The sequence below is a fragment of the Benincasa hispida genome, chromosome 11, assembly GCF_027475165.1.
Source record: "Benincasa hispida cultivar pf3 chromosome 11, pf3_genome.v1.1, whole genome shotgun sequence".
Taxonomy (NCBI): Eukaryota; Viridiplantae; Streptophyta; class Magnoliopsida; order Cucurbitales; family Cucurbitaceae; genus Benincasa; species Benincasa hispida.
The window spans coordinates 61,420,931-61,493,019 of record NC_143488.1 but is presented as its reverse complement, the minus strand read 5'-3'; the positions used below and the strand labels follow the sequence as shown (position 1 = coordinate 61,493,019).

The window sequence follows — 72,089 nt, the reverse complement described above, 5'->3', positions numbered from 1 at the left end:
AGGAATAATGATGTTTAATGGTGGTTTTAAAGTTTTTATGTACACGTTTACTTGGTATACTTTAGTTTCAGTATTATGTTTTCAAGCTTTCGGTTTTAAGCATGAGATTTATATTTTTATTAAGTCACTCACTAGGCTTCTAGCTCACGTTTTCGAATGTTTTTCTTTTCCAAGTAATGGTCAGTTCCCAAAGGACTATTCTGCTGCTGCTCTGCCACTCAAAGAAACGGGTTGAAGGAAGTGTAATTAAAGACCTATGTTAGTTAGTGCACGTGTGTCTGTCTAGTGACTAGTATTCTTGATGAGGCTCACTAGGTTGTAATATCCGTGTATGAGCAATGCTGCGAAACCTTGTAATGTAAATGTGTTAAGTTCTGAGTTAATTTGTATGTATTCAGGGTTTGAGTGATATTTAACAGTTAAGATAGGCAGTAAGTGCCAACAAAATGGTTGGTAATTGCTGCCGTCACCATTTCGTCCAGGTTAGGAGGGTAATCTGGTGTGGGGTGTGACACTATTATATATTATTCTTATTAATATAAAATTTCTTCATTTGATTTGAACAGTTTAAATCATTCCTCATTACCATCCTTTAGTGAGCTAACAAGAGGACTTTATGGACCTTTAGATTAGAAGCTTCAATGATATGAGATTAATTGATTGAACTCCTTTAATCCAATCAATCAATATTCATTAACTGTCGATCACTCCACTAAAGATTAATAGCTGCACTATTCACACTGTAGATATATTTGTGTCCATGGATATAACCAATCAAAAAAGCGATGACCCTGCACAAATGCTCATAACTACAGCTGGTTCAAAATATCGTTTTACCCCTCACGTTATATCTAACTTCTTAAGTACCACTGATTCCTCTAATGAAAAAATAGTTTATAGTTCAACTATAAGCTAACACCTCTCAGGCCAGTGAGGGGTTGATGCTTCATTGTTCAAGACCCGGAACCAGCTATTAAGGGAGAAATTTATCTATCTTCCCAAGGAATGGGAAGGAGTGAATTCTATCTTGTGTAGTTGTGTTCCCAACTCCCTCATCAGACAAATCTTCAAAATGGTAGGCTTATTGAGTCGGCTATCATGGCCACTCTCACCCATACAGATCAAAGGACTACCGTCATAAACAGGAGTTCCCAACTCACTCAGGATTAAGGTCAAGTCTCATGTGGTCATCCTAGTGAAATATTAGTTTCTATAAGTAGGTGTTATAAAGAGAAACTAATTATTTCGTGGTTTGGTCTATGTATAAAATCTTTTATACAAGATACCTCTACTCACATGTCTTTACATGAACAATATGGTTCATATTATTTGTAACACTTACATCTCATATAATAATTACAAAGTTGGTTGTATCTGCAGTGTTAGTAGGATAAGGCACTCATCCTACATCCATTTACTACAAACCTTTTAGGTTATTACTTAAACATGAACTACCTGCATGTCAACTACATACTGTTCGAGTGACATCATATAACTTTGGATCTTGGTTTATTAGATTGAATTAATGTTGTATAATCAAATAAAATACCTCTGATTTTATTAGATAAATAATTCAAAACTACAAACCACGAGATACATTAGATTTAGGATAACAATCCCAATAATCTCCCACTTGTCCAAAGCTAGTGGAATGTATCAAAATATAATAAAAGACGAGTGGGAAAGTAAAGTATCAATACACAATGTAAGGTAAAGTATCAATATATAATACAATAAACTAGAGCATACAATATACCCAATAAAATCTCCCACTTGCCTTAGCTTAGATGACTCATATCTCATAAATGCAGACCCTCCAGATGACCCTAAAAAACCTTAGCTTGTGAGGAAGGTTTTCCAACCATGTCACGAAATGATTCCATGATCTGACATGCAGTAATCAATGGTCTCATGCTTTTTGGCCAGGACTTCATATAAGTCTGCCAAAATATAGACATTTGCCTTATCATTAGTCTTGGTCCACTTCTCATAAGCATCACAAACACTTCATGATGTGTTGTGCCCTGGGGTTGGAGAACATTCCTCCATGAGAACGAATTTAAGATCATCCACTACCAAAACTGTATTCATCGTATTTTTCCAAGTTGTATAATTTTCTCCAGTTAAATTTTTGGCGCCGATCAAAATAACGATTGAGCTAGACATGCTGATGCATAAACAAATTACTTATATTAGAAACTTGTGCAAATTTCATTTTTCATTTTAATCCAATCAGTTTAGCAAAAATTAATGAACCCTAACATCATTAAATTTTGTAATGATGCAGATTTGGAATAAATGTCACCTCAGGGTGTACAATTATTCCTTATCACTGAAGTGAGACACTCTCAATTAAATATTATCCTAGAATAACTCCTCATTCATATACTGTTTAATTAGCATTCATTTGGTCAATAAATCATTAACTTCCTTAGTGTTTTATCGTAAGTGTAACCCTTCATTTTCAGTCCTATAATCTTGCTTCAACCAGTCTGCCTCAGGGAAGAACATAATTGAATAATCATTCGTAAAAGTGATAAAATATTCAAACCCTCCTTAGGCACCTCACCCGCTCATTGGCCAGAGAGTGGTTGAGTTTATAGTTAGACTATAACTAATTGTTTATTAGATGAATCAATGGTACTTAAAGAGTTAGATGTACCTATATAGGTAAAACGATAATTTGATATAGTTGTAGTTACGAGTGATTCAGGGTTAACTCACTGTTGATTGGTTATTTCCATGGACACGAAAATATATCTACAGGGCGAATAGTGCAGTTGTCGATCTTTAGTGGAGTGACCAACAATTATTGAATATTGATTGATTCAATTAAAGAGTTTAATTAATTGATCTCATATCATTGGAGCTTCTAATCTGTAGGTTCATAAGGTCCCCTTGCTAGATTACTAAGGATAAAACAAGGGATAATTGTTTTTGGAATAATTTGAAATGTTCAAATTATTTAAGAGAATTAAAGGTATTAATTATATTAATGTGATTAACATAAAGTATAATGTATATTGATACATTATAGCATATAGTTAATTATAAATATGATTTATAATTAAAACTATATAATATGTGGGAGATGTTTGAATAAGATTCAAATATTATTTACATGAATAAGATTCATATAAATACTAAGGTTAAATATTATAGGTTAACATTGATATGAATGAGATTCATATTAAAATTATAGGTTATAAGGGAGAGTTGTGATTAAGATGCATAATATATGGTTTATTAATTAATGATTAATTAATCAATTATATGTATATTATTAGTTTTATGTTATTAATATTATTTTATCAATATAATATTAATTTTATAACTCCCCATTACAAGGGAGTTATTCTACACGATTGGGAGGGAGTTAAAGAACCCCGCTCTCTCCTCTTTCAATATCTGTTGTGAACAGACAAAGGAGATAAGAATACGTATTTTTTTACAGAACTCTCACAAAGATCTCTCTCACTCCATCTAAAAAATATGTCTGCCTTTAAACTTTGCCTCTCCCAAAAGCACTAAAGAAGTCTTATAACTTCATCCCTTGCTAGAGAATAGTAAGGTAACTTCGTAGTGGTGTCCAGGGGATTGTTACTCCAGTGTTCGTGTTGGGCTATTCGAGGGGAAAAGACATTATTCGTGACTTTTGGAGAGGATTGCATGAAGAAGAGATTTACTTCAAGGGTAAGCATAGCTACTTCCCTTTACCTCTTTAGAACAACATGCTTACAGGTTTAATTAACAATGTTTATCCTCTGTATATTTTTGTAAGTTTTTCTCTATATTTTGTGTTCTTCAAAATTGAATTCTACATGCACGGTGTTCACGTGCTTTTGCGAGAACTTCAATTGATATCAGAGCCAAATCGTGCAATTTGTTTTTCATTTTGATCAGAAAATCAGAGAAAATGTGGGTTTACTGCATTATGAATGTTGCTTTGCAAAAATATATAATTTTAAGTTTTGGCACTTAGATTTACTACTTTAATGTTAATTAAAGTTGTAAGAGCCCATTGTTTTGAGCATTTAATTTTGCTATCGAGTCTATATTAGTCCATTTCGTTCGTGATGAAGCATTTGGCATGACGGAGGTCAAAAATCAGAGTTGGAACTAATGAAAATCGGAGAGGATAGAAGGTTTCTAGACCAGAGCGTCACGACTCCCTGCCGCAGTGCGACGACACTCTGAAAAAATTACATGGAGCGTCGCAGCACTCTCTACAAGGGCAGTGGTGTTGCGCCTTACTGCAGCACCAGACTGCGCTACAAAAAGAAAACCAAAGTGCAACAGTGCTCTTCAACAATGCAGTTGTGCTCCGATGCTGCACGCATGCATTCTAGACAGTTGGAAATTGTGGGTTCGATCCTTCGAGTGATTTTTGGAGCAATTTTTCTTTGCACTATTTTTAAATTATGTAATTTTATTTATTAATTAAATTAATATAATTGTTATATTGATTTAACTAATTTTTAGGAGTGCCAACATTTGGCCTATTTTTGTTCTTTATTTAATTTTGCATGTGATATATGATTATATGTTGCATAATGTATGTCATATAGTTTTAAGATCCCACCTTAGGATAAACATTAATTATGCATCATATTTAATATTAATTTTATAAGCATGTACATGCATCATAGTTAATATAATATTATATTATATGATTGCATGCATTATTAAGTATGTCCATGCATCATACTTTAGATAAATGTTATATATGTATGATGGATATGTTTTATTTTCATTATTGACTAATATAAATGTTATATTATATGATGAAAATGAAATTGCATTGAGCATGACATTACTTAGTAAATATAAATGTTATATTAAATTAATGTCATCAGATGTATGATTATCAATTTTAATATTTCATTAATTTATAATCGTTATAAGTTTAATGAATTAGATTAAAATCTATAATCAAGAGTTGCATGCAAATATAGGTCTTAATTAATTTTAAATAGTTTAAAATCAATTCACCTGAACTTACGTTAAAATATTTCTAATATGATTAGAATTTCATTTTTCTTTTTAATAGGATTAAATTGGAAATAATAAAAGATTAAATTTATAAAATAATTGTCTATAAGAAACTTTTATCTAAGAAAGGTTCTGTCTAAGGCTAGGGTATTTAAGCTAAGGAAAAGGAAACAGCCCTACCTGCGAACTGACCTGGAAGGTGAATTAGACAAATATTTTATAAGCATGCAATACATGATTAAGTTTATTAAAGTGTTTACATTGATAGTTTGTTAAACTATCCAATGTAAAAGTTATATTGGGTCATTTTAACAATAGACTTAGATAAATTATTAGCCGGATTCACGTAAGTAAAAAGCCTAGGTTTAAAACACTTAGTGGGAGGAATATTTATACATATGATATGTCAATTTCTTTTCATGTTCTTCCTTAGAAGTTCACACCGTGAGATCTATGCTCAGCCTCGTGGCACCATTTGCTTGTGTCCCCTTTTGGAAGGTGTTTGCATAGAATAATACTAAGGTGAATATAGAAAGTGTTTATAGTAAGTGGAAGAGGGACATGTGTCAACACATCACACGGTCTCCTTCATTAGTTTATTGTGAAGTTTCATGCTTGGCTTGGCACCATTTTCTTGTGTCCCCCTTCGAAAAATGTTTGCTTGAAATTGATCATAAACTCCAGAAATGGATAGGATTTCTGTAGTTTTTGCCTAATCGATTTTTCCTCTCGATTGGCTCATTGGGGTAGAACTTTAGGGTCTAAAATAAAAGGTTACACTAACAAAAAATTGTTAAGAAAGTTAATAATTTCTTGACCGAATAATGATGATTACTCATTATAGGAATAAGAGTTATTATGGTGTAATAACTGGTTAAGAATGTCTCAATCCAGTGAAGGAAAAACTAATCACCCTTCGGTGGTTTTTTATTCTAACTCATTGAAGCATCATTACAAAATTAGATGTCACATATGGTACATTAAAATTTTGCTAAACTTGATTGGATTTAATGGGTTGTGCTTATAACTAATATAAATAATTTGTATAGTTTCAGCAAACTTCAAAATGACTACTGCTACAATAAACTTGTTAAGTGCCAATGAATAAACTAGTGACAACTACACTACGTTACTGTCTTCCAGCGGTAGGGGGCGTTGAAACGGTGGCGATGATTCAAATCCAAAGCGTCGTGACGCTCTAGCCAGCATTGCGACGCTACCTATTCCTGGAGCTACTGTCTTTCAGCGTCGAATGAGCGTTGGACTAACGCTTGGGATGAGCATTATGACGCTGACGCAGGGCAAAATCTCCCTTTTTCAACTCAACTTGATTTAGTGCGTTTGCACTCCAGTTTTTCCGCTCTTTTGGCTCAATTCTTTGTCTTTTTCATGTGTCGGCACCATGGGATTAATTCTCCTACAAAATGAGACAATAAAATCCAAGAATTACCCAAATATAAGAAGTTAAGGCTATAAAATTATCTCTTTTTGAGAGCTAATAGCCATTAATCACATTTGTTCTTCTTTTCAAGGAATTAGTTCCTGGCAGTAGCTTAGAACTAGCGAGATAACGATGCGGGTTTGAACAGGACATGTCGTCTCAGCGGTTGTAGTTGGAGGCGTTAAATTACCCTTCCAAAAATCTTTTCATGTTTTAAAAAATGTTTATGAGGTTCCAGGTTTGGAACGAAACCTAATTTCTGTACAGACTTTGCTAGAACAATTATATACTATTTCTTTTAATGTAAATAAAGTGTTTATTTATAAGAATGGTGTTCAAATTTTCTTTGCAAACTTAGAGAGTAATTTATATGTGCTAAGATCGTTAGTATCTAAGGCGCTTCTAAATATTGAAATGTTTAGAACTGCAAAAACTCAACATAAAAGACAAAAGATTTATCCTAAGGAAAATGTCCATCTTTGGCATCTAAGATTAGGTCACATAAATCTCAATAGAATTAAGAGGTTGGTTAAGAGTGGACTTCTAAGAGAGTTAGAAGAAAACTCTTTATCAATATGTGAGTCATGCCTTGAAGGAAAAATGACAAAAAGATCTTTTTACTGGAAATGTCATAGAGCTAAAGAACCCTAGGAATTTGTACATTCAAACCTTTGCAATCTTATGAATGTTAAGATAAAAGGAGGGTTTGAATACTTCATCTCCTACATAGATGATTATTTGAGAGTGTTTACCTAATGTAATATAAGTATGAAGCTCTTGAAAAGTTCAAAGAGTATCAGGCTGAGGTTGAGAATTCATTACGTGAAACCATTAAAAAAACTTCGATCAGATCGAGGTGGAGAGTATATGGATTTAAGATTCCATAACTATATGATAGAACATGGAATCACACCCTCAACTCTCAACATCTAATACACCTCAACAAAATTGTCTATCACAAATGAGAATAGAACCTTGGTGAACAAGGTACGGTCTATGATGAGTTATGCTCACTAACCTTATTCGTTTTAGGGTATGCAGTAATGACGACAAGTTATATATTTGAATAATGTTCCATCCAAAAGCGTTTCTGAAACACATTTGGAGTTATTAAGAGGTCGTAAAGGTAATTTACGACACTTCAGGATTTAGGGTTGCCCAGCACATGTGTTTGAAGAAAATCTAAAGAAATTGGAACCTTGTTCAAAATTATGCCTATTTGTAGGCTATCCCAAGAAAACGAAGGGTGATTACTTTTATGATCCTAAAGAAAATAAAGTATTTATGTCAACAAATGCTACATTTTTTTAAGAGGACCACATCAAGGGGCATAAGCCACATAGAAAGATTGTGTTGAATGAGCTTTCTAATGAAACTATTGGGACTTCAACAAGAGTTGTTAAAGAGGCTAGTACATCAACAAGAGTTGTTGATGTTGGTTTATCTAGTCAAACACCACCTCAAGAGTTGATGGAGCCTCGACATAGTGGGAGGGTTCTGAACCCCCCTACTCGTTATATGGGTTTAACATAAACCCTATCTGTCATATCAGATGGAAACGTTGAGGATCCATTATCCTATAAACAGGCAATGGATGATGTGGAAAAAAATGAATGGATTAAGGCTATGGATCTCAAAATGGAGTCTACACACGTCAATTCAATTTGGGATATTGTAGATCAACCTAATGAAGTAAAACCTATAGGTTGCAAATAGATCTACAAGAGAAAAAGGGGTGTAGATCGTAAGGTACAGACTTCAAAGCTAGACTAGTGGCAAAGGGTTATACCCATGTTGAAGGTGTGGACTATGAGAAAGCTTTCTCATCTCTTGCCATGAGCTTTCTCATCTCTTGCCATAATCTTTCTCATCTCTTGCCATGCTTAAGTCTATCCAAATTCTCCTGTCCATTGTCACATATTATGACTATGAGATATGACAAATGAACATCAAAACTACATTTTTGAATGGTAATCTTAAGAAGACTATCTACATGCAGCAACCAGAAGGGTTCATTAAACAAGGTCAAGAACAAATGGTTTGCAAGCTTAATCGGTCCATTTATGGATTGAAACAAGCATCTCAATCTAGGAACATAAGATTTGATACTACAATCAAGTCTTATAGCTTTGACTAAAATGTAGATGAATCTTGTGTTTACAAGAAGATCATCAACAATTCAGTAGTTTTCTTAGTGTTGTACGTGAAGGAAATCGAACACGAAGATTTCCATGAGCAGTAGAAAGATCATTCCAAATTACAATCATACATGAACTTTACAATTACAATCACAAACAAAACCACACGGTTATGAGTTAATTATAGAAATTACAGCATGATATAACATAAGATCAAGGACAAAAGCTACACACTTTTGTAAACTCATCGCCAAGCTCCTTGATCATGAACGCTCGATCACAGCAATACAGCAACCACGAATGTTCGTCCAACACGACCGCTACACTTCACGAACACCGCGCACTCAAACTCAGCGATCGCCTGGGTCACGAACACCCTGAACAACATGAACAAACTCCATAGAACCTCGACAGTGTCGAGTTGAGTATGACACCACCAAGAAGGCTACCTTGGTATTCTCGGTGTGAGAATCTAGAGGGTGTGGAATTGGTTTGAGGTAGAAGACGGAGGAAACAACAATCGTGTAGACGATTGAGCAAGTGGAAGATGGCAGAACCTATCGTATAGGTCGATGCCCAATCGTTTAGCAAAAACTAACCGATCGTCTAGCAAAAGCTATGCGATCGTTTAGCTCATCGCTTAGCTAAGTATCTGTCATCTACAAACACTGCACGATCGTTTACCTTATCTAAGTTGTCACTTAGTAAATCTTATTTACTTGACAACTTCAGTGAAAATATTTCCGAGAGAGGAATTCTCAAAATTCACAAAATCTCAAGCTTTTTCTTTTCTTACTAAAATTAGGAAAACATTTTTCCTTTTATCTCAGGTTATCATGAAACCACCAATAACCTCCTACTCAATTAGTTATTAGAGAAAAATAGTTAATTATCCAATAATTAATATTATTATAAATATAAATGATAACTAACCTACCGTAATATATTTATAACCTATAGTTTTAATATTTCATCTCATGAAACATATAAACCACAGCTCTTTTTATATTCCATGGCACTTAATGTAAATTTCATTTACATTAATCCTCCAATAGATGTATCTCATACATCATACCGATCATATCATATACAATCAAATTACCTCATGTCAATTTGAACATTTCAAATCAACACCAAGAACTGATTCTCAACTGAATCCATTGAGCTACTAAGGGGACCTTATGGACCTATAGCTCGAAGCTCCAATGGTACATGAATAACTGACTAAACTCTTTAGTCACGAGATCCACCATCCGTTAATTGCCAGGCACTCCACTAAAGATCGATAGCTGAACTCTCCTTACCACAGATATATTATGTATCCATCTTAACCAATCAACAGTGCGACAACCCTTCACAAATCGTTTGTAAGTACAGCTCGGCCAATAATTGTTATGCCCCCGTAACTCCTTAAGTGCCACTAATTCCTCTAATGAACATAAATCATAGTTCTACTATGGCTAAGTCCTCTCTTCCAAAGAGAAATTGTGGCCACTATGTTCAAGCCCCGGAATCAGCCCTTAAGGGAGCAATCTCTCTACTTATCCTTACTTCGGGAAAGGAGTGAATTCCATCTTGTGTATTGAGTTCCCAGCTCCCAAATTAGACAAGTCCCCAAAAAGGTAGGCATGTTGAGTTGGCAATTTGACCACTCTCACCCATACTAATCAAAGGACCGCCCTTAAAGGCAGGAGTTCCCAAAACACTTAGGATTGGGGTCGTGTCACCTATGGTCGTTGAGGTGAGATGTAAGTCTCTAGTATCAACGGCGTTATATACAGAGTCTAGTCATCTCGTGGTCCGGTCTTATACAAACTCTTTGTATAGGATACCTCCGCTTGCACGTCTTCATATGAATGGTCAGAATCTACCATCTATAGTAGTTTAAACACTTGCAAACCTCTACAAAGTGGGCCCTATCCGTAGTGTCACCAGGATCAGGTATCCCACCTTAATCCTTATACTACAAACCTATTTAGGTTATCACTTAAGGCATGATCCACTTGTATATCATATATACATGTTTAAGTTTACATAAGATAACCATGGAGCATTGTTTATTGGATATAAGTAAATGCCAGAATGAAATAATAATTATTTTATTCATCAAACAATGTGTATCATTACAAACAACGAGACTCCGGGAGAATTAGGACACCAATCCCAACAGTACGTGGATGCTCATTAGGAATGATATAGATCTATTGACAGATGTTAAGAAATAGCTAGCAACCCAATTCCAAATGAAAGATTTGGGAGAGGTACAGTTTGTTCTAGGGATCCAAATAATCAAGATTTGTAAGAACAAAACACTAGTCTTATCTCAGGCATTGTATATTGACAAAATACTTGTCAAATATTCAATGTACAATTCCAAGAGAGGTTTATTACCATTCAAACATGGAATTGTATTGTCTAAGGAATAGTGTCGTAAGACTCCTCAAGAAGTTGAGGAAATGAGACGGATTCCCTATGCATCGATTGTTGGCACCTTATGTATGTGATGTTATATACTAGACTTGACATTTGTTATGCAGTAGGGATTATTAATAGATATTAGTCCAATCTAAAATTTGATCACTAGACAACAATTAAGATCATCCTCAAGTATCTTTGAAGAACAAGGGACTACGTGTTTGTGTATAGAGCTAAGGATTTGATCCTTACAGGATACGCTGACTCTGATTTTCAGATTGATAAGGATTCTAGGAAATCCACATCAGGATCAATGTTCACTTTTAACGAAAAGGTTGTAGTATGGCGAAGCACAAAGCAAGGTTGCATTGTTGACTCTACCATAAAGGCAAAGTATATAGGTTGTATGGCTCATAAAATTTTTTATAGACCTGGAAGTTGTTCCAGACATGTCAAAGCCCATCACTCTCTATCGCGATAATAGTGGTATTGTGGCATATTCCAAGGAGCCTAAGAGCCACAAGAGAGGAAAGCACATTGAATGCAAATATCATCTCATCTAGGAGATTGTGCACTGATGGGATGTGATTGTCACGAAGATCCCTTTAGAGCACCATGTTGTTGTATAACGACTCTCATGGCTAAAGTTTTTTAGGGTCACCTGGAGAGTTTGGGTCTTCAAGACATGCATCATCTTGTCTAGGATAAGTGGGAAATGTCACTAGGTATAATGTATGCCTTAGTTTATTGTTTTATGTACCTTACTTTGTATTATGCTTTGTATTGCACACTTCACTAACTTTAGAACAAGTGGAGGATTATTGGGGTCGATGCCCTAAATCTCGTAGGTTTCGTAGTTTGTAAATTATTTGTACACAAATTATTTATTTAATAAAATAAAATGTTATTTTATTTGACATTTAGTCTGCATTAACTCAAATCCAATAAACTAATATCTAAGGTTATTTCATGTAACTTAAACACGTATATAATTAACATATGAGTGGATCATGTTTAAGTAATAACCTAAATGTTTTGTAGTATATGGATAAGGTTAGATACCTTATCCTAGAGGCATACGAATATGACCCACTTTGTAATTGTTAGAATAGTTGTAAAGTGTTACAAATGATCTAATCTTGATCATTCATATGGAGACATGTGAGTCGGGGTATCCTATACCAAGAGTTTGTATAAAACCAAACCGTGGGAGGATTAGTCTCTCTTATAACACTATTACTTGAAGAGACTTATATTCCATTAGGATGATCATAGGTGACTTGACTTTAATCCTGAGTGAGTTGTGAACTCCTGCCTCTGTGGGCAATCCTTTGATCGTGAGAGTGGCCAAATTCGCCAACTCAATATGCCTACCATTTTGGGTATTTGTCAGAGTGGAGAGTTGGGAACACAGCTACACAAGATGAAATTCACTCCTTCTCGGTCATAGGGTTTCTCGGTCATAGGGTAAGTAGATGAATTGCTCCTTTAAGGGCTGATTCCAGATCTTGAACAATGGGGCGCCTCACCCTTTCCATAGCCATCTAGTTTATAATTAGACTATAACTAATTGTTCATTAGAAGGATTAGTGATACTTAAGGAGTTTGATGTCTATAAGGGAAGATGGTAATTTGACTCGGCTGTAGTTACGAGTGATTCGTGAAGGGTTAACTCACTGTTGATTGGTTATTTTCATGGACACGGAAATATATCTATAGTGCAAAGAGTGTAACTGTGGTCTTTAGTGGAGTGACCGACTGTTAATGAATATTGATTAATTCAATTAAAGAGTTTAATTAATTGATCTCATATCATTGCAGTTTCTAATCTGTAGATCTATAAGGTCCCCTTGCTAGCTCACTAAGGATAAAACAAAGGCTAATTGTTTTTGGAATTAAAGATATAAGTTATATTAATGTGATTAATAAGTATAATGTATATTGATACATTTTAGTATATAGTTAATTATAAATATGATTTATAATTAAAACTATATAATATGTGAAAGATGTTTTAATAAGATTCAAATATTATTTACATGAATAAGATTCATATAAATACTATATGTTAAAATTGATATAAATGAGATTCATATTAAAACTATAGATTATAAAAGAGAGTTGCATTTTAATATGATTACGATGCATAAATATGGTTTATTAATTAATGGTTAATTAATCAACTATATCTTATATTATTAGAGTTATGTTATTAATAACATCTTATCAATATAATATTAATATTATAACTTCCCTTCACAGGGGAATTATTCTACACGATTGAGAGGGAGTTAAAGAACTCCTCTCCCTCCTCTTTCATATATCTATTGTGAACAAACAGATGAGATAGGAATACGTATTTTTTTACATAACTCTCTCAAAGATCTCTCTTAATCCATCTCAAAAATCTTCATGCCTTTAACCTTTGCCTCTCCCAAAAGCACTAAAGAAATCCCACAACTTTATCCCTTGCCGGAGAATAGCAAGATAATTTCATGGTGGTGTCCAAAGGATTGTTACTCCAGTGTTTGTGTTATGCGATTCGAGGGAGAAAGACATTGTTCGTGACTTTTGGAGAGAATTATGTGAAGAAGAGATTTACTTCAAGGGTAAGCATTTTTACTTCCTTTTCCTCTTTAGAATAACATGCTTATAGGTTTAATTAACAACGTTTATCCTCTGCATATTTCTATAAGTTTTTCTCTCAATTTTATATTTTTCAAAATTGAACTCCAAATGCGCATTCACGTGCTTTCACGAGGAATACTATTCCTTCAGATATAACCCAAGTTAAAAGAGGCTAAAAGACCTTTTTTTTTTTTTTCCTTTTAATGGTGTATGTTTTATATTAATCTTCTTTTAAACTTATGCGCCAGCCTACCTTCAAGCATGAGAAATCAAAATATCAAACAAATTTTAACACATTCTAAAGATTCCACTAACATGTAAATGGAGATGTGACAATACATCTAAGAAATTATTCCATTGAACAGATTCTCCTTTAGATGCAGGAATAGTGACATCAACATAAAAGTTCCAGATCCAAGTGGTAGTATCAGGACCCTTAACTAGTTATTGAGAAATGACCCGATCTAGCCCATTCTTCAAAAGAAGTTTTTATGGAATCCCTATCTACCAAAATTTTGATTGACTTATGATTCGGAAGAACGAATAATCCTAATACCTAAATAGTCTCAAAAGTGCAGTTTTTTCTCTAATTATTTTCTTAAGGTGCATTATTCTCCCAATTAATCCTCACTTTCATACTCATGAAATACACATAAGAGCACTTTTTTAAACAACTAAAGTTTGGAACTCACATTCACAATGCAAGAAAAGATGATAGAACACAGAAAATTGACATTCTACAAGCTATTGATTGCCAATAAGAGAGCTTCGGTTGTTGTGTTATTGGGCTTCTCCTACCATTGTTGAAGTGTTAATTGTAATACCAATCCCTGTGAAGCATGCCTCAAGTTCTTTTCTTATGTTTATAATTTAGATAGCAACAAGTTGGGATGGCCTTAAAATAAGATTCTCAAACAAGTAGATCGTAGTGGTTCCTACCGCTGTAAAGCAACCTCACAGGTTTCTTGGGCTTTCCTCTCTTGAACTCAGCTCCATATTCTGCAATAGGAATAAAGCTAGAGCCTCGACAACCCATTTTGTGCTGCAAATCAAGTAGGAAAACCAAAATCCAAGTAAAATGGGAGTGAACTGAATATGTTTACTTTAGTTAACGAAGTTTGGTAATCATTTGGCTTTTAAACATGAAGTTATAAACATTACTTTCACCTATAAGTTTCTTTGTTTTGCTATCCACTTTCTACCAATGTTTTTAAGAAACTAAGCCAAGGTCCAAAAACTAAGCCCCTTCTTTGGTAACCATTTTGTTTTTTGTTATTTGAAAATTAAGGCTATAATCACCACTTTCATATATTGATTGTGTTTTATTGTTTACCTTTTAGAAGTGTCTTCAAAATTCAAGGCAAAAACATGATCAAGAAATTGTGGGAAAAAAGCACAATTTTCAAAAACCAAAAGGTTACTTAACGGAGCCTAATGATTTAGAGTCTGACTAATAATTCAAGAGTAAATTGGGAAGAAACACCCATAAATTTGAAAAACAGAAAACGAAAAACGAAAAGTGAGGCCCAAGTAAATTCATCAAGTTAAACTTAAAAAGGGTGACACCACCTAATCTTGTTCCTACTCTGTTAATTACCCAGAACTATCAGAAGATATACTCGACCTCAGTTAACAAACCAACAGTTTTATGGTCTTTGATTTAGATATCTTAGTGGAGAAAAGTATACCTCATGCTCTGGTATGTAGACAATGATAGGTTGCTTGCAGAGCTTTGACAATACCTGATGGAGATTACAGACCATGATTCATTACGTGATGTTAACAAAGGGTGGCTTTCCACATAACGGGCGTAGATACACAATAAATAAATAAAATTCTGAGTATAGCTTGTGAAGATGCACTAGAGGAAGAGAACTAACCAATAGCTCAGACTCTCCTCCCCAGAAGTCAGGTGTACGAATTCGCTGGCAGTAGCTGAAATTTACTTTTGGAAGTTCTCATTATCAGAGCGCAAGCAAAGACTACCAAAATCTAAAAGGACAACTTAACATGAACAGAAAGAATGAAAAGGGAAAAGGGAAAACAACTAACCGTTCTAATGACTCCTCAACAGTAATTGCAATGAGGGCTGCTTCATACTGCCGTCTTTCTTTGCCATTATCACAAATGACTTCTTTCACAGCCATGCGTAAATCATCTGCATGCTTAATCTACCAGCATCAATGATATATGAAATAACATAGCACAAACCAATTGCTACAAATTTATTTTAGTTTATCATTTTTCTCTTCCTTTTTTTTTTTTTTTTTTGGCAGAACTATTTAACTAGAAGAATTGGTCACTTCACAAGCCACATAATTAAAAAGTGGTCAGAAGCTTGAATACGATCCACGCAAGTATGAACAAAAGGTCCTTGGTTGCAAAGTAAGCACTCAAGAGGGATAAAAGGACATCCATAGTACAATCATAAGAGAGAATGGTATAACTATATGATTATGAACACTTGACTATTAGAAAGAAGAGAGATGCCCATGGTCCCATACATTTTTTGTTGTGTGACAGATAAGATGGGCAATGAGCATAATTATGTGCACCAGTGCACAAGTACAACTTACTCGTCAAGGTAACTGAGTGTCAAAGTAGGCATGTCAATAATTCAAAACAAAAAAAAGTCCTTTTATCTCTAGATTTGATTTGATTTTTTTTTTTTTTTTTTTTTGAGATTCTAGTTCGGGTGCTCAAGGTATACATAGTTGACAACTGGAGCACCTTCAAAAAACATTTGGTTGTTATAGTAAACAAAATATTTCCACAATCTTCCTACTTGTTTGATCAACGTGAACATTATGTTACGCACTCAATTATCCAGGATAATATATGTATGTCTACACTGGCATTGTGCTTACTAGAGATTACATATCAGAGCTTACCTGCATCATTTTTCTCCTCAAATGGACGAAGAGGAATCCCCCTGTTGAAAGCCATTCCTTTAGCCTGATGTTTATTAAGAGGAAGTCGGTTTAATAGGTAAGAAAACTAGCTCCCACTTCCTCGCTGCATCCAGTAAGTGGTAACACAAATACTATAACAGATGTTCTGTTTCTAACAGCTTAATTAGTCTTCCACTTCATAAAAATTTGAATTTCAGAACCAAAAAACATTGAACATTAGTCATAAAATTAAGAAATATATCACAAAATAAATTAACCATTAACAAACAAATTTGATTTTCAGGAACATATAACTGAAGACGAAGTGGCTATCAAAAGCATAAATCCACAATTAGATAATTTGGAACATGAATTAGAATAAACAGAGTCAATCACAAAATAAATTCATGAGTGAACAACGGAATGAAAAAGGAAATGAAAGTTACAAGCGCACGGAACAGGCAGCGTCCATCTCCAGTAACTTTTTGGACCTTGTAGTGCTCAGCATTCCTCAATGCAGGCGATTCACTGTCCCTAAGAAGAACAATTTATGAAGTTGGAAAAACAATGGCGTTCAAAAACACCCCCCCCCCCCCCCCCCCCACCCCCAAAGAGAATGAATGAACTTACGGCACGGGTCCAATTTTAGCAAAGAGTGAATGACTGCGATTCATAGAAAAAGGGAAAGAAGGAGCAACTGAGTTCGAAGGTGAAATTGAACTTACAGGCGAAGATGCGAGCTCAAATCGAGCAATTCCTAGTTGCAATTGCTCGAGAATTGCCACTACAAAGATGAACAAACACAGACAATAAACTCAAAAAAGGGAAATAGGGAAGAAAAACAGATAGAGAATGAGAATAGGAATCATGAGAATAAAGAAGAAACTGGTTCAGCCTTTTCACCATTTTGAGGCTTCTCCGCCATAATATCCATGGGAGAAGAACCAAGAGCGGCTTGCCTATGTTCTTACAGAGGATAAATTGTTTTTTTAAAAAAAATAATAATAATAATAATAACAATAAGTATTTAAAAAAATCAGAAAATACAAAAACAATTGAAAAAGTTGCGGTGAGCGTGGATCGAACACGCGACCTTCAGATCTTCAGTCTGACGCTCTCCCAACTGAGCTATCCCCGCAATTGGTCAAATCGTTATAACTTTCTAAATATCTAATAACTTAAAACTTCAATTTAATTATAAGACATGCATTTCTTTGTCCTGTCAACATCGTTGGAAGAAACTAAATGTGTGTTTGTAGTGCATTTTTAAGTGTTTAATTTTTTGAAAAAAATTAGAGTGTTTAACAGTCGCTCAAAATAATTTTTGAAGTGTATTTTCAATCATTTTGTCAAAAAATATTTAAATAAAAATGAGGTTTTTGAACAATATTTTTTTCTCAAGTCAATCTAAACGGGTTCTAAATAGACAACATTGAAGCCTTTTAAATTATAAAAACTTAACTCAAAGGGTCGAAATTAAATTATAACTAGTAAAGACATAATAATCTAATTGTGACGAATAACCAAACTAAAACTATATAAACCAAATTTACAATTAATTTTTTTGTATTGTATTTTTTTTTAAATTTTTGAGTTTTTATGCTTGTATCTTAAAATAATTTACTTTAACATGCTATTTAAATTATTGTCATATTTCTTTAATATGCTATTTAAATTATTAATATATTTCATCAACTTAAACGTGATCTTAATCAGTCAAGAAGTTAAAAATTTAAATCTCTCTCCCTAACTTATTAATTAACTTAAAAGAAATGTTGCCCGTTATAATTTAGTATGATTACTAATTTACAACATCATGTGATTTATTATGTTATGCATTTCAATTTTAAATGAAAACAAAAGAACTATATACCATTACTACAAAGAACATATAACATGAAATAACATATTTAAACATGAATTGCATACCTAACAAGTCATAATAAGGTTTTTTCAGAATATGAGAACTTTTATTTTTAAAATATCCATTTAGATACAATATAAAATTATTCAGAGCCAAGGTTTTTTTTTTCTATTTATTTATAATTTCCAATTTGATGCATTCAGTTAATACAAGAAGGGAATTACAGCCTTCCTATTTCTGGGATAATCCTCCCCAAACTTGTTCAAGTACCATGTGTGGTTCGCACGTGCCCTAGGCACTAAATTGGCACATGTGTAAAGAAAAAACGCTAGCCCAGCCCATGATCCGCACATCACCGCCCAGCCCAGCCACTCCACAATCTCTCCCAAATAATTAGGGCAACTCACCAACTCAAACCACCATCCTGTCGGCACCTTATAACCGCCGCCGCCTCTCTTCAGTCCGACCAGAACACCATCCGACCAAATATTCACCGACATTCCCAACAGAAAAACCACCCCACCACCAAAAAACCGCCACCAAAACCACCCGTCTCCCTCGTACTCCATGTAGTGAGACACAGATCTGGTCTGCAGGTAAGAATTGAGCAAGTTGAACCCGAATGCCATGACCGCCACAATCACCGGGAAACCGGCGGCGGTATTCCGTCGAGTTCCACTCCGGAGAAGGCGAATTGGGTAGAGGCAGGTGCGATTGAAGTAGTGGAGGAGGAAGGGGGAGATGAGAAGGAGAGCTTTGGAATTGGAGGAGTGATCGCCGGAGGGAAAGAGGAGGAGGGTTAGCCACAGGGTGGGACTTTCCATGAGGAACCAGGCCAATGGAGCCGACATGGTCGGCCCCCACCCCGGTTGGTTGTGCTTCCCGTACGGCGCCTGGAGAAACCTCAGGGCGACGACTGTCGGTGGTCCGATGAGGTACAGGGCGAGAAGACTGTTGTGGAACAGAGCTTGATCCGAACCCATGGGTGTGCTGGACTCGAGGATTCTGGTTCTGGGTATGAATCAAGTGGGGAAATTTATTGCTAATTTGTCTTCAAACCAGAGAAGTACCTATGGCCATAGCTAAGTTGGCAAAAATTTCTGCGGGTGGATCCTCAATGGGCCCATCTAGATCGGGGTGGAAATTCCTGGTTAATCGAGAATGAGGTCAAATCAAGTCTCCAATCGGGCATGGGATGGCCGCTACGTCCCGACCTGATAATTTTTTTTTAATATATATAATTTTGCAAATAAATAAATATATATATATATATATATTAAAAAAAACGGGTTGGGTCGGAGGTTGACTAAAAAGAAATTTGGGTTGATCCAACCCAACCCGAATTTTATATTTATGAATAATATATATATATATATATATATTTTAAAGGTTTTTATTACTTTGTGTTCATTGATGTGTGAATTTTTAATATTTTTCCTTTTAAAATTATTATCATATTTGTCCTTGTTTGGATTGTAATAAATATTTGATATTTAACATTTGAATTTTATGAGATTTTAGTTATTAGTCATTTATTGTATATAAATTTATATATTTTTAATTAAAAAGAAAAAAATAAGTTATAATCCAACTCAAATTTGAAGGGTTGGAGATTTTACCTGGGTCTTTTGGGTTGCCAACCCAAACCCGAATTTTCGAGTTGGTCCAAAAAATACCATTAATCCAATTCAATCCATGTACACCCTTACCCTACGAGGACCTGTTTTCCCTAATGGGGATGGAGGAAATACCCCAGCGAGGACGGGGATGGGGAATCCCACTGGAGAGAAGAGTTTTGACAGCGAGGGAGGCAGGGGTGCGTGCGTCCCATTTCGACTCTATTTCCAACCCTAAGCCTATAGCTACGAATAACATTATGAGGTGGAATTTGTATGGATGACCCAAATATGACTTTTTTTTAATAATGTCAACTGGCTTTCTGATGACGTAATCATCATACTAGATTACGAAATTGTCCTCCCTTTGTGTTCCATACACTTTTATTTAAGTCTTTCAAATGTAACTGCTTTCTTGTGTTCGCATTCCAACTTCAATTATTTGAACGACCTCATTGCATTTAAAATCTATCAAAACATTCATTGTAAAATTGTCCATCTGTTATCGACAAATCGAATCTCTTTGGTAAGTAAATTTAATCTTTGTGTTGCATGTTATGTCTGTTTAGGTTTTAAGCTGGAATTGGTAGGTCGTCTCGGAGTTTAGTAATCAGTCTTTATGGTTCTTGTTTGATTTTTGGGCTTCGATGTATTCTATGCCATTGAGGACGAAGACGAGTTATAGTTAGAGCCAGATAAGGTCAAGGATGTTGAAAGGACATGGGTTAGTGAAGGTGAGCGAGATCGACGACAGTATAATAGGTGAGAGCAAGACCAGCGAGAGCATTACTAGCGAAAGTGAGACTAACGAGATTTAAACATAATGTTATGTTTACTATTTTTTTTTTAAGAACTTGTTAATTGATAGGTTGAATATCTATTTCATGTAGGAGTAATTTAAGATGTTAAAGGTTTCAAATTACGTGAAGTCGAGGGCAAATAACGAGTTTGGCCCACATTGCAAATGCCAACAAGATTGTGAAGGAGAAGTTTACTCGACGACAATTAGAAATGATCAAGAGAAAAGTTTATGGGCAATTTGTAAACATTGATATCGTATTCAACAGCCCGTTTGTCCACCATATGTTGTTGAGGGAAGTGAAAAGGAAGAGAGCCGAATCGATCAATTTCTCCGTTAGAGGAAAGGTTGTCACATTTTTTGAAGATTTTTTGTTGATTGTTGGTTTGTTTCGGTCCCCTACGCAAGTTGTTCAAAATGAGGAATCCTCACAAGAACTTGCAACTAAGTATTTTGGTAATCGGTTGACTTCGGACTCATTCCACATCAATTTACTAGAAGAAAAATATAAGAAGTTGGAGTTCGAAAGCAATGATGATGCTGTGAAAAGCACCCTAGTGTACTTCATGGAGGCTGCAATGATAGGAAAGAACAAATAGAAAAGTGCAATCAAACTTAGACTATTTGAAGACATTAAAGACAGAGTATTACAACATTCTAGATTGGGGTACAATTATTTGATAGAGGACACTCGACACCTTCAAGACTGCATTGAAAGATAAGGTTGTTCTATACAAGGAAAAGGTAAAATCAATTATAATTATGTCTTGAAAGACTCTTTGTGTGGATTTCCCCAAGCATGCCAGGTACATGTTCCTTAACATAAGCTTATTATTGGTACAACATTATCATAGTTTTGAATACATGTTGTTTCATATTTAGGCATGGACGTACGAGATCCTATCATGGGTAGCGGGGAACATTGCCATTCAACTACACAAGGTAGTTGTGCCTCATATATTACGATGGTCATACTCCCACTTGTTGTCCTTCAAAATATTGTAGAGAGACATTTTCAAGTCTTAAAATGTAAGTGTACTGTAGCCACATTATGTTTATTTGGTTTTTAAATTGACACTAACGATTATACTGAATTGAGCTATTAATGCAGACAAAAGTCAAATAGGGTATTGTTATGTCCGATACTGAGAAGATGTTTCGAGACACCCCAATGGAGAGACGGATCGTAAGACAAGTACATCATGACACTGAGAGTTCGAAAAGTTCGAATAGTTCAGAAAGTGGCAGTAGTTCAGAAAGTGGGGATGGTGGGGACGATGATGACCATCCATACTAGAGGAAATGATGATGAGCAAGAAAATGCTCGAGGTGGAGAGAGAGACAACGAATCTGAGGATGACATAAACATCCACGAGTCCACTTACACCCCCAATGAGGATACGTTTCATGATGTGCTAGTGTGTCACGTACACAATAAGGACAAGTTGAAACCTTCTGATGAGCATCTTGAGGATTCACATGTCGCATCTATGGAAGAGGAGCGTCCTGAACCTGAAACTTGGAAGGAGACAATGTTGATCCTTATGTATATTCATACTTGTGAAGTATTGATAGCTTAATATCAAGGTTGGATGGTCGTGTATCAAAGATCGAGAAAGATATGAAAGACGTGAAAGCACATCTGCCAGCCATTATGTCACTGTTACAGTCTATGTGCAAGGTTTACATTTAGTTCATTGGTTTACATTTAGTTTATACGTGTTTTACAACAATTTAATATGTATGTTTAATAATTGAAGGGTTCCATGGTGTTTGAGGCGACAAGGTCACCCATTCTACATATAGGCCACAATGCCACTAAGTCACATCCCACCTCTATCTTGGTCACCCTCCCCACCTCTATCTCAGTCACCGATCTCACCTCTACCTTGGTCACCTATCCCACCTCTTCCTTTGGATACCACCACCTCACCTACTCCACTTCCACTTCAGGATTCGATACCACCCCCTCATCTACTCCTTTGAACCCTGCAGAGCCTGATACGACAACCTTATCCACCTTGCATCCACCTCTGGATCCCAATACCACCACTTCATTTATTCCACCTCCACTTCTAGAGCCTGATACCTCTACCTCACCCACCATGCTTCCACTTCCAGAGTCTGATACCTCTACCTCACGCACCCTGCTTCCACTTCCAGAACCTGATAATCTCATTTTTAAGTCCTTTTTACCCAAAAAAAAAAAGTTGACATTATTTCAACATTTATCCTAGATGAAGAGGTATCAGACACAATCAATTCTCCTGTGCGACTTGAAGACACAGATTGTGGAACCTTGAAGCCATTATAGGACCACATACCTCTGTAGGACCACAATTCATTGAATTCAATCATGTTGATCTCTCATTACCAAGCATTGGTCGATTATACTGAGTTTCTCTTTCCAAGTCCCATGGACTAGTGTAGTCATTGTCTATTGCTAATGTTGATAGTAGAGTGTTCATAGATAATAGAATATCATCCTTTTCTCGATTAAACTCATATCATTTCTCGTATTATCTATCTACACCTGTATCATCATAACTCGTATTGCCAAACCATGTATTCACAATTTCATCATAATTCGATTTTAGCATTACAAAAAATTGAACTTTACAAAAATCTTCTTAGAAAAAAAAAAAGGAAGCGAACATCACCATCGTTCCGTTATATGTACTGTGGAGGGACTTAATGAAGCTTATATTTAACTCTTATGATAACATTAAACTTTGAAGAACTGACATTTGTAACTCTATAAATATGAGCTTTAAGTTTTTCATACTTCAATGTAATAGGCACAATGATTCTTGTCAGTTTCCTTCCAATATACAAACTTTGGTTTTCATCTCAATAACCTTCATGTCGAATGAGTAGACATTTTTCTGTCATCCTACAAAGCAAGAGAACATTTGTCATTAATGTACAAGCAAGTGAACATCAATCCAATACACAATTTCAATTATGTTGTCCCTCTCGCTCTCTTTCTCACTTTTTCTCACTATCAATGTCATGCTCTCGTTGTCTCACTCACACTCGATCTCGCGTTCGAACTCGATCTCTCAAAACCCTAAACCCTTGGTAATGATCTCTCGCTCTCGCTCTCCCATTCTTTCACTCTCCACCTTTGCTCTCGCTCTCACTTTCTCAATACACAATTTCTCTTTCGTAATGCTCTTTTTGTATCTGTTTGAGAAATAGCACAACTCCAACAAATACCTAAACAATGGAACACTGTTCAATAAAATACCATTGAAAAGAACCCCGTTGAAGAAAGTAATCACCATTGAAATGAAATTTAGATTTTAAACAACACCATTGTATGTTTAGGGTATTAATAATTTGAGACTTCAGATAGATATTTCATAAAAATTGTCAAATCGTTCATACACTAACAAACAATCAGATCAACTGATCGAAGGTGGAGTGAGAGCGAGATCAATAACGTGAGGGACACTTTCAATAATCTGATATGGTGATGACATCAGTAAAGAGTCATTTGACATTATTTTTAAAAAGAGGTCATTTGGCCTTTTTTTTACCTAAATATTGGATCATTCTTACAAATTCTTCCTTTTGGAGGAATTCTAAACTAATATTAATAACAAAAGTTTGGTAAAAAATTAAATGAGGAAAGTCAATAATCATTCTCAATATCTACAGCAATAAATAATTTAACTGTAAGAAAATAATGAATAAAGATTAAACTAATTAAAACAAAATTTTCATTTAATTCAGAGGTTAGGTGGGAGTTTATGAATCATTATTATTACATTTCTTAATTCCTGGCCCTACTTAGGCCGCATGTAGTATCGTGGTTGCCATCAAGCGAAGGATCCAAACTGAAAAAGTTAACAATAAAAACAATAGTGGATGGACTTTGCATGTCTATCGACTTCCTGTCAAAAGTCTCGATAATCTGCAGTGACCATAAATAATTAAATATCAAATGGCACACATCTGGACCTGGTGAATTTAACTTGCACTCATGACAACAAGATCTTTCAAAACTTTTAGAGTGAAATGAAAGTGAAATGTCAGTTTAATTATCGTTGAGCTAAATTCAAAACTTTGATTACTCGAACAACTAAAAAAAAGAAGGAAAACATATTAATATGGCTCCTTAAATGCATGCAGGCTTTTGCACTTCTAACTTTTGTATCTATCACATGCTCACATGCTGATGTTCCCTTATCTATTACTTCTCCCTTTCTCCCCTTTCATTCCCCATTGTTCACTGTATTTTCTTGTGCTCCTGTGTGAATTACTACCACTCGCCTTTGTTCTAATCTATAAACTGCCAAGAGATTCACATAAGGTTCTGGTTGTGAACCAGAGTTACCAGACTTGTTTTCATGATCTTCTCCCTCCTTTACCCATTCCCAAACTTAATCTCTTTTCATATCTAACAGCAGCTCCCAATAAGTACAAATAATCGACAGCACATGTTACAATTGTAGGATGGATGTCCATTAAAGCTAATATGTTGATACGAGTATCTGATCATATCCTATGTGGTCAACTTTTCTTTATGTAATAAAGCTGCTGCCAGATGAAGCTACTTGACATGGATTGGTTAGGGGTGGAGATGGAGACATAACCCAGGATAGTCAGGAATTCCAATCATAAAGCAAACTTTGTTGATGCACTTCATTGTACAAAATTAACATAAATATCAGTTTACAGAATACCATTAGATGCAGTATTGTAGTTCGTAAGCCAAGTTTGAGAATCAAATTTGGTAGCATCAATGAGCCTTAGAATGAGTTTTGCTAGTTATCTTTTCCAAGTTAAGCAGCCCAACCTGAGGGAGGTAAATGGTCTGCAGAGAATTCTAAGCTTGGGGGGAAGAACAATGCCTTCGAACCATCCTAAGCAGCAAAGGTAGCATACAACATTAATAGCAGAACTGCTGGAAGTGACTTGAACGGCCAACTGTGGCAGGAACGATCCTGTATGAGGAAGGAAGCTGTACATGTGGACGAAAGAGATGCCGGGGTGAGGTGATTCTCCAACAGGAATGCAAAAACAATTGTGATAATTCCTATCAGATGAACTTCTGTCAGCTGAAAACAACGAGTGTGTTAGTTAATTCATTCATGATCTGATAATAACAAGCAGATAGCAGAACAATTCTAAGGGTATATGAACAATGTCTAAGAGTGAAATTACTCGGGATTCGATTTAAAACAAGAGATTTCTAGAGTTACTATTGTTACTCCAAACTAAATGACTTCAGTTTCGAACTTGATATCATTATTTTCAGGCTAGAAAATAGGATATAGGCTACAAATCAATCTATTGCCAATCGAAAAAGGTGTAGAATAAATGAACTGATTCTCCCAAAACTTTATCAAGTAGCCTTGGAGAATATATTCTAAGACATAGTCCTCAAGATGTATAAGAACAGATTAGGTTCTCTCCTATCCTTTATGGCTTCTAAGAGAGTTGGTTGATCTATCCTCCATCAATCAACTTGCCAATAGAGCATTTTCTTCAAAACCACAAACTTAGTAATATCAATTTTAAGAATAAAACTACAAAGATCGATTAACTAAACTAAAAAAGCCAATGTAGAATTCCACAAGCTTGAGCTTCAGCTTGATTTACATTATAGCAGATATTATCCATTACAACCAGAAAACAGAGCAAATTTCCCATAACAATTCTACTTGAATATATCTAACAGAACCATAAGCAAAGAATGGAGAAGCTTACATTAGAATTAAAACGCCTGCAACACGGGTCTTTTTCCCAGCCTCTTTATTTCTCTGTCCATGTTCCCCGTAAGCATCAATCCAAACATCTTGAAATCACATAGAAGAGACCAAAATGGATGGCCAAAGGAGGCAGGAACATTTTCCTCAACGAAGAAATGGCTATACCAGGCGAATCCATAACCAGTTAATGGCACAAAGAACAGAAACCACCAGCTAAACAATAAGGAGCATAGAAAGAAGAAGATTGAAGAAAGAGTTCCAATAAAGTGCCAACGTCTCGTCGATGGTTTAGAGTGCTGGTTCATGTAGAAAACCCAGAACTCATCTAAACTCCTGAAATTCATAAATTCAGAGTTGAAAAACGAAAACCAAAAACTGATATCTTGCGGATTTTTAAAGAACCCCTGATCAAAATTTCGAAACCCAAGTCAGAAATTGGAGTTTCGACGATCGATCATGAAAACCTAATTGAGGTAACAAGGTATTTGAATCACCAACTCTACCAAGATGGGTTTATTTAATTAGACTGCTTGGTCTGAAAGGCTGGTGGAAAATTGAAGGTGGGTTATGGCGTCTTGTTCACTTCACACACGCAACCAAATGGAATTATGAAAACTCTTTGAAGCCATAAATTTTCAGAGGTTTGAACTTTGAATAGAATTGAATCAAAATGTCGGCAAAATGTTTTTGGGCCTCGGATCACAACACAAAGTAAATCTAGGGTTTAAGTTGGATTTGATCTGGGGAATTTGAGATCATACAAACTTCAGCCCACTTTCTCTCTGTTAATTCCCTAAATTGGTATTACCCACAAAAATTTAAACTCAGAATGACATCACTTTTAATCATTTGGAAACATTCACTTTCCTCCTTGATGAATGTACAAGAAGATTGAATTAACTAACAAGTTAAAAGATATTGAGAAAAAAAAGGACTAATAATGACCATTATAAAGAATTTGATCTAATAGAGTAATGGAGTAGTACAAATTTCTTGATTTTCTTACCCAAGTGTGAAGGGGAAAAAAATCCAAGACTTACCCTTAATAAATTATTGGCATTTGACTCTTCAAACTAGAGTTGACAACGAGGGAGGGCTCCCGTCCCTGTTGGGAGATTGTACTCCAAGGGCTCATTCCCTGTTTTCCTTTTATTTTCTCATGAGAACTCTTTTTTTTTAAAAAAAAAAGTTCCCTAAAATTCTATTTGATTTGAGTTTGGACACTCTAATTGAATTTATATTGGATTAAATTAAAAAATAGGCTAAATGTAAAAATTAAATATCTAATATATATATATATATATAAACCTAATCGGGGTGGGGATACCCTCCCCATCTCCACCCCATCCTCGGTTCGAGGACCCTTAGAGTTCCCCGATTTGACCCTATCCCCGATCAAACTGGGGATTCTCCGTCGCCTTGTGGGAATTTTGCCAACTCTACCTCAAACAAAGGAAAATTTAGTGAGTACTACTCTCATTAATTGATTGTCACGCCAATACTTTTAATAATGGTGTGGAGTTTACCAATATTAAACAATTCATTATGAAATAAAATTTCAAATTTGAATATAGAAAGTAGGTACTATAGGAGTATTATAAATTTTCTCCAAATAATGTAGGTAGAAACTTAGGGCACGTTTAGATTGACTTTATAAATGTTTAAATAAGTATTTCCAAGTGGAAAAAAAGTTAATAAACACTTAAAAAGTCAATTCAAACGGGCTATTAGTATACAAACTTTGAAATTTGTGTCTATTTGATCATTAAACTAAAAAAAGAAAAAAAAAATGTAGATTTATTCAACAAAATTGAAAGTTTAAGATTTCATTAGACACTTTGCCCAAAATTTAACTGTAATTGCATGGTTTGTTTTTCTTATAAATAAGAGATTACAAAACAAACCCAATCAATTCTTTACTTAGTTTCTTAAAAGATTGAAAATTCAAATCCTTGAACTTAAATGAAAAAAGTGAATTAACAAGTAATAACATATACATCATTCAATGAATAATTGATCTGTCACAAAGATGAAATATGTATGTATGTATATATATATGTATGTATGTATGTATATATATATGTATGTATGTATATATGTATGTATGTATGTATATATATATGTATGTATGTATGTATATATATATGTATGTATGTATGTATATATATATGTATGTATGTATGTATATATATATATATATGTATGTATGTATATATATATGTATGTATGTATATATATATATTTCTGGAGAGGAAACATGAAATATTGAAAGCAAGTAGTAGTTTCTACGTTTCATGAAGGAGTGCGGTATTTTATTCACATCTAAATCCAATTAACTTTAACTTACAATGAGAGTAGAGTAAACAGATTTTTTTAATATTAAAAAAAAAAAAAAGGCAAAAAGATGGGGTACATTAACCCCAGGAACAAAGAATAAACAACTTAATTCTAACTTATAAAAGAAAAGAAAAAATATATATATATCAAAATGGCTCCACCCATATTAATCTCTCCTCTTCCCATTCCACACAGGTTTCAGCAGCTAAAAATATGGTTCACTTTGAACTGAAGGGGCCCTTCTGAATTCAGAAACGTATGAGCCTAAAAGACTTGCTCCCCGGTAGCAAACACATTCCAGAAAATAGCTGCCATGAAGTAAATCATTGCTGTAACTGTCAAGAATGCCTGGAAGGATCCAAGCCATTGTACAAAATAGCCTGTTCCAATTGTGCTCACAATTGCTGCTAATGTCCCTGCTGAGTTTGAGATTCCTGCAGCTCAACACAACACAAGTTTCAGAATGTAATGTTTCTTAACAAATGAAATTTCTTATCTACTGAGAGAGAATAAACAAGAAGCATACCATGGAGAAAACCTGCATGTTGAGGCGCTATGTCCTGATTGAACCAACAACAAATAAGAAGGAATCATTTCAAACAGTTTGTTTGTGAAGAAGGGTTGTTTAAAAGCTTACTTGCATATTAAGGAGAAAGCCGGCTTGGCTAAATGAGCTCAAGCTCAATGCTACTGTCATCAAAACTGCTGCAACTGTTGGTGTCGTCGCAAAATTCAAACAAAGTAATGCTAATCCGGGTCCGATGAAGCCAATTGACTGTTGTTAAGCACCAATGAATGTCATTGCTTCAGTGATTGAATAAAAAGGTTATGCATACATTCTTAAGTTGCATAGATAGTTTTTGTTGTGCGACTGTTGAATAAAAAAGTTATGCATACATTCTAACTCTATTAATACTACAATATGGGAATGGAATAAAACCTGCATTATCTTCCTGACTAATGTCACAGGGTAGCCTGATTTGATTAGAGCATCAGACGTAGTGCCCGCAAAGTAGCCAGAAACTGCCATTGTTCCCCACGGAATGGCGCTAAACCAGGCCGCTTGTTTCAAGTTCACATTAAACACCTACATCAACCCAACAGGTAGAGAAGTCCATCACAATTTTTCAGTATAACTTCACTTTTCAAAACTTATTCATGTCAAACCAACTTACAGTCTTGAAGTAAACTGGCATCCATGAGAGAAGAACAAAATATCCCTATTATACAAACCAACAACTTCAAGAGTTAATACATGAATCAGCAACTCAATTCAAACACAAAATAAGTAAAAACTCACCCAATTATTAGTCATATTGGCGAATATAATAGCCCATGTTGGCAACTTGGACAGAAGGCGGCTAAGAGGTAGGTGCGTGGCATTATGATGAGAAGAATCGACTTTCCCAGCTTCGATTAATCTCAACTCCAATGTGCTGATATTTTGACTCTCTCTGGGGTTATTCGTGACTCCCGGAATCCAAGACATCAACCAGACAAGTCCAAGTGATGAGAATAACAAGAACGGGCCGGTGACTCCAATGGACGATAGCATGATGGGGGTTAATAGCAATCCTACAACATTGCCAAGATGAAAACCAGCCATTGACATCCCAACTGCCCTTGCTCGTTCATGGCTCGGAAACCACCTGATCAAACACGACTTTCAAAGTTAAGTTGGAGAATTGGAGTCTAATCACAAAGAATCATTTTTTATGGTTGGTGAAATAGGGTGTGACCTTGACAAGAGGGTACTCATAGATGGCAAAGCAACACCTTCAGCAAGTCCAAAGAAAGCACGAACGGCCAAGAGACTGGTTGTTGAGTGGTTGGCGGCCAAAGGAGTAAGAAGAGTAGCAAGAGACCAAAGGGCCACTCCCCAAGCCATCACTCGTTTTCCTCCATATCTGTCAACCAATGCTCCTCCAACCACCGATGAGAATATGTATCCCCATAGAAATGATGACTTCAACAAAACAACGTTTACAAATTTCAGCTTTTAAATATCCAAAAATAACAACAAATGTTCTTCTTACTAAATTACAAGTTTGGTTCACCAACTTTCAGATTGTATTTATGTAGGCCTACTTCTAATAAGCTATATACACCTGATCCATGATCCATGTATTTTAAGAAGTTTCTAATAGGGTAGTTAACTTTCAATTTTGTGTCATTACCATTAACTCTGTCAAATCAACACTCAATTGTTCCTAATGTTCAGAGAATTAAGGAAGCTACAAAAACACAACTTGAAAGTTCAAACTCAAAAAGGTTTAACTTTTTCCCTTTTCCTATTCTTCAAGCTATAGCTATTACATGATTGGGGTTTGGTTGGGAACTTGGGCCTAAGAAATGAAAGAAGGCCCAAATGGCCAAATTAAAAGTTCCTGTGGGCCAAACCAGAGCACTTGGGGAAGCAACTTGCTTGAGTGAGGGGGTTGGTATGACTTACGAGTAAAAGATAAGAACTGTTCTTCCTGGTTTCATTTTCACGTTTAAGGTTTCACCCCTTCCACAGATTACTGTAATTCTAGGGACGCGACGGGGAGGCCAAGGCAGCCGGGTCAAACTTGAAAGCAAACTCGATCACAGCCTTATAGTACAAATCCTCATTCCTCAACCACCACCTCTCAGTAAATGAGAAATTTCCAAACCCCATAGCCGACAACACACATCAGCTTGCATTATTGTTGAGGAAGTGATATAATAAAATTTAGCACAACCCATCAGCTTAGACTTTCGAATTAATGAGTGATTTAACAATTATACACGTTTACAACGAGAACACATCAAACAATCTTAAAACAAAAACAGTTGCTGTTTGTGCTTTTGTGGTTCTATTCTATACATGGCGAGAAAGAGATAAATTTAGAAAAACAGTAAGTCAAATTAAACAAATCATATTGATTAAATAGCCAGCTGAAATCGCCTGATTGATTGCAGAACAAAACAATAGAAGGAAGAATCGAGTAGAGTTTCATTTGTTGTTTTTTTTTTTTTTTCACCTGAACGATGCCGAGGAAGGAACTAGACCAGCCATATTTAGCAGCAAGAGGAACAATCGCAACCGACATAACAACTCTATCAGCATTACAAAGACACATGACGAATGCTGTTAACGCAACAACTTTAAACCTCTCCGGCAAGCCGAATCCAATTCCAGCGGCAGCGGCTCGGTCTTCAGCGGTGGATCCGATTGATCTCCGGCCAAAGGGAATGCTTCTCTCGATCCCCTCCGCCGTGCAGCGAACCACCGCCGCCGATGCTCTTCTCTCTCCGGCCACTCGTAACCGATCAAACCCCAGCTGAATCCTCCATTTGGATTGAAATACGGAATGGGTTGTTGAAAAGTTGACGAGGTTGGGTTTTTTGGTTGAAAGACGAGATGGGTAATTAGGAGAAAGGTAATTTATGGAATTGGTGGAAGGTTTAGGCGGAGAGGAAGTCGCCATTTGAGAAGCTGTAAAATACTACTCACAATGTAAAGAGGAGGAGAAATGGGTGAAATGCGCAGTTTAAATAGGCATCTGTAAATCAACTTGCCCAAACATTACTTCACAAGACGAGTTTAATTTAATTTTTAATATATAAATTAAAAAGAATATATATAAAAGATTTAAGGTCTCATGGACGAGTTGGAATAAATCAAATCTATTCAACCTTATTCTATCACGTACAAATATATGTGAGGTAAAAAATTCGTATTAGACACATATTAGATATTGATACTTTTAAATATATATCTAACACGCGATTTGACGTATATATTTTTATGCTTACCTTTTTTTAAAGAAAAAATATAAGCAACTCATCTAATCTTCATCTTCATATTTGAGTCTTCACAAAATCCATCAAAATATAATCTACTTGAATATCTTCAACAATTCAATGAAAAAGTTCTTCGTTTATATCCATATTTCTCCCTCTAACCTTCTTCTTCTTTCTTCTCGGATCAATATGAATCAATTTTCTATTGAATTTTATTGACTATTTTACTTCAACACCTTAGATATTACGTTTTGTATTTTATTTTAGTGTTTGTATTGTATTTTATACTATTGTCATTAACTTGTATGCTAAATTTATCTATATTTTAGATTTTTTTAAGAAAAAAATATGTAATCAGTATCCTTGTTTTTTTTTTTTTTCTAAATTGGCGTATCGTCATATCCTATTATATCCGTATCTCATATCTATATTTGTGTTTGTACTTCATAGATGTTATTGTTTCCTAGAAAGAAATTTGAGATATATTTAAAACTAAATAATGTGTCAATGCAATTTTTAATTAAATAGTAATAATAATGATAATTAATTCATCTTTTTTATTGCTAATCATTTCTCTAATAAACAAAATAATTAATAATCGGAACTCTTTAACAAATGAAATAGAAACTTAATTCATTTTTTAAAGAATTAGATATAACGAAAGAATGGGGGGTTTTCTTTTTGTTAGAAGAAAACATATTAATTGGGAAAATAAAAGAGACAAAAAGAGAGTATATATATATAATTAATAAAAAGACTATATGAAAATTATTTGTAGATGACAGGGGTGATAGAAATGTAAAGTAACCAATGAAAATGTAATGGACCATAGAATCAGGAATAAGAATGAGATTCATAGAGATTTAAGAGAAAAATGAGACTGATATGTACGGGATTGAGATATACAATTTGGTGGTGGGTCCTACTAATTTATTTTACTGGTGCATTTGAACACTACCAACGATGTTTGTAGATTGAATTGAATTAGGGTTAAAGGACTTTTTAGATCTAATTCAATTATTTGATTTCTAAATTTCTTCGATTCAAATAACTCTTATTAAAAAATGAACCCAACCCAATTCAACTATGAAATATTTAGATTGGGTTAGTTCGAGTTATTCGAATCATTTATTTAAATATTTTTCCAAAAAAAAAAAGTAAAATGTTAATATGTAAAAATTTGATTTAATTATTTTCATATATTTAACTAAAATTAAAAACTCAATTTCAATTTATATAATGAAAAATTTCTTTCCAGGGTGCTAAATAACTATTTTTAATAGTTGTTGGAGAATAAAATATCTAGAACATAAAAGAATTAAATGAAACTATAAAATAAATGTATATATAATTGTACCATAAGTAAAAAAAAAAAAAAAACAGTTTTAAGTTAATGATAAGTTCGGGTTGGTTTGGGTTATTTAGGTGAATCTATGAACCAATCCAACCCACATAGTTTTCATTTATTTGAACCCAACCCAACTCAAATGAATTGATAATCCGACCCAAACTGTATGGATTGAGTTGGGTTAATCGATTTTTTCAGGTCATCGGGTTTTTTAAACATCCTAATAGAAACTAAAATTTTTGTTTTCACGCTTTGCTTATTTTTTTTTAGCAGTTCTGTTGTCCCCCTGTTTTGAAACCAGAATTTTAGGGTTATAAAACTTAATAATCATAAATCCTGTTTTAGGTGGATTATTTTGAATCCTAAGTTTATGCATTTTTTTCTTTTTTCTTTTTTTAGCTATTTTGTTCCATTGTTTTTCAATTTATGTTTTGTAAATTGTAGAACTCCTTGTATAACACAAATCAATTTTCCAATAGACTTTTGAATTAATCATATAACACTACGGAAATTTAACTTCTCCCGACGTCACAAATCTTCAGGAAAGGGTGGAAAATGTATCGGGAGAGGCTCTCTCGACCAATAATGGGTCGTCGGGAGTTTGGTCAGAAAAAACCCGCCGGGAGAGGACTCCCGACGCATGAAAGGACGACGTCGGGAGTTAGTCGAGGAATTCCCGACGCATGTATAGGGCGTCGGGAGTTCCACTAACTATTGACGCCTTATTACGGCGTCGGCAGTTGGGGAACTCCCGATGCCCTATACATGCGTCGGGAGTTTCTCGACTAACTCCCATCACCGTTTTTTATGCGTCGGGAGTTCCCGAACTCCCGACAGTTGTTTCATGCATCTGGAGTGCTCGAACTCCCGACAGTTTATTTGATGCATCGGGAGTTCTATACGTGGGAAGTTCCTTCATTAGTTGAAAATTGTCTTTCAAATATTTTTAATTTATAGTTTGTAATTTTTTAAAATTTGATCTGAATGGCCTATAAAACATAATTTACCAAATAAAGATTCACATAATAAATAAAACAACGAAAACGAAGTCCATACTATAACAAAGAAATAAAAAATTACAATATCCTAAAATAAAACAAAGTCGATACTAGAACTTCATAAACATACATATCACAAATACACAGAAGAAATAAAATGAAAACAACGTCTAGAACACTTCTGGAACACAACATCTTCAACAATCGTTCAAGCTCATCTCCGAACAGCATTTTACAATAAAACAAAAACATTCAAATGTCATAATCGGTAAACATCCACAACACGTTCAAACTTCATAAATAAAACATCTACAACACATTATAATTTCGTAAATATTCATAAACACACAAGAACTCCAAGTTCAATGACAACACGAGTGTAATGAAACTCTATCCACCTCAACGACAAACATGGAATCTCCCGAAAATTAAAAAACACACAAATTTCATAAACAAGTACCAACACACATAAAACTTTTTTTACGAGTACATAATAAATATAAGTTTTTCTACGACTTTCATAATTAGATACCATTTGTTAAATCGGGTATAGCGCAATTTGCATATAAATGTATTAGTAATCACAAAATTGTACTAAAAAAATAATTAAATACCATTTATTTTTTATTGATTTCATAAACAATACCAACTTTTTTAAAAAAATTTATTTATAATTTTTCACACAAACTTTTTCTTGTAGTTTTCATAAACAATACAAGTTTTTCTATAACTTTTCATAATGCATACAAACCTTTTCTTGTAGTTTTCATAAACTTTTTGAGGATTACAAATTATGAAAATGGTCATTTTTTTTGTTTAATATTATTATTCTTTATTTTTAACCTTCTATCCAAACTAAGCTAATATTTGTAACATTTTCTCCCGTTATTTTGTTTTTGGTTAAAATGTACTTTTTTTCTATCTTATTCCACCGTAAGTTTTATTTCACTATAACATAACTTACACTACAAGTAATATGAGTTCTCTCGACACCTAAATTGGTCGTCGGGAGAAAGGGCGTCTCCCGACGCCGTAAAGAACCGTCGGGAGTTCTCCGGGAACTCTCGATGAATAAAATAGGTGTCGGAAATTCCCGAGGAACTCCCGACGAATACAATAGGCATCAGGAGTTTCCGGAGAACTCCCGACGGATTTCCCAACACCCATCGGGCAGCGTCGAGAGATAGGATATGGTAAAAATCAGATCCTTTCTTCCTCATTTTCCTCATTCTCCCCATTTTGAACCCTAACCCGCCGCCGCTGCCATTCTTCCCTTTCTCTTTACCGATCTCTCTCATTTTCCCCATTCTTCTTCCTCGCCGATCTCCTCTTCCCACCCTGTTCCCTCGCTCGTCAATCCCTCTCCCTTCCCTTTGCGTTTTGCTCCTTCAAGCAGCTACTGCTGTCGCTCCTTCAGCCGTCGTCTAATCCATTTCCCTTTGCCGTCGTCTAGTCCAGCCACTGCCGCCTCCCCTCCTTCAACCGCCAGCCGTCGCTCGCCGGTAATCTACCCCTTTATTTTCTCTTATTTTGTATATTAATTTAAATCATAATTTATAGCATGTTATTATGGATTGATTTTTTTTTTATTGTGAATGTTAGATTATGGATGTTTCAATTTATGCAATTTTTTGTGGATTGAGTTGTTATTGTGGATTATGGATGTTTCAATTTATGCAATTTTTTGGAGTATGGATGTTATTGTGGATTGTTTTTAATTAGCATTGTTTTTCATTTAAGCCATGGATTATGGATGTTTCAATTCATGAAATTTTTTGGATTATGGATGTTATAATTTACTTAATTTTGGACGTAGTTTAGGGGGGAAAATCAATAACATTATGGGCAAAAAAAGTCAAATCACATATTATAAATTATTTAAAATTTTAAATACTCCGAACAAACTTGGAATTTTATATTAAGTTAATCAAAATTCATGCTTAATAAAGACTTTGTACTTTGTCTTCTAATCCAGGTTATTGTTTTGGATTACAAGTTGGTCAGAAAAGATTTATTTTTAAGGATGAATAAAGAATGGATTAAACTAAGGAATAAGTTATCAGTGGAGTATAAAGAAGGAGTATCCCAGTTTTTAGATATGGCGAAGTTTCATGTTAATGATTCCGAACGAATAAGATGCCCATGCAATAGTTGTATGAATTCAATTTGAAAAAAAATAGATATCGTGGTACGACATCTATTAACATATGGAATATCTCCCTCATACTATGAATGGGTATATCATGGAGAGCCAGTAATAAAGACTTTGTACTTTGTCTTCTAATCCAGGTTATTGTTTTGGATTACAAGTTGGTCAGAAAAGATTTATTTTTAAGGATGAATAAAGAATGGATTAAACTAAGGAATAAGTTATCAGTGGAGTATAAAGAAGGAGTATCTCAGTTTTTAGATATGGCGAAGTTTCATGTTAATGATTCCGAACGAATAAGATGCCCATGCAATAGTTGTATGAATTCAATTTGAAAAAAAATAGATATCGTGGTACGACATCTATTAACATATGGAATATCTCCCTCATACTATGAATGGGTATATCATGGAGAGCCAGTAAACTTATCTAGAAGTTTTGAAAGTCATACAAGTCATTCAATACAGAATGTTAAAGTAGATAGTATAGAGAGTCAATTGTAGATAGTAATTATAAGTTTATTCTTTTAGAGTCAATTATAGATTAAGAGTCATGAACATCATATATGCTAATTCTTCCTTCGTTCTTTTGTAGCCTTATTTCGAATTTGATCTGTCCAGTCAACGACTTAACCATTTATAGAACATCAAATTCAAAACTCCTTCAAAGAATTTAGAGCAAATTTGCACAGACATTACAGAAAATGTGGAGATCTTTAGCAAACACATGTCAACTTGCCTAGCTTGCTTAAAAATAAGCCAGAAGATTGGTATTTTTTGTGTGACCGCTTCGAGAGTGAAGCGTTTCAGGTAGAATATTTAGGGCATGTATCATTTGCTGCATTTACTAATACATCACACTTTTGACATTTATTTTTTTGTGGAAATGTAGGAAATGCCTGTGACGAACAGGAAGAATAGAGAGAAATTACCATTCGACCACGTAGGCGGATCGAAGTCATTCCTACAAATTCAGGAAAAGTTACAGACAAAAGAAGGTTGAGAAATAGGACGTGTTGACCTATTTAGGGAAACACGCTCTAAAGGTGGTAAGTTCGTGAACGAGGCAGTTGAAAATGCACATGTAATATTTTTTGCTTTACTATCGTGTTGTTTTTCATTTCTAACTTTAGTCGCTCGTTCTTACATATTTAATTAATATGTCTAGAATCAAATGTTGGAATTACAATCCAACCCCCACTCTAGAAGATTCTCAACCACTAGCAGAGGATGAAATTTGTGAGAGGGTTTTGGGTAGACGACCCGGATATTCAAAAGGCCTAAGTTGAGGCCTAAACCTAAGCCAATAAGGGGTAGCATCTCATCAAGCTTGTCATCTACTCAAGAAACGGAGAGGGGAATAGAGGAATTGAGAGCCAATTTCGAACAGTCTCAGTCGAGGATTAAGGAACTTGAAGACGTTCAGAAACGAATGAAAGAGGATCATGCAAGACAAATGGAAGAAATGAAAAAAATGATTGAAAACATGATACGATCACAGAGAGGAGACCCATCAAATTAGGTATGATTACTACGTTATTTAGTTGTTTAATATGTTGCTATCCTGCAGTTATGGTAGCAAAGTAGTTATGTCTTAAGTAGTTTTATGATAAAGAATTGTTCGCTATCCTGTTATGGTAGCCAAACAACTGGATTTTGATGTGCTTTTTGTTGTTTTGTGTGTTTTTTGATGTGCTATCCTGCAGTTATGAAATTTGTACGTTTTTTTTTTTTTTTTATGTTTGGGAGGTTCCATGTTTGTCGTTTTATGTGGGTTGAGATTAGTTTAAATCATTTTGGAGACAAAGTTTGAGTTTTATGTGTGTTGGTTCTTGTTTATGATATTTGTGTGTTTTTTATGTTCGGGAGGTTCCATGTTTGTCGTGGGGAGTGGGTAGAGTTTCATTACACTCATCTTATCATTGAACTTGGAGTTCTTGTGTGTTTATTAATGTTTATGAAGTTCTAATGTGTTGTGGGGAGTGGGTTGAGATTGGTTTAAACCATTTTGGGGATAAAGTTTTAGTTTTATGTATGTTGGTTTTTATTTATAATATTTGTGTGTTTTTTTATGTTCGAGAGGTTCCATGTTTGTCATGGGGGGTGGGTAGAGTTTTATTACACTCGTCTTATCGTTGAACTTGGAGTTCTAGTGTGTTTATGAATGTTTACGAAGTTCTAATATGTTGTAGGGGTGGGTTGATATTGGTTTAAACCGTTTTGGGGACAAAGTTTGAGTTTTATGTGTGTTGGTCCTTGTTTATGATATTTGTGTGTTTTTTTATGTTCGGGAGGTTCCATGTTTGTCGTAAGGGGTGGGTAGAGTTTTTTTACACTCGTCTTGTCGTTGAACTTGGAGTTCTTGTGTGTTTATGAATGTTTACGGAGTTCTAATGTGTTGTGGGGGTGGGTTGAGATTGGTTTAAACCATTTTGGGGACAAAGTTTGAGTTTTATGTGTGTTGGTCCTTGTTTATGATATTTGTGTGATTTTGATGTTCAGGAGGTTCCATGTTTGTCGTTGGAGATGGGAGAGTTTCTTTACACTCGTCTTGTTGTTGAACTTGGAGTTCTTGTGTGTTTATGAATGTTTATGAAGTTCTAATGTGTTATAGGGGTGGGTTGAGATTGGTTTAAACCATTTTTGGGACAAAGTTTAAGTTTTATGTGTGTTGGTTCTTGTTTATGAAATTTGTATATTTTTTGATGTTCGGGAGGTTCCATGTTTGTCGTGGGGGTGGGTAGAGTTTCATTACACTCGTTTTGTCGTTGAACTTGGAGTTCTTGTGTATTTATGACTGTTTACGAAGTTCTAGTGTGTTGTGGATGTTTTGTTTATGAAGTTTGAACGTGTTGTAGATGTTTACCGATTATGCCATTTGAACATTTTTGTTTTATTGTAGAATGCTGTTCGGAGATGAGCTTTGACGATTGTTGAAGATGTTGTGTTCCAGACGTTGTTTTTATTTTATTTCTTCTATGTATTTATGATATGAATGTTTATGAAGTTTTAGTATCGACTTTGTTTTATTTTAGGATATTGTAATTTTTTTATTTATTTGTTATAGTATGGACTTCATTTTCTTTGTTTTATTTATTATGTGAATCTTTATTTGGTTAATTATGTTTTATAGGTTATTCAGATCAAATTTTTAAAAATTACAAACTATAAATTAAAAATATTTGGAAGACAATTTTCAACTAATGAAGGAACTCCCCACGCATATATTACTGCGTCGGGAGTTCTTGTAACTCCCGACGCATCAAATAAACCATCGGGAGTTAGTTGAGCACTCCAGACGGTTGTTTCCCATCTGGAGTTCCTCGATTAACTCCCAACGTCGTCCTTTCATGCGTCGGGAGTTCCTCTCCCGATGGGACCAAACTCCCGACGACCCATTATTCATCGGTAGAGCCTCTCTCAATGCATTTTCCACCCTTTCCCGACGAATTGTGACGTCGGGAGAAGTTAGATTTCTTGTAGTGGAAACTATTTAGCTTTTCTGTTTGACCAGCACCAAAATTTTGACCTATTAGATTATAAAACATTTGCATATAATTTTATCACTATTTTCTCTCTCTCGTTTTCTTTTAAGAAAATGTTGTAAATAAACATACCAAAACTTGAGAAATTTTAACATTTCTAAACACACAAAATACAACTCCTATAATGAAAGGATAATGAAGGAGGGGATGAAGAAAGAGAGAGAAAAAAAAAAAGTTGTAGCGATGGACCACAACGATGGTCGTCGGCAGGTGGCAGTGGTCGATGGCAAACAGCTGATAATGTTAACCTCATAGTTTCGTTAGGATATTGATTACATATTAGGTCAAGTGTGGTCATTCGGGACCAAAAATTTATTACTTTTAATTTTTGTACATTGCATTTATTTCTTCCCCTTTTAGTATTTTGGCCAAAAAATTATATTTTTTTTTCAAACACATCCCATAAAAAATAAATAAATAACGGAGTAAACAATATATGTTTCAGCTATTTAACTATGTTGATATCAACAAATCTCTCTATGTTATAATTACTTTTTTACTTTATTTTTGTAAGGATATGACTCAAATTTATTTTATAAATATACATTTCAATTACCGGCAAATTATACTTATGTTAGCACACTAAATGTGAAGTTAAATTTTGATAAATGAGGAGATGAGCGAAGGTTTTCATTCATTATTGAAAAATATTTTAAAGTTTTTTTCCTCTTCTGTAGTTGAAGTGATCAAAAAAAAATAATTGATGCAAACTTATAATACATCCAAATACTACTTTTTACTATTTTTTAAGGTAGATAGATATATGTGAATTATTTGATTATTAAATATCTAAAGTAAATTTAGTTCAATGGAATATATACTTCGTAATCGAAAGTTGGATCCTACATCCCCATTTATATCCTTAAATATATATTTTAACACACATCACAATTTTATATATATATATATATATATATATTGTAGGATTGGTGTGACAATCTTAGAAGGGTAAATATGGTTTAATCAAACTAATTTAAAACTTTTTACTAACGTGGGTCCGATTAAACAAATTAACAAACTTTTCACTTACAAATAATTTAAACAATAAATTCATACAAATAAATTCAACCTAAAATAGTCAAGTAATCAAAACTAACACTTTGGCACCCAGCTTGATTTTAATAAAAAGATTGGTATTAGATATGTAAAGATCAATCCAATCCATCTAAATAAACATTAAGCAATTAATTTAAGGAACAAATATTACAATTAATTTCATGCAATAAAATATAACAACAAATTAATTGCAAAATTGAAGTAGGAGAGGATAGAGAAATTAACGCCAAAATTTTATAGTTGTTCGGTACGGTCGACCTAAGTTCACTTTTCAAGCTCCTTTTGGGTACTCCACTAGAAGTCTTTAACTTTTTACACGGCTTTAGAGTTGAATGGCTACAACGTTCTCTTTTTGGGCTCAAGAACAAACCCGATCATTTTCACAATTGAGGATAAAACAATTACAACAAATCTTTTTCCGAGATCAGACCCTTATAAAATGTTTGTAAAAATAAAGAGCACGCTTGACAAACTCTCTACCAGAGTGGATTTAAAAATTGTAGCATTCAACAAATTAATCCTCACAAAAATAAAATATCCCCCTCAAGAAGAAGATGAAAAGAAAAAATTGAAGCTCAAAGAGAGTAACAATGGAGGCTTTGAGTTATGGAGGATTGAAAAATAATGTAAAATTATTGTTATAATTTTAGAGAAGATGAAGAGTTTAAATATGGAGGAAAATTGTTGAAAACCACGTTTAATTTAGACTATTGGATGTTGGTAAAAAAATTGAATGGTAGATATTTAAATTCAACGAGCCGTTAGACACAAACAAAAAATAATATAATAATATATATCTTTTAATCATTTTTTTTAAAACCCCATAAAAAAATAATTTCCACCATATGTCCATAACTAGTCATTGCACACAAACATTAAAAAAATAAATTAATTTCCTTTTTAAAACCTATCCAAAAATCAAAAGCCCACCACGTGTCTTCTCCATTGGTCCAAGTGACACATTTCGATTGGAATTCTACCACGTCATCAGCTTGTAATTTTTTTTTTGTTAAGCTCGGTCATATCTTCTTCGTCATTTAATGTCTGATGTAGGTGATTCAAATTGCGATGGAACCGTTGTTCTGAGCTCTACATAATGGACATTTCAAAACACTCAAATTATTAATAAATAAAAGAAGGTTTGTTATCATCAAAATATTAATTAGTTAATTAGCTAAAATTAATTAATTTGGGATCAAGGAAAAAGACAACAATCTCCCATTTTTTATGATGACAAACAAATTTTAAAAAATGAAATCCAAATTAAAGTGTGATATGAAATATGTTCTTGATTAACAATCAACACACATATATAATGTTAATTCAACTGAAAACGATGGATATTTCATTAAAAACATGCTTTCATTTTTTCTTACCTCTCTCCCTTTGGGAATCAATCAAAAAATGATAATTAAGAAAAATATCATAAAGACATGAAAGCTTCTCCTAAAATCACAAAAACACAATTTCGCAATTCTTCTCCTATCAGCATGTCTTCTAAAATAAGCAACAACATTGTAAATTCAAGAAACGCCATATAAATTTTAAGATCAATTTCACAAATTTCTCCCTCTTTTGAAATCAATTGAACACTCCTCCTTAATAAATAAGAGACAAAAAACATTTAGCACATAAATTAACTTGAGGGTAGAAATATCAAATAAATTTTCAAAACATATTACTCCAAATGTAATAGCTCCTCCTAAAAGGATAAACAATATACATGAGAATGATACACTTAACATAACAAGACACTATGAAATATATTACATTCACATTAAAAAAAAAAAAAAAAAAAGTGTATAACTCCCCCTAAAATCAAGCAAACCAAAGAGATAAAATCGTTCAAGTAAAATTCAAACAATTGAGATACAAAAATATCAAATAATAGAACATAAACAGCAATTGTTGTAAAACAAATAGGTACCAAATAATAGCAAAGTCAAGAATGTAGCAATTTTATGAATACTCCCCCTATAGAAAAGTATTCAACATCTCTTAAAAAAAAATACTCAATGCTCAATTCTTTTTAACATAGGACAAACATCAATTCAAAATTATTTTCACTCAACGATGTAGACCATAGGATATGCATAACTTCATGCTCAAAAGGAATTTAATAAAAACTCTAATCAATTTCATCCAAAGGATAATCAACATATATTAATCATCAAAACAAAGATATATTTTTGCAAAACTCAACATCCTTTTCCTCAATATTTTTTGAGAAAAACACAAGGATAGAGCAAACGTCTAATTAACCAAAAAACCAAATAATAAACAATATATATAAATATCAAATAGATAGATATTCAATCATTTTTCATGGCATTGAATTCTATATACAATATAATATAAGAAAACAAATTTAAACTTTTTTAAAACTAAGAGATATAATTTCCATAAAGATACCAAAAGCATAACTATCTCAAGACTTTAAAAAAAATAAATGTTACCAAATATGCAATTTTCTTTGTTGGATTCAAGAAGTTTTTTAGTTGCTCTAATTTGTATTAATTCCCTAATTTGAAGTCCAAATAATCATTTGCTTCTTGAACCACACCCAAAAAAAAGTTCAACCAAAAGATTTTGGTATCATTTGCTTCTTGAACCACACCTACAAAAAAAAGTTCAACCAAAAGATTTTGGTACCCATTTCTAGAGTCTTCATTGTTAGTGAGCAAAGACTTTGGAATCCACTTTTAAATCAGTTCCAACATTATTAATATTCATTTTTGGCAGTATTAAATTTGTGTCCAATTTTGCCACATGAATAACAAGTAACATTAGGTAAGAATTTCTTTTTAAATAATTGATTTTTCACAATCTTTTCCCCAAAAGATTGTTTCTTGGAACATTTTTCAATTTAAAACAATTTGGTATAATTTGACCCTTACCTCCAAAAAAGAATAACATATAGGCCAAATTTTGATTTCACATGCATATCTCTAGAATTACCATATCATTATGTACATATTTAGCATTATGCACACATTTTGATTTTTCATGAACATATTTATGCATAAATTTTGATTTTTCATGCTTATTCACAAGGTTCACGTTATGATCACATTTTGGTCTAGCAAGGAATTGTCTATGCACAAACTTTGAATTTTCATGAATATGTATAGTTTTTTCATGTTGTGGCACAAAATTAGATACATTAGACAAAATATTGAGACATATAAGGGGTACCTTTAACAAAAGTAGTACTTTTTGAAGTAGATGAACAATTTTTATTCATATAGCTTAATCCCTTTTCATCATTAAAAGATTTACCTTTATCTAATTTTTGTGCATCAATAATTAATTTTTAAGAGGTTTCTTTGCAAGTTCAAGCTCTTTAATAGCAAGCAATTCTTTTTCTTTAAGCACATCCAAAAGATTATTTTTCTCATGATCATCACATTCAAGAAACTTAATTTTATCAACAAGAGAATTTATCTTTTTTTAAGGATGTATTGCTATTTTCTAAAGTAAGAATTTTATCTTTCAAGCTAGCAATTTCATCTTTCAACTCTAAAGAACAAGATCTATTTTTCTCATTTTCATCTCTCAAATCATTCAATTCAATTTTCATTTCACATGATAAAGATTTGAGTTCATCATTCTTATATTTAAGTAACTCAATTCTATCATTCAAAACATTTTTCTCATCACAACAATTATCTATTTTATTATGCAACATCACATTATTAGCTTTATTTTTCAAGCATAAATTTTCATCTACCAAAGATTTATTTTCTATAGATAATTCTTTAAATTTCTTAGATAATTATAAATATTTAGATCTAGCTTTTCAATATCACATTGCATGCTTTCAAATACATCACATAGTTCACATAAGTAGGGGATTTTTTAATTACCTCTTTTTTGTCACTTTCATCTCCATAATCATTATCCAAATGAATCATTATGCACAAAGAGGATCCATCACATTTTTCTTTTTCCCTTTTATAGATTTTTCCTTCATTTTGAGAATTGTACTTCTCCTTCACATCAAATAAATCATTAGTACTACAAGGAGAATTTTCTATGTTATACATATTGTCAAGAAAATTCCACACATCATATGCATAATCAAATTGTGAAATTTTATCATATATTTTATTATCCAAACCACTACATATGATATTTATGGCTTGGGCATTAAAAGAGAGCAATTTATCCTTCAAATTTAATTTAGACAAATTATTTTCACAAACATACAAGATAGTAAAATCAATAGAAGCAAAAGTGTTTTCATTCTCTTTTTTCAAATATCAAAATTTTTACCATAAAAGAAAGGAGGTGTATCAACACATTGACTAGGGGTGGTCATTCAAACTCCAAAACAGAATCGAAGCGAACCAAAAACTCAATGAAACCAAAAAATGCATCCGGTATGAAGAAATTTTGAAATCGAATTAATTCGGTTTGGTTCGGTTTCACTTTAGAAAATCGAATTTGAAACCGAACCGAACTATTTTTAGCTAATATATATATTTAAAAAAAGAGAAACTGAATTTGAAACCGAACCGCTTTTAATTTAAAGAACAAAATCGAATTTAAAATCGAACCGAACCGAACGTTTTTTAATTAAAAAAGAATATAACATGGATTTTTTAAAAATGCCAAAACCGAAACGAACCGTTTCCACCCTATCAGTGACCTTCTAAAGTCTCCATAAAGCTCTAGCAATTAAGCTTTCAAATAAATTTTCAAAATAAGTGACTTTAAGTATTAAAACAAGATTTTTAACAATGATTTATGTAGAAGAGCTCCTTGCTCTACCACTTGTATGAATGAGAAACTCAAATAGTGGATATCAATCTAAAATGATTTATGAACATTTTTATCACAAATAAGAGAGCAACCGACTCTGATATCAATTGTAAGATCAATATGATAATTCTAGAAGTGTGAATAGAGTTTAATCAAACTAATTTAAAACGTTTTACTAAAGTGGGCCCAATTAAATAAATTAACAAACATTTTACAAACAAATAATTTAAACAATAAATTCATGCAAATAAATTCAACCCAAAATAGCCAAATAATTAAAACTAACACTTTTAAACACCCATTTTAATTAAAAGATTGGTATGAGATATGTAAAGATCAATTCAATCAACCTAAGTAAACATTAAACATTTAATTTAAGGAACAAATATTTGTAACTAATTTCATGCAATAAAATATAACAAAAAATTAATTGCAAAACTAAAGTAGGAGAGGGATAGAAAAATTAACACCAAAAAATTTATAGTGATTCGGCACAACTGACTTATGTCTACTTCTCAAGCTCTTCTTGGATACTTCACTAGAATTCTTTGACTCTTTCCGCTACTTAGAGTCGAATCGCTACAACATTATTTTTTCAGACGCAAGAACAAATTCGATCATTTCCACGGTTGAGGATCAAACTATTACAACTTTTTGGGATCAAAAGCACCCCATACAAAATTAATCCCAACAACATAAAATATCTCTCTTAATAAGAAGATGAAAAGAAGAAAATTGAAGCTCAAAGAGAGTAACAATAGAGGCTTTGAGTTACAGAGAATTGAAAAATAATATAAAATTGTTGCTATAATTTTAGAGAAGATGAAGAGTTTAAATAGTAAGGAAAAATTGTTGAAAACCACATTTAATTTAGACCTTTGAATGTTGGTAAAAGAAAATTGGAGAGTGGAGATTTAAACTCAACTAGCCATTAGACAAAAATAAATAAATAAATAATATTTATCTTTTTAAGTATTTTTTTAAATCCAAATAAAAAGCAATTTCCACTATAGGTCTAAAACTAGTCGTTAATTTATTTTCTTTTTAAAACCAATCTAAAAATAAAAAATACACCATGTGTCACTTCACCATTGGTCTAAGTGGTACATTTCAATTAGTCAATTTTGATGAGAAAAATTTGCCACTTCATCCACCCAGAATTTTGTTGTTAAGCTTGTTTTTTACATATCTTTTCTTTTGATGTCCGATTTAGGTAATTCAATTTGCATTGAAACCGTTGCTTCGAGCTTCATGCAATGGACACTTCAAAACACTCAAATTATTAATAAATAAAAGAAAATTTGTTATCATCAAAATATTAATTAATTAATTAAAATTGATTAATTTGGGATTAAGGGTAAAAAAAAGGCAATATATATATCTATAGCTAAGATTTTTTTTTAAAAAAAAACTTTTTTTGTTTGATTTTTATTTCATTATATATATATATATATATATTGAAAAGGAAAATTCGTGGAACCTATCTATGCACATATTTATGTCAATAATGAATTAAATAATATTTATTTCATAAACCTCACGATTCTTTGTTAAGATGCTATTAATATATATTATCTTAGAAGGGATATCACTCTGAATCAAGACTATAAATACTACACAAAAAAGAGACGATTCTAAAATTTGGCGATCAATTAAGAAAAAACTAATCTCACAATAGTGTTGGTGGAAGTATATTTGTTTGTGGGCAATTCTTGTCTGGTGATCTTAATAGAAGGATTTGGTCATCTTCTTCAAGCTCACCTACAAGACAAGACCTCACAACAATATAGATAGAAGTAGTGTTGAGCTGAGTATAATAACGTCACATACTTTTGGTGATTGAGTGTTACTATATTTATACATACCACCCTCCTAGACACCTCAATGAGACACACATTTTTGGGTTCTACGATGTTAGGTGAGGGCACTTGAAACAAATTTGATAACCTATTAGTTGACTTAAGACTTTTTTTTAAAAAAAAAAATTCAGAGCTTACCAAACATGTCCTTTTTCATTTTGGATGTGTCGGTGTGACAACTTAAGCTTGAACCTAAGCTTTAGAACCTAAAAGCATTTGTGTAATATAAATCAAAACTTTTAATTAAATTAAATTCATGCTTCATAAATATATCTTAAAGTCCTACCTAACCTTTGCCCAAAATATGTGGGTATGGTTGGACTATATTTTTGTTATTGTAAAATTAATGAAATTTAGAAACTTTAGGGTTTAGGAATAAAGAGTCTCAATTTCACCTACCAATTGGCAATGACGCCTACCAACTACCACCGTTGTGGATGGACCATCCTAATTTTCCCCATATTCACGCTGTTCGTGAAGGTTGTTGATGAAAACGACCCGACCGGGTTAACGGCTCGACCCGGTTTTTTATTTAAACTATTAAATAAGTATAATATTAAAAAAAAAAAAAAAATCCAACCCACTTTCTTTTTTCTTTTTATTTTTCATTTTTAGGAAAAATAGCCCCTTTCGTTCCATAATTCTGTAAACTGTTTATTTGGTCCAAATGCCTTTTTACGATTGTAGTTAATTTAATAATTATATGGCCATGTATTTAAAGATTAAAGAAGAACAAGAATTTTGTTGACATAAACATTGTATATCAAATGGCAATTACTATCATTTTGGTTAGATTATAAGTTTTAGTTCATAAATTTTTACTTTTATGTCTATTTAGTCACCGACATTAATTTCAATTTTTTTTTTTTTTGTCTAATAAATCCTTTTCTGTTGATTGTATCCTTTTTTGTCATATTCAAAGAGAAAAGAGTAAATTTGTTCATGCTTTAATAGTTTTGGTAACCTCTCAGGATTGCTCTTTGATCTAGAAAGATGGTTTTCCAAATAGTATTCTCTCCATCATTCATGTGAAGAGGTAATGAGGGTGCAATTTGTTGTGTTAACCGTGAGTTTGTTATTAAGGGTTTAAATGTATTAGGGTGTATAAGAGCATTATTGTATTTTTATTTTGGAACCCACAAAAGACTATAGAGCAGTGCAAGACAGTAGCAGGTGGGCATCGGAAAAAGATTGGAGGTAGATTGAGAGCGAGAGCAGCGGAAGATGAATAAGACAAACCCTAATGGACGACGTGTCTACCTCCACCGATGGCTGATCGACGAAGATAGAGATCAGACACGACTGTAATGGATAGCCCGATGAGTTTTGCTCTGATACCATATCAAGTTAGGCAAAATTATTATTTTTTTTGTTTTCTTTTTTAAAAGGAGGGAGAGAGATTATAGTTTATGCCTTGTTGAAACAACACAAGAGTTACAATCAGTGAACGGTAATGAATTTGTTTTTGTAAATAATAAATAAATAAATAAAAATTACTTTTTTAAAGAAACATATTTTATACAAAAATACTTTAGTCTACCAACTTTAGTTAGTAACAATTTAATCTATATAATTTCAGTTTTTGAGATAATTTAGTCTTTAAAAGTTAATAAATAACAATGTAATCTACGTAGATTACAATTTGAACGATTTAATCCCTATTATAAAAAAAAATGTATTATTAAAATCTAACAAATTTCTTACACACGTAGATCGATAAATTGATTAGAGACTAAATTTGTTTATAAACTAAAAAGATTAGGTTATGTAATAAAAATTCAAATTTAAATTTGTAAAAACTTTCATCATATAAATTAAATGTTAAAAATTTTAAATGATATGGACTCAATTATTATTTATTAAATTTCAAGTGACCAAAAATATTTTTTAATTTTATCTTTCCTCCAATGAGGCCAATCTCGTGATCCGCAAGAAGATCAAGAAGTTTTTTAAAACAATTTTAGACACAATAAATTATTCTTTGAGAGAGATCATAGATTATGTTTTTATTCTTGATTGCGAAATATTAAAAAAGAAAAAAAAAAAGATGCGGTGGAAAAGAGAGAGATTAAAATTTTTGTTTAATATGACAGTGTATTCCAACGTGGTCTGATGTGTCATATATATATATATATATATGTATTAAAAAATTATTAATGCGGGTAATGTGTGATAATATGATGGAAAAAGTCAATTTTCTGGAAATGTCTATTAAACGAAAAATTAATAATTCTGTGATAACTCGAATTTGACCTCTAAACACGTTAAAAACTTCAAACAACGTTTTTACCAAAATTAATGTTTAAAATATCAAACGTCATTCAAAATATGGAAATCTCAATTATATATATATATATATATATATATATATATATATATATATATATATAAATCGTAGTAAAATATTGAAGTCAATGGATTTTTTCTAAAAAATTATAACCACAAAATAATAAATAAACATTTTATAGTTTTAAACAAATTAATATATTTATCGTTTATATTATATCTACACTAGTGATGTTTTAATTTATTGTTTATTTTTTATGTGTTATAATATTTTTAGGATAGAACAAAAATTAAATGTTGATTCACTCATCATGTCAATAAAAATATTTTTAATCTAATAATATTGATAGAATTGTATCCATTATCATATTTTTTATATATATATAATTAGATGAAGAAAATTTAAACCATAAACTTTATGATCATTAGCATACTCATATGTTACTCGCTTTGCTGCAAGGAAGTTAACATAAAAGCAAACTTTATTTAATTTTTCTTTTTTATGTTAGAGTTGAATAAAAAAAAATAAAAGAGTGTTGTACTTTTCAACATTTGTTTTCTTCTCTTGGGTTGCTTAGTTCCGTTTGTTGGCTGGGGATTGTGTTTTTTCATATTGATTTGTGAGGCTTGATGGGGTGTATACTTCAATTCTTGATTACTCTAGTATATAACAAATAAATTAACCAGCCTCAATAATAATACAGTGATAATCATTATAGATGAACTTGTGGTCAAGTTCTCGAATAAGCAATAATGTATTCCTATGATAAGTTAACCTGGGTAAAAAATAATATGCTCAAGTGAAATAATTTAGAGGAGGATGATTATTTGAGAGGAGCTTCAAGGTGTGACACTTTATATGAGGAAAAAATTGTTGGGAATACAAATTATAATGTCTCACATATTTTTTATAAAATAAAACTCATGAGTATGTAAGTGAGATAACTATCTTTAATGGTATGAGATTTTTTTAGTAAAAAAAACTATAAAGACTTATGACAAAAGTGAATAATATCATACTATCATCGGGATTTGTATAACACGATAAAAGAGATTAACCAAATTTTAGAGTTTACCTATGTTCTAGAATCAAAATAGTAAAAATTTGTTTGAACAATTTCAATTGAATTTTTTTTTTAAATAAACATAAGAAAATAGTTACAGTCTTTGGTGGGAACATATATATATAAGTACCGGCCTCATTGAAATATATATATAAAAAATATATGTATGTATGTATGTAAACATTAAAAATTAAAACAACGCAAGCAATTACATAATTTAAAATGTTGATGTCTCATTTTCTCCGATTTTTTTTTTTAATTCCTATCTCAATTTTATAAAAATATGAATAGAAGTATTCATAAATTGTCGACTTATATTAATATTTTTTGGAGAAAAAACAGAAACATATATCTAAATTAATAAATAAAAATTTAGATAGACATTTTACAGATTATAAATGAGTTACTATTTTTAATATTGTAGTCGCACTAAGTTACATTTTGTTGCTTTTTAGGTTAGTTACATTTTGTTTTTTTCTAATATTTTATCGAGTTTGTAGGTTATAAAGGAAATGTCTTCACTTCTTATGCTAATGTGAACTCGTAAATATGTAAAACTATCTATGAAAATATCAATATGTCAATAGAAATTTAATGTTGCAGATAATATATAATATATATTGACACGAGAAATGAGTCTTTCAAAGTTAGAATTTATTTGTAAAGTTTAAGGGGGCTTGATCTCCTTCCTTAAGCATGTGATAGATTTGGGACTAGATTGTAACAGTGAATTAAAATGTAAATTTAGGGGGAGAGGGGAAATATAACTTAAATATAGTAAAAACAACCTAATAAGTAGAGACGACACAAAATATTTTTAACTTGGTTTAATTTTTAAATGTAATCTATGAGATTATACCTAAAAAATACGAGACTTATATAATCGATTAAGAGATTAGAAGTTTGAATATCTTATATACATAATACCCAAGTAATTGAAGTTATATATTGAATTAGACATTTTTAAATAAATAAATATTAAAAAAACACACAAATATTACAAAATTTTGAACAAATAAATTTGTTCGGCATTAAAGTCGCAAACATATGTTTATCCAAAAAATGTTTGAATGATTGATAGTGTTGCATTTATGGGCCCCCAAAATGGGGTGAATATACTGAAATGGGTCTTGGCCCAAATATAATTTATTGAGAAATATTACATCGAAAAATAGATATCCAATAGACCAACCTAATAAAGCTAAAACGAATTTTAGGGCTTTGTACAATTTGGGTTTTGTTTTCCTAATAGTTGAACGAAACTTTAAATTGATAATTGACGTCTTGTCTATTAAAATATATTCGAATTCACATTGTAATTCACTACTTCAATTTGATTCCAAATTTTCTAGTTCATAAGAATGCGAATGTTTGACCTTTTGGTCGATGGTATAATATCTTAACTAGTTGGGTGTATTTCCAAAATATTTTAATTCATACCAATTAAAATTTTCCATTTACTTTCGTGTGATTAAAAGGTTTTGAAAATCTATCTCTGTCTTTTTTTTTTTTTTTTACAATATGGTGGAGTAGGAGGATCGAACATCTGACTTCGAAATTGATAGTACATACTTGATACTAGTTGAATTATGCTCTTTTTTGGCTTTTGAAAATCTCTATCATTTTTGTTTCATCCAAAATTTTAATGTAGAGTATCCAATAGCCATGAAAATATCTTCTCTAAAATAGATATTCATAAAAGTAAGAAAATGAAAAAAAAGAAAAGAAAAGAAAAGCTTTTAAGTCCTTATGTTTTGGGCCCAACTGTCATTTGGTCCCTAAATTTCAAAATTATACATTTTTATGTCTACGTTTTAAGCTTAATTTTCATTTGGTCCCTATGATCAAAATTATACATTTTTACCTTTGAGTTTCAAGTTTAGTTTTATTTGGTTCTTTGGTTTCAATATTTTACACTTTTACCCTCTATCTTTGGTTAATGTCCACTTTAGTTTTTTGCTTCAATTATCAATTATTTAATCTTAAATAATCATTAGGTGAAATTTTAAAAATAACTTTGATAGTAATAGAAAATTAGTGAACATTAATTTATTTTAATCATTTTAAACGAGTCAATATCAAGTATAAAAATAAATGTTAAAAGGTAAATATTGAAATTTAGGGACGACGAAAAAATAAAATTCAAAACTCAAAAGGGAAACATATAACATATTAAACTCAAAACTTAGGATAAAAGTACAACATTCTCAAACTTAAAGATCAAGTAAAATAAAATAAAATAAAATAAAATAAAATAAAAGTAAAACAAAATTTATTCACTAAAAATTTGTTTTTTTCCCCCAAAATAAATATGATAAAAGGAAAAAGAAGATAAAAAAATAAAGAGGGATTAATAGAATCCCATAGAAAATATTAAAAATAGAATTAAAAATGATAAGATGTTTTTGAAAGTATATGTTTATGGTGGGGTTTATATAAAATGTGTCTGTTGTGTTACTTTAAATAAGAATGCCAAATTCTACATTCTTATTCTGGGGGTTCCACAAATCATCTTGTTCCTTCTTGGAATTTTCTTAATTACCATTAAATCTTCTCCATTCAACATCCTAAGGCTATAAATTTGCCACGTGGCATGATTCTCTACACCGAAAGGAATATTACTGTATCATCATCTGCCGATTACTCTTCCCGTACGGACTCCTCAGTCCTCACTATTATTTATAGAAACAAATTCCTTTCATTTTCTCTCCTTGTATAAATTTTATTTTTATTATTATTTTAGATTCTAAATTTTATTCTATTTTTCTCTTCTTTTCATCAATTATGCCATGTGTATGGTTCCGTAATCAAATTTCTGCAATTGTAATATTTTCTTTTATTAGTCATAATCCACATAATATTGTTCACTAATTTTCTGAAAACATATTAAAGTGACCTCATTGTTCATATCACTATTGGTTGATTACGTTTACAGAAATTAAATAAATAACACTTTTGATCCATGTATTTTATTGCAGCTTTAATCCTTTGAAATTGGTTTCTAATGGTTTAGGCCAATTTGATAGTGGTTTAATTTTTTTTTAAAAACATTAACTATAGTATTGGTTATCTACCTTTTTAAAAGCGTAAAAAATTAAGCCATTTTTTTTTTTTTAAAAAGGATTTTGAGATAATAAACAAAAAGGAGTAGTTTAAAAAGAATGCATTTTTTTTTTTTAATTTTGTCAAAAATTTAAGTATTTAACTAGAGCATATGAAAATTATTGTAAATAAATCGTAAGAAAATGAACATTATTTTCAAAATTCAATAAAATTCAAATAATTATCGAGTGATATTTTACTTTATATAGTTTAAATGTTGTATAATACTTTAGTTTCTATCATGAAAATTCTCATCAAAGTCAAGTTCTAGTTTTATCTCGTTATCATTTTAGTTTATAAGTTCATATAATCTTCTTTGACTTTTGATAACACGCTTTTAATTTTTTTCCATCACTTTATCTATTCACATATATTAAAAAAATTCATTAGATCAAAGTACTTTTTTATAACATGGATTAAAATGCCACAAAAATTTAGATTATAAAAATCAAATTATTAATGTTCAAATATTAAATTGTTATAAGCTTGAAATTATTGGAGCAAAATCAGTGCAAAGTAAGATTTTAAAAAATAAACCATTACTTTAATGAAAGTATATATAAGGATAACTGTATTTTTAACCATCACTTCATAAAAACGTTTAAGTAATAGCAATTTCGATAAATTTTTAACCTGGGATTACATGGCTTCTTTTGATGTCGACAAGTGAATCTTAGACGGGAAAATAATAGTTAAGATCAAAATGTCTTTTCAAAAAGAGAAAAAAAAAAAAAAAAAAAAAGTAAAGATCAAAATGACTCTCTTTATTCTTAAAAAAAATTAAAACAAATTGTTAGAGAGTTCGTAAATTAATCTTTCTTTTTAAAAGATCCAAGACTAAAATAAACATTTTACTGCATGCAATAAAGATAAATAAAAAAAAATGGCTCACATAAACATTTTATTACAATAATTTTGAAAATTTGGAGATTAACATATATATATTGATGTCTAGTATTGATATAAATGTTTTATTGCATGCATAAAAATGTATAAAATATCGTTATCAGCTAAAAACTAACATATTTTTTTTTTTTTAAAAAAAAAAACTTTAGAGTTCTATCAATTAAAACTCTAAATTAACAAAAAAAAAATTATACCAATTTAAATTCTAAATTTTTAAAAGTTAATCAACTTAAACTTTTGTAGATGATTTATATCTATTTTCACTTGATTTTATTTACAATTAATTGGAAATCACTTTAAAAAAAAATAAATATTCTCTAAAAATCTCACCATAGTAGTAAGAAAAAAAAACCACGTAATTCCTTTTAGATAGTAAAGAAAAATATACAGTAATGGTTCTATTTGATCCAAACATTTTTCTCTAGTTTAGGTTAATTCTTATTTTTAAAGAAGTCTCATTTTGACATATATAAGTGATGCGTGGGCGGTTTTAAAATGAAATTCTAACCCAATATCTAAATGGTTAGTTTAGGATTTTAAAAGCGATACAATTTTATAGTCCACAATTACAAATTATTTTATTATTATTATTATTATTCCCCTATTGGGGGAAATTTATTAGGGGTATAATTATGGATGATAATGATATAGCAAGGTAATTAGGTAACATTAATAATGAACTAAAAAAGAATGGTGGGGTTTGATTGCAATATTTTTGGTATCAATGGGTGCGCATGTTTATCTTTTGTATTATTACCTGATTACCACTTCACCTTTATTTATTTATTTATTTATAAATATATATCTTCATTTACTTGATTTCCATCATTCATTAATTAAGAAAAAGGTACCTTTAATTAATTGCAGCCACAATATTATAAAAAAGAAACCATATTAAAATAAAATTGTGTTGCATAATGAGGATAAATGCTATGACACATCAAGTTACAATATATAGAAAATGAGAATTGAAAAAGAAAAAGGAAAAGGAAGGTAGAAATAAATGAAATGTGGGAAGAGAGATAAGAATGATTGAATTGAAAAGGACAGACAAATAAATGTACAAAAATTTGGTGGGGACTTATAAGTTGGAATAAAACAGGAACATTAGATTTGGAAAAAAACATTAAAGTGGACACATAGATGGATATCCCTTTGAAAACAATAGTCACATTTATGTTTGCTGGTGCTCCAAAGATGCTAGGCAAACTAGCCTTATAATTATAATATTTGCCCCCACCTTCCCCATTATTTATTTTCCTTTTTTCTTTTAAAAAATAATAAGTCAAGAAAGATTTAAATTTTTGTTTTCGACCAAAATGTCAACTTTGCAAAAATGTCGATAGAAACATCGATAAAATATTCATATCAATGAAATTTGTGAAAAAACTGAAAAACTATATTTAGATTAATAGATGATTATTTTACATTATTTATAAAAATTAAAATGTCTATTATTTATATTCTATTTTTATTGGTAATATTTTGTTGATTATTTTTCATGTTTTATGAATTTTTATTAAAGATATCATGAAAATGTTGAATTCATGAATATATGAAAATATTGAGAAACATGTCGATGAAAATTTAATAAAAAATCTAAAAGCCTCAAAATTGATATTAAAGTTTAAGTTGGAGAATTATATAGATTTTGACTATTTAAAAAAGTGTTAATAGTGATGATTGGTGTTATCTTTTAAAATTTAATTAAGAATTCACATACTACCTTAAGGCTATCTTAAGAACATTGTGATAAAAGAAATTTAATTTTTAAAAATTAAAATTAAAATTAAATTATTATTAAATAGAGCAGAAATATAAACAAATTACATAAATTATCCAACATCTTATAAAAAAAAATTCTAACTTAATAGGACACTATTTGGTTTTTGGACACTTAAACCTACTTGGTGATTCATTTTTTTTCTTTATATCTCTTTATTTTATTTTATTTTTAAAAATATTTAGGTAATGTTTAGTAATCATTTTATTATTGATTTTTTATTTTTAAAAATTAAGCTTATAGATACTACTTCCACCTTCAAATGTCTTCTTTTGTTATATATGGTTTAACAATGGTCTAAAAGCCAAGTTAAAATTTGAAAACTATAAAAAGTAATTTTAAAAATTTTGTTTTTGTTTTTGAGATTTGACTAAGAATTCAACCATTTGTACATAAGAAAAAAGTAGATCATTGTAAAAAATGAAAATCAAAATCGGTTTTATTTTAAAAAGAAAAAACAAAAAACGAAATGATGACTATAATTTTTTAATTTTTAAAAAGTAAATGCAATCCATTTCTACTCCATCTAATACTAGTACCCTACTTCAACTGGATTATTTTTATTTTATTTTATTTTATTTTTGGAATTTTCTGCAGCCCCATTCATCCCAATTTTGGACATAATAATCGATATATGTATGTAATAGGTCATACTTAAAAGGGTTTCTTTTTTCAAACAAAATTATATTGTATTTTTAAAAAAAAAAATATGTAAGGTTGGAAAATGAAAAAAATAAATACTTAATAGAAAAAATAGTCTCAAATAGTTATAAGAGACGAGGATCCGTGAAGAATAAAAAATAAACTAAACAAATTCGTATACTAATCTAAAAAATCCATCAAATACTTAATTTGACTAAAAATATCATATATACACTATAAATTGAACTTTGGCCTTATTGGTCGAATCGACTAAGTTATGTTTTTCTTAGATTAAATCAATGATCAAGAAACGGGAATTTGATCCTTTTTATTCATTTAATGCATGCCACTTTTTGATTAGACGAGGATTTTCTAACTTTATTATTATTATTTTTTAAATTTTTTTGAAGGATTCTCTTCTCTTGATGCTTGTTTGAATAAAACATACAAAATTTTCAATGATAAATTTGAAACTAATATATAATAGGCAATTGTTTTAAATCTCTACAAGAATTTTGGGCTTTAATGTCGGTGAAAAAAAAATAAAAATAGATGTATAATGTTGATTTTTTTTAAGTTGATCTTTAATGTCGATTTTAAACCGACATTAAAGATAGGCTACAACGTCGATTTAAAACCGACATTATAAATACTCATTTATTTTTTTTCCCTGAGTAAAAAAAATATTATCTCTTCCATTTCTCTACCTTTATTCTCTCCTTTCTCACTTCTCTCCTCCAAACCCTCTTGTCGTTCAGCTCGTTGTCTGCAATCGCTCGTGCCATTTGTCATAGTCATGTTTATCCAAGGCATGTTGTCCGTGACCGCATGCCCAATCCAATCTCATTTTATCATGCTTTCATGTTATGTATTTCATTAGCTAAGTTAGTTTGCTTTCCTTGTACTTTTTTTTGTAAGTGACCGCTCGCCCTTTTGCATATGCAAGGGTGCCAATTAGCTTTTTGTTCAGAATGCACTATATGTGGATAAAACTAACCATCACTTCCCCATACCTGGAGTGGTATGTTATAAAGTTGTTGTTGCTTATCGCTTTCTAGCCTACTACAATCTTTCTCTTCTCTATTCATACATTCAAAATGTTTGCGAAACCTTTTTCTCTAAGCCCATTTTAAAATCGTTTTCTCTAAAACGGGGGTAGAGGTTGCAAGAGGCACCCGGTGTTCCATCGGCATTCCGTATTCGAATTGGCTAACTTGTTTGTGAGCAGAAACAAGTGTCGCACAATCGCTAAGTGAAGCTTATGAAAGTGCAATTGTGACAATTGGTATCAGAGCCAAATCGGCTGACAGAGGAAAGAATCAGTAATCATGTCGGTGACAAAAGAACTTAAACAAATCCCAAGTGGACAGGCTGGTAGAGATGGAAGAGCAAATGCTCTACTTGAGGGAAGTCCCTGATAGTATTCGTTTCTTGGAAACCCGATTGCAATAAGTTGCTGAGAAAGTTGACGGAATTGATGCGGTAGTTCGCCGCCTAGACGGGTTGCCCGTCAGAGAATTGATGATGAGGGTGAGGACCCTAGAGAAAAAAGCTGCATGATCCGACAGTTTTGAGCGTGGGGTTAGCTCAATGGGCTCTGTTGCCCACATAGAGGAGAGCGTCGAAGAGTTGGCGACTCCCAAAAAGCAATAATTGAGATGGTAACTAATCTGTCAGAAGATTTTCAATCGGCCCTTGACATCGTCAGAGCCGAGATTGCAGATGTAAGTGCGAGGGTGAGTCTCACTATCCGAACTGGAACCAACCTCACCTGGGGGGCAATCCAAGTGAACAGGATAAAGATCTCGTAACCAAAACCCTTCTGTGGGGTGTGGGATGTTAGGGCTTTAGAGAATTTTATCTTCGACCTTGAGCAATACTTCAAGGTGACAAACACATTGACATAGGAATCAAAAGTCATGCTAGCAACCATGCATCTAGATGAAGATGCAAAATTGTGGTGGAGATCACAATTTATGGACATGCAAGAAGGGTGTGTACACAAATACTTGGGAAAATTTGAAACAAGAACTTCGTTCGCAGTTCTTTCCTAAGAACGTCGAGATTTTGGCCCAACGGAAACTACGAGAATTAAAACATACGGGCAACATATGAGATTATGTGAAGCAATTTGTGGGACTTAGTTAGACATATGTGACATGTTCGAGAAAGACAAAGTTTTCTGCTTTATCGAAAGGTTGAAATCGTGGGAAAAAACGAAGTTGTATGAACAAAGAGTGCAAGATCTCCCTTCTGCCTCTATGGCAGCGTAATGATTATATGACCTCAGTACAGACTCTCAAGACATGAGAAAGCAGGCAACTTCCTCAAATGGATGAAATAGAAACAGTCGTTCAAGTGCTCCCAGACCTAGGGGAGGAGACAAGAACACCGGTGGGGACCGTAAGCCCTTCCAACAAAAATCAGGGAATAATTGGCGAGGGAGGTACCAATACGTAGCGGAAGAAATCAGGATCCATAAGCACTCTAATTCATTAATTTTGGCAGAAAAGAAAACATGCTTAAACAAAAATAAATGGGTTTCATGACATACCTTTGAAGAACTTCCTTTAAGATTTGATTCAGCTGCAAATCTCCTCTTTATCTTGTTGTAGACCACCCCATCCTCTTGGTGCTCAAGATTGAGTAGTGGGACTCAAAATAAGTTGGAATTAAGGGAATTTGGAGAAGCTCACAGCAGCAACCCAGTAGAAGAACAGTCTTCTTCTCTCAAATTTTTCTAAAAAATTTGTTCGATTGCAATCACTTCAAAATATCGCAGTCATTCATGCAAAAAAATTTGCTGCATGAGATGCAGCTCATGCTTGGAATTAATGAAGAGTTAATGTGGGTTGTTGGTGAGCTAGTAAAAAGAAGACAATGGAAAATCAATTTTCCAAATTTTGTGTTTTTCTTTTCTTTTCCAATTTTATATAAATTGATTTCATAAATCAATTTCATTTAATAAAACTAAAAATATTATTAATTTTACAAAATTAATTTCAAAATTAATTTTCTTAATAAAGTCAATAAATAATTATTTAAACAATTTAAATAATTCTAATTAATTTAATATCAAATATTAAATTATTTTTTACACAATCTCATCTTCAAATATTTAAATCATATTTAAATATTATTTCTCTAAATTCATTTAATTATAATTTGAACACTTCAAATTAACTTATCACGCTATTCTAGAGCTATCTATTTACGAGCTAGTAGGGAGACCTCGCGGACCTACAAATCATAGGCTCCAACGATCCGAGATTAATCGGCTAAACTCATTAGACCGATCTAACCCCCATTCATAACTAATGGGTGATTCCACTAAAGCCCATAGCTGAACTCCCCTCACTATAGATATATTATGTCCACTCGATATAATCATGATTAGTAAGTTAACCCTTCACAGGTTGCTCGTAATAACGGTTGGGTCGAATCTCTGTTTTACCCCCAAAATTACCTCTTGTTCCTTAAATCTCACTGATCCCCTAATGAACAATTTATTTATGATCCAATCAACAAATCGAATCCCTCTCAAGCCAATGAAAGGGTGAGGCATCTTGTTCAAGACCCAGAATCAACACTTAAAGGGAACAACCTCTCTACTAACCCCTAATCGGGTAGAAGTGAATTCCCTCTTGCACCCTATGTTCCCAGCTATTCAACCGATTTTATCCCCAAAATGGTAAGCTTATTGAGCAGAGGCAATTGGTCTACTATCATCATTTGCAGATCAAAGGATAATCCCGAACAAACAGGAGTCATAGTTAGCTCAGGATTAAGGTTAAGTTACCTCGATCATCGCTTTGAAATAGTCAGTCTTAAACAGTAAACAACGTTATAAAGTAAGAGTGATTGGTTTCGTGGTCTGATCTTGTACAAAACTCATTTGCATAGGACACTTTCACTCCCCATGTCTCAATATGAACGAATTAGGATCACTTTGTTTGTAGCACTTTATAACTCTTTGTAACAACTACAAAGTAGGCCACATCCAATAGTATTACCAGAATAAGGTACCCAATCTTATTCATATACTATAGATCATTTTGACTATCTACTTGAACCGAATTCACTTGTATGTCTCCACATAAAGTTCAAGTACTCATTTAATAGTCAAGGGACTTTGGTTTATTGGATTTCTAAAAAACAATATATTCAATAACAACTTTATTGAATTCTCAGAATAAGTTCTAATATTACAAACCACGAGTTTTAAGACATAAAACCCAACAAACTCCCACTTGTACTAAAACTCATATGATATATAAGACTGAGTTTATGAGTTTTATAGAGAAATATAATAAACGAGGGCATTCCATACCCATGGTTTTACCATTCGGTATTTCATACCCGATATTTCTCCCACTTGCCCTAGGTTATTAACCTCTGGTATTTCTAGCCTCACTAGATGATTCTTAAACACTTTAGCCGAGAGAATCATTGTAAACACATTAGTGAACAATAGGCTTCTTATTAAACTATATGGGAATTGTATCTAATTTTCAACAAGGTCATGAAGCACATTTTCCTCCCACTACATTAAGGTACTCTCAACTCTTTGATTAAGATGCGTCTAACCTGCATTAACAACTCTTGTTAACAGTCAGATCCAGAAATCTTTAAACTTTTTATACTTCGATCGTAGCTGTTTAAATATCTAAGTATTTGCAAATGGCTTTTAAAAATTTGATTCTTAAATGAAGTTGCAATGAGATAGAACAAACATATTTCCTGAAATGAACATTTCATTCAAAACAAAAATATGTACAATAGGTTCATTACAAGATTTAACAAAAGCAGGTAATTACATCTTCATCAGCAACTTCTCCTACTAGATGAGCTGAGCAAACAATCTCCAGGATCTAAACAGCCTGTTTACCTTTCTTTGCTCTCTTCTCTGCAAGATATTTAGGGCAATTTCTCTTCTAGTGCCCTTGTTCGTTGCAGTGGCAACATTTCCCTTTTTCTGCAGCGGTTTTCTTGTTCTTCTTGCCAACAGGCTTCTTTTTCCCTTTCCCTTTGTCTTTCTTCGTTGGAATACTTTAGGGAAACTTCAGGCTTGGAGAACCGCCCTCTCTTCTCAGCAGAAGCAATATTTACTTCTAGTTCCAAACCCTTAGTTCTTAACATGGTTTGAAAAGCCTGCAGCTTCTTCAATAGATTTGTCAAGTTGTATTCAATTTTATTCATCAAGGCATTGGTACAAAATTGCAGAAAACTCTTCGGAAGAGATTCTAGAATAAAGCCAACTTGACTTCTCGCATCCATCATAGCGTCGTTTACCTACGTTAAAGTGGACCATCATGTCTAGGACATATTCACGAACATTGGTCCTCTCTTTCATGCGACTATTGTAAACATATTTGATAGCATCATGCCTCAGGGTGAAGGACGGTTATCTAAACATCCCTTTTAGAGATTCCATAATCTCTTTGGAAGTACTCATATCCTCGTGTTTTTTCGCCATAACGTTAGACAGGCTGGCGAAGATATAAGCACGAGCTTTATCATTTGCCCTAATCCATCTATCAACGCTTCCCCAACAGTTCGGTTGGAATTTGAGCTAGGAATGGGAGGACATTCCTCCGTTAAGACAAATCTCAAATCGTCAATCGTGAGTATTGTATTCAAATTCAATTTCCAGGTTACGTACTTGTCCTCAATCAGTTTGTCCGAAGCCAACAATTGTATAATTGAACTCATTATTCTGAAATTATAAACAAGTTTTATAAGTGAATTGTTTTTAAATCCAATCAAGTTGGAGCAAAGTGATAATGTACCCATAATCATTATTTTTACAACGATACTTAAGTGATTTAGAACAAATGTTACCGTGGAGCAGTCAAGATTTCCTTCACAAAAGCAAGACAGCTCTTGACCAAATACTATCTCCAGAATAACTCATATTCCGATAGTCATTTAGTTATCGTTTTCAGTCAAGATCATTACTAACACTTAGTAAGTCTTGTAAGTGTAGACCGCCATTTTCAGATCTTACAGAATGGTATAAATATGCCTTCGAAATAGAAGACAATACCCAAGATGGAACTATAAGACCCTATTCATTTTACTGAAGCCTAGGTTGTTCCAAATCCTATGTTATAACCCTCCGTAGGGATCACCATGGTTAACGACTAGCTAGTGCCACATAAAAACGACAATAGGTGCAACATAGGAATCTCACAGTTTAAACTAATGGAGGAGACCGTAGGACAATGTTGACACATTTCCTTCACCCACTTACTATGTACGACTTCCCGCATTCACCTTGTTATTGACCCATGCAAACACTTTCCGTATGGAGCAGTCGAGATAAAATTGACAAGAAGGCAAGCATGGATCTCACGGGGTGAATCTTGAGGACGTGAGAGCTAATAACTTTTATTCTCCCACTGAAGTGTTCTAAATGTTTGAGTATATTTATACTTAGATTCTTTTCGACTAATAAAAACAACCCTAAGTCTAGGTGGTTTATCCAAGTATAACACTTATAAATGGATTTTAAACCTACGTTGTCTAGGTGATAAACCATTTTTATTACCTCATATTACTCATGAATGCTCATAAGACCGGTTACCAACGCTCAATTATTCAGCTATAATCCCCAGGTAGGAGGTGTTCCGTAGATCGTCAACTTAAATACCCCCAGCCTTCGACAAGATTATATATCGGTTGAGTTTGTAACCCTAGCTTTACAAGTTTAACGACCTATTTTAACTATTAAAATAAGTGGTTAACCTAAGTGAGCATGCAACTGTTCTTTGTTATGGATTTTTAAACGTCTAACCCAATTTTATAACAACTTACAAAATTTTAGACATGCTAAACATCCACGAAAAACAACAAATACATTCAATATCTAATATAACTACTATATTAAATAAAAGAAACCCTAACATGCATATTATATATTATAACATTTTATAACATACTTTCAATGTATGTAACATGCTTCCTACGGTGGGATTTCAAATCTACATGGCATATTGTATGCACATACAAGATTTATTTAATTATATACATCACATGTATAAATAATAAAACACTAACTGATATGGATTTAGTTTTGGCAAAAACAAGAAAACAAAACCTAATTATTATAAAACAACTTCTGAACCACTCTAAAATGAACTCAAATAGCTTGAACTGGACCCGAACTGTCTGAATCGAACCAACCAAAAACCATTCAAGGCTAAACCAGACCGAACCTCAAGAGAACCAGTTGAACTGCCAGCTTTCGCTCATGTTTAACATCTCGCTAAGCCTCATTGTTTAGAAATGACGACTATCATCTTGCATTTTGCTCGATCGTTTAGTATTTATTTAATTGTTTAGCAAAGCTACACGATCATATAGTATTTTTCTTCTATCGTATAGTGTCATCGTCTAGTGCCAAAGGAAGCTACACGATCGCTTAGTGTCTAACACTATCGCACAGCTCCATCAGCACGGATAATTTACTACATGATCGCTTAGCTCCATCGTCTAACACTTGAAGTTGATCGTTTAACGTGTGTAAAAGGTAAGCAATCGCTTAATGCCATCGTATAGCATTCAACACATTGCCCAACTGCCGCACATAGGTAAGCAATCGCATAGTGCTATCGCTTAGCATCTCAACACATCGCTTAGCTGCCGCATAAAGGTAAATGATCGCGTAGTACTATCGCTTAGCAACTCGACGCATTGCTTAGCTCTCGATCAAAGGTAAAGGATTATGGTAAGCAATCGCTCAACGCTATTGTATAACTCTTCATTACATCGCTTAGCTCCCACCCGAAGCTACACGATCGTGTAGTGCCATTGTATAGCAATACAATGCATCGCTTAGCTCCAGCAGGTACACGATCTTCTAGTGCACAACACCTCAACGATCAACGCTCGAAGCTACACGATCACTTAGATTTTCTTCACATCGTCTAACGCATGAAGTTAAACCTTAGCTACTGTAGCTCAACAACGATAAGAACAGAGGCTGATTTTCTGGAATCTGCAACTCGGCCTCTTCGCTTGTTTCTTCAATTTACAGCTTAATTACAACTCTAATAACTCCAAATAAATTACAGACTCTTGGGAACTCATTAAAGCTTATCAAGCAAGAGCCAATTACAAAGTTAAATGAGAAATTAAAAGCCAAAACTCAAAGAACCATATCAGTACAACAGTTTCATATTTTTCATAACACCCACCAAACCAAAATTAAACCGAATTGAATGCTTATTGATGCTCTGATACCAGTTGTTAGAAGGTACTAATGCGGAGCGGAAGAAACTAGGATCCATAAGCACTCTAATTCATTAATTTTGGCAGAAAAGAAAACATGCTTCAATAGAAATAAATGGGTTTCATGACATACCTTTGAAGAACTTCCTCTAAGCTTTGATTCAGCTGCAAATATCCTCTTTATCTTGTTGTAGACCATCCCCAAGATCTTCTCTACCATAGTCTTGGTGCTCATGATTGAGTAGTGAGACTCAAAATAAGCGGTAATTAAGGGAATTTGGAGAAGCTCACAGCAGCAACCCAGCAGAAGAACAATCTTCTTCTCTCAATTTGTTCTAAAAAATTTGTTCGGTTGCAATCACTTCAGAACACTCCAATCTCTTCAATATATTGCAGACATTCATGCAAAGAAATTTACTGCATGAGATGCAGCTCATGCTTGGAGTTAATGAAGATTTATTGTGGATTGTTAGTGAGCTAGTAAGAAGAAAACAATGGAAAATCAATTTTCCAACTTTTGTGTTTTTCTTTTCTTTTTCAATTTTATCTAAATTGATTTCATAAATTAATTTTATTTAATAAAACTTAAAATATTATTAATTTTACAAAATTCATTTCATAAATTAATTTTCTTAATTAAATTAATTAAAATGATTTAATTTAAATAATTCTAATTAATTTAATATCAAATATTAAATTAATTTTTGCACAATCCCATATTCAAATATTTAAATCATATTTAAATATTATTTCTCCAAATTCATTTAATTCTAATTTGAACACTTCAAATTAACTTATCACGCTATTCTAGAGCTTATCCATTTACGAGCTAGTAGGGGGACCTCGCGGACGTACAGATCATGGGCTCCAACGATCCGAGATTAATCGGTTAAACTTATTTGACCGATCTAACCCCCATTCGTTAACTAGTGGGTGATTCCACTAAAGCCCATAGTTGAACTCCCCTCAATGTAGATATCTTATGTCCACTCGATATAACCATGATTAGTAAGTTAACCCTTCACAAGTTGCTCGTAATAACGGTTGGGTCGAATCTGTGTTTTACCCCCAAAATTACCTCTTGTTCCTTAAGTCCCACTGATCCCTTAATGAACAATTGATTTGTGGTCCAATCAACAAATCGAATCCCACTCAAGCCAATGAGAGGGTGAGGCGTCTTGTTCATGACCCAGAATCAACACTTAAAAGGAACAACCTCTCTACTAACCCTAATCGGGTAGGAGTGAATTCCCTCTTGCTCCCTATGTTCCCAGCTATTAATCTGATCTTATCTTTAAAATGGTAAGCTTATTGAGCAGAGGTAATTGGTCTACTCTCACCGTTTGCAGATCAAAGATAATCCCGACCAAACAGGAGTTCATAGTTAGCTCAGGATTAAGGTTAAGTTATCTCGGTCATCGTTTTGAAATAGTCAGTCTTAAACAATAAACAACGTTATAAAGTAAGAGTGATTGGTTTCATGGTCCGATCTTATACAAAATTCATTTGCACAGGACACCCTCACTTCTCATGTCTCAATATGAACGAATTAGGATCACTTTGTTTGTAGCACTTTACAACTCTTTGTCACAACTACAGAGTAGGCTGCAAGTGTTACCAGAATAAGGTACCCAACCTTATTCATATACTATAGATGATTTTGACTATTTACTTGAACTGAATTCACTTGTATGTCTCCACATAAAGTTCAAGTACTCATTTAATAGTCAAGGGACTTTGGTTTATTGGATTTCTAAAAAACAATATATTCAATAACAACTTTATTGAATTCTCAGAATAAGTTCTAGTGTTTACAAAGCACGAGTTTTAGGACATAAAATCCAACAGCTATAGTAGTATGACAACTACAATCATCCACTATCCTGCTACATATATAGAGGACCAGAAGAGTGGATGAACGTCTGAATTGAACTACCTTTAATGCCTTCTAAGCCGCATTAGCCTCAAGTTCGGAAGACAAGGCTGAAAAAGTCGAACCTAAAAGTGGGCCGACTAAAGAAATTGAAAATCCTAGGATGAGAGCGTTGAAATTCTTATCCCTGCTCTAGAAGAAGATGAGAGAGACAAAGGAACCGTCAGAGAGAGGACTGAAGGGATGCGATGGCCCCATCGTTCGCGTCATTGTCTTTAATTGTTAATCTTTGATCGTTTTCTCTCCAGTCCTCGTGATTTTTTGAAATGTGATCAAGGATATTCTTGGCCTCCTCATAGTTTTATCCAGCAGACCTCCAGCTGCTGCCGTATTTGCAGCGGTCTGTGATGTAGGGTTTAATCCTTGGTAGAAAATCTCACTCTGTAAGCAGTCTGGTAATTTGTTGTGTGGACAATCTCTTACGAGCCTCTTAAACCTTGCCCAAGCATCGTTGAGCGATTCGTCCATGTCCTATTCAAAATTAGTTATTAATTTCCTTCTCTTGGCATTCTCAGTTGGTGGGAAACATTTCTTCATAAACTTCTCTACTACTTGTTCCCATGAAGTGATCTCCTCGGTTGGAGAGAGTATGCCCATTTTCGTGCCTAATCACACAAAGAAAATGGAAACAAAGTTAGTCGAACTTCTTCAGTGGAAATATTTGGGAACACAAAAGTGTGGCAGATTTCTTTGAAGCTCAGGAGGTGGGCGTGCGGGTTCTCGCCACGCCTTTCTCCAAACTGTCCAACAGTCTGAATCATCTGCAGCATCACCGGTTTCATTTCGAATCGAGATCCATCAAGAGCAGGCTTCATAATTCCTGAGGAGAAATCCTAGGGGTTGGGTGATGCATAGTCCCGAATGGGCCTATTACGATCGTTTGCCAGGAGGATTGGATTCGCCATGACATTGTTTTCATTTGGTGCTCCGTTTCCAGGTTGTTTCGCCCTATTATCTTTCTCAAGTGGTTGTTGTTGGCGGCTATCTCTCAATCTTCGTTGGAACATCCTCTCAATCTCTGGGTCGTGATTCGCCAGAGATTGAGAGCTCCAAAGAAATCAAAAAAATTGCCATTAGCACACTGAATTGCCGAAGTCCCCGGCAACGACGCCAAAAACTTGATGCGTTATTTTATGCGGTGAATTTATGAAATGAATTGCGGTGATGGGAATGCGTTGTGCAACAAGTTTTCTCAACAGAATCCAAGTATAAATCCTACTGAGTTTCCTGGTAAGTCGAGGGTCGAACTTAGGGACTAAGGAAAACAGTATACAATAATAATTTTTAAGAAAACTTTGTGGTAACAAATAAATTAATGATAGGTTGGTTGTTGTTTGCGGTGTAAAAAGTATGCGGCGGATTTGAGAAAAGATTGATTATGCGGAAGATACACTGAGTATGCGGAGGAACGAGTTGAGAAGGTGTTTAGCTAGCGTTTCCCGAGAATGCGTTCAAACTATGCGACCATGCTACACTCATGCGGCAACAAATCATTTTCCAATGCAAATGCAGTAACTTCTAATTCCAGAACACATGCGATAATGTCCATAGAGCTTATTCCTAAGACTCTACTTCTTGCCTATGGGATGATGCAAGATGTACACAAAGACAAGGTTACCGCATACAATCATAACCTATCTCTAGGATGCATGCGATGAGTTAATAGCAAACAGTGCTTATTCCTAAGCTTCTATCTCTTGATTATGTGTTTCTAATCTAACTCTCCCGAGCCTAGATTCTAACCTGACTTTTCCAAGCCTAGATTCTATTCTTAGACTACCTTTCCGAGTATCTCTAATGGACGAATGATGCATACATAATACAAGATAATCACATAGAATGATGATCCCCAATTATGCTTGCTAAGTGCTTTTCAACCCATTCGACATATTTAGCTACTCATGCATAATAAACAGAGAGTGAACAGATATAAAGAAGTAAATTCCATTTCTATAGATAAGTTCAAGGTAAAATATGACAATGGAAGATAAGGATAGAGAGCCTGGTAGTAATCCCTTGCTTCCCAAGGATTTACACTATTAACTCTATTCTGTTCAAAAGATGTTCCTGCTTCCGCAGAAGTTGGCCCTCTTTCTGATCTCGATGCTTCCGGCACTCTTCTAAGTTCACCGTAACGATCTCTCAGTACAATCTCACTTCCCTCGCTTCCACCTTCTAAATAAAAGAAAAACTAAGAACAGGCTACTTCTAACTATGGAGAAAATTATCTAATGGTCGAACTAGACGAACTGACTCCTTCACTGAAGGTGGCCTCGGGTATTTATAGAGCTTCGGGGTGAAAGGCTTCTTCTCTCTTATGATTGCATTGATGGGATGACATTAATTCTCTGTCTGATGCGCCAAATATTTGTCACCGAAAAGTTGAGTGTACTTGCTACAGTAATTCGTTAACGGCTTGTCAACTTAATTCGGAATTGACCGTCATCAGCTTTCTGTCTCATCGTGATTTATTACGCTTTTCACCCAGATGCACCCACCAAAGTTGCACCGGCTCTATGCGGCAACCTTTTTTAGTAGATATTTGTGAGTGCAAATGATCGTATAGCCTTGCATTAACACAATCTCTTGATGCGCTCGGCCGTTGATTTCTTGTCATTTTTCCCTTGTGTCAATGCATATTCTGCATAAAAATACATAAGTTAACTGTTCTCATGCGATGGATGCATGCGACCGCAATATTATGAACTTAATGCTTTTGGACGCAATCTTATATATTTTTATCAACGCAAACCTACATTGTTTAATAACTTAGCACTGTAATAACGTGCATTTCTGCCCGTTATCACACCCCCAAATTTAAACAATGCTTGTCCTCAAGCATAAGCTAAAGATTTTCTTTAGAAAGTAGACCGCAATCTCTTTTCCTAGATTTCTCGAGGATGCCTTATTCAAATCCTATACACCAAAAATTTCCTTAATTTTTATCCAGATTTCTTCTTAAAATATTTCTAAAATTTAGTGACCACAAGTTTAATCTTCAAAAAGACTTTACTAGATTCCAGGACATCGCATAATTTTTTTTTCAAAAAACTTTTTCATTGAGGTGTTAAATGATTTTTATCCTTGCGTATTTTAGACATTACTATTTATTTATTTATTTTTCTCTCTGACCTTGCGCTGATCCAAATGCCTCGCCTTCATTTTGGCTTGCCCCCATTTGTGTCCCGTGGACATTCAACTACGAGTAAGGCACTCTTTCTCAGACTAAACTCATGCCCATTTGGCAGTGGAGTTGCGGTCATTTATTTATGCATTGATCATGATTCCTACCTTCGTTTTGGCTTGCCCCCACGTATGTCATGCGGACATCCAACTACGAGTAGGATCGCAATGTTATGATATATATTTTTTTTATAAGGCTAAAAATAGCAAGGTCATAAATAAATACCGCACCCCCAAATTTAAAATGCAACAATGTACTTATTGCTAAAAGATTGAAAGAAGTCATGCGATGTTCGTCGGAAGTTTCATAAAGGGTCAATTTGAAAGAAAGCTGGCAGACTACTAACTTCTAAAAATATTTCATGAGGTGACTGTCCTAGAATTAAGTTGACTCTAGTGTATACGAAAGAATAGAAGCATGTGTTTTATCATTGAAATCATAATTGGCAAAGAGAAAGCATGCGGTGACTTACTAAATTGATCAATGTTAAATGATTGCGGTAACCAAAGAGGATGAGGTGATAAAATTTTCAAAATTAAAATGCGATGCAATAATGAAATTTGGAATAAAGTTAAGGAAAGAAATAACCCCCAAATTTTCGCTATCGCCCGCATTATTTGTTGACATATC

General features: G+C 33.0%; 4 protein-coding genes and 1 non-coding gene across 6 annotated transcripts; all 5 read right to left on the bottom strand.

Moving 5' to 3' along the window:
• Positions 1–14,261: 14,261 nt before the first annotated feature.
• Positions 14,262–17,576, bottom strand: LOC120090040 (Cysteine proteinases superfamily protein). Of its 2 annotated transcripts, none has more exons than XM_039047528.2 (8): positions 17,409–17,576; positions 17,136–17,289; positions 16,952–17,033; positions 16,506–16,569; positions 15,667–15,772; positions 15,495–15,549; positions 15,303–15,356; positions 14,262–14,656 (listed from the first exon to the last, which is right to left on the bottom strand). In XM_039047528.2, exons 1-8 carry the CDS (start codon positions 17,437–17,439, stop codon positions 14,525–14,527), a joined length of 678 nt encoding a protein of 225 aa, XP_038903456.1. In that variant the 5' UTR covers positions 17,440–17,576; the 3' UTR covers positions 14,262–14,524. The 2 variants fall into 2 exon arrangements, with proteins under 2 accessions (XP_038903456.1, XP_038903455.1); XM_039047527.2 differs by having other exon boundaries at positions 16,952–17,039; positions 17,409–17,509.
• Positions 17,571–17,643, bottom strand: TRNAF-GAA (transfer RNA phenylalanine (anticodon GAA)). Its single transcript has one exon. It is a non-coding gene; the product is annotated as a tRNA-Phe (tRNA).
• Positions 17,644–18,453: 810 nt separating this feature from the next.
• On the bottom strand, positions 18,454–19,940 carry DET2 (3-oxo-5-alpha-steroid 4-dehydrogenase family protein). The gene has a single exon (XM_039049280.2). The coding sequence runs from the start codon at positions 19,350–19,352 to the stop codon at positions 18,573–18,575; it is 780 nt and encodes a 259-aa protein (XP_038905208.2). The 5' UTR covers positions 19,353–19,940; the 3' UTR covers positions 18,454–18,572.
• Positions 19,941–25,711: 5,771 nt separating this feature from the next.
• LOC120089838 (transmembrane protein (DUF962)) lies at positions 25,712–27,096 on the bottom strand. The gene is made up of 2 exons (XM_039047244.2): positions 26,503–27,096; positions 25,712–25,850 (listed from the first exon to the last, which is right to left on the bottom strand). Exon 1 carries the CDS (start codon positions 26,846–26,848, stop codon positions 26,510–26,512), a length of 339 nt encoding a protein of 112 aa, XP_038903172.1. The 5' UTR covers positions 26,849–27,096; the 3' UTR covers positions 25,712–25,850; positions 26,503–26,509.
• A 1,698-nt stretch (positions 27,097–28,794) lies between these two features.
• On the bottom strand, positions 28,795–32,339 carry PHT4;2 (phosphate transporter 4;2). Its single transcript, XM_039047646.2, has 8 exons — positions 31,847–32,339; positions 30,581–30,807; positions 30,142–30,490; positions 30,017–30,061; positions 29,782–29,928; positions 29,479–29,616; positions 29,368–29,401; positions 28,795–29,275 (listed from the first exon to the last, which is right to left on the bottom strand). Exons 1-8 carry the CDS (start codon positions 32,291–32,293, stop codon positions 29,106–29,108), a joined length of 1,557 nt encoding a protein of 518 aa, XP_038903574.1. The 5' UTR covers positions 32,294–32,339; the 3' UTR covers positions 28,795–29,105.
• Positions 32,340–72,089: the final 39,750 nt, after the last annotated feature.

Coding starts and splice junctions, on each gene's coding strand:
- LOC120090040 (XM_039047527.2), bottom strand. CDS start 17,439: ATGGATATTATGGCGGAGAAGCCTCAAAATG. Junction 15,773..16,505: donor TGAGGAGAAAAATGATGCAG/GTAAGCTCTGAT, acceptor TTAAGCATGCAG/ATGATTTACGCATGGCTGTG. Junction 15,357..15,494: donor GAGGAGAGTCTGAGCTATTG/GTTAGTTCTCTT, acceptor AATCTCCATCAG/GTATTGTCAAAGCTCTGCAA.
- DET2 (XM_039049280.2), bottom strand. CDS start 19,352: ATGGGTTCGGATCAAGCTCTGTTCCACAACAGTCTTCTCGCCCTGTAC.
- LOC120089838 (XM_039047244.2), bottom strand. CDS start 26,848: ATGAATTTCAGGAGTTTAGATGAGTTCTGGGTTTTCTACATGAACCAG.